Below are 72,089 nucleotides of genomic sequence, written 5' to 3'. Positions count from 1 at the left end.
AATTTTGTTGTTTTAAATTGACCAAGATATGTTTTGGACTCAAACTAGGTTCCTTTTGAGTCTCAAAGAGTCACGCCCAGCCCAGCCCAATGGGGTGCCATGAGCTTACATGGTGGCCTATAGGGGTTCAATGGTAGCCAATGGCTTGGGTTGAGTCATATTTGGATCCAAACTCTAGTATTTAGATCCATAATTGATTTGGACCTCATTTGTTAATATAAATCTTTATTTTGAGTATTGGATATAAAATAGATGTTTGATACCCAGATCCAATCCAACTTTAATTGGATCTGGTCCAGAATTTTGAATCCTAGAACAGTGGGGCCCAATCTACTTTATAGAGTCCTCATTAAAGAGGAACTCCAATTAAATCATAGGGGGTCTGGAGAGAATATAGGATGCCCCCTCCTAGTGGACTCCACAAGTAATTAAAAAAACAGAATTAATTATAGAAAATTTCTTAAGAGACCTATCGTTTTAAAAAGACGATTTGAAAAAGAGTTTCATTAAGGTTTGAAGACACATCAATGGAGCCTTCTAAGTGGGACGACCCTTAGTGGGACCCACCTAATGTTGTTGGAGATAGATCTTATTTCTAGAGATTTGGAAAAAACCAAATAAAAAGGGACCCCCCCACCCCCACCCCACTTATTTAAGTCACTGCTTCTAGTTGAGGTACATCTCTTCTTTGTTCTTATTTACATCTTTTTCTTCCTCTCAATCTTTGTGGTGGTCAAGTCCTCCATTAGAGACCTGTAATCACCTTGGTGAAGGTCTAATCCAGCACAGAAGGAGGTGCGTGTAGAGGAAAAAATGACGGTATTGTTGTGGGAAACACATTTTCGGTAGAAAATTTTTACTTACATGGTGTTTGATTTTGAGATGCATTAACATACTCTCTTTTTAGTCGAGAACTTGGATCTATATGAAAATTATTTTTGAAAAACCCAAAACGGTATTTTTGTGAATCGATTTTAAGAAAATATTTTCGAAAAGAACTAGTTTCAGAAAACTTAAATCAATTTTTATAGAATGGTTATTTTGTTTGATTCAGATTGTTATGAGCATGTTAATGAATTACATCATGTTAGAAAAAAGAATATTATTGTTATCATGTCTGTAATAATCTGGAATATTATGTTTTAATTTATTCATCATGTGATTTAAATATGAATTAAAGATTATATTCATGTTGTTTTATGATGTACCAATGAGATTTATGATTTTTTATGATGGGTCAGCATGAAAGAGAGATAAATAATGTTGTGTATTTACTGTATTCATGTTAGAACATCATTCATGGTGTTGAATCATGTTTTTATGTCATGTTTCACCTATGATTTATGTTTTCATCAAATTTCTTATAAACTTGGATTGTTGTTTCTGTTTGTAAACAATCAATTTTTGAAATAATTATGTTTATCATAGAATATGGATAAAAAAAATATGTTGTGATGTTCTACACATTCAGGGCTTGATTATAGCATATTATTTTGTTTGTTTTGGATCTGTTTTGAGGGAGAAACACCCGTGGTAACATCTGGCTCTATTTACAGGTCTATTTTCACCAATTGTTTTGAAAGACCAAAAAACTATTCAAAATAGATCTGATAAAATCATAAAAAAATTATAATAGATCAAACATATAGTAGAAGATACTACAAGAAGGATTTTGAAAAAAGAGTTACCAGAAAATCTACGAAAAATCCCCAAGTTGAATTTTTTTTTTATAAATTACAGAAACTAGTTTGTTGCTTTTTTAGTATAATATGTAATTACAGAATTTTTTTAATTTATGTATAACTTATTTTTGAGATATGTTTCTTGGTTTTTTTTTAACATATTAAGGCATACTCAGTAAAAAGATGGAAGTCAAATATGTTTTATGTGATTTATGGTTGATTTTACAAAAGCAGGTAAACAGAGGTCTCAATTTGCCTCAATTATTTATGCTTATGTCTAAGTATTTTTCAATTGATAATTCATGTTTAACAATATATGAAGCATTAATTGTAATATTTGATGCAGGTAAATTGATTGTATAGTAGCTTAATAAGGCAATGAAACTGATAATGTATGAATGTACTTGTGCCATGTATAATTGCATGATTTTTTTTGCAATTGATATGCTTTCAATTGAATATATGCACAAATTGATATATGATATGCTTGCATGATATGAAATTTCATAAGTGCATACATAAAGTGTATTATGAATGTTTGTTATGATTGAATTATGTATACATAAATATAAATGATTAGTCTACCTTGATTGTATAAATTCATAGTGATTGCATTATTGTAAAATTTTATGGTAGAAACTAATCAAAAGCATACATGGAGTGCCATGAATATTATTGCATATGAACCTTGAATATGGTTGCATGTTTGCATTGACACGATTAACAAGAGAGTTAATTAAGAAATCAAAATAAAATTAATTTTTTATGGCTTATTAAGAGAGTAAGCATGGAACTGATGGTTCTGTGGGGACATTGTTTTAACACGAAAGGTTTCTTTCACCCCATCCATAGAGATTGTAACCGAAAAAACTATCATGATTTATCTGCGATGTGATAGGTAAGACTTATGAGAAAAATTTGATATATCAGGTTGTAAGAGGTTAAGAACTCTCTCTAAAAATTATATTTTTCTCTCTGAAGTAGTCAAAGTTAGGGCATCACGCAGGTTAATAAGATACAATTGCTTGAATATACAAACCTAGGTCATACCTCCATACTGAGAGTATCTGTTTTGTACCCATAAATAGATATTGACAAGTGAAACAAGAATATGAATTACACGTAGATAGAACATTGTATGCATCATATAAGAAAGAAAATGATAATTGAAGATAAGAACTTACTCATGCATGAAGGACTCATATCATTGGAATGGTAAGTTTATGCATATTGTATATGTTCATGAATTTTATAAATGTTCATGCATGTGCATAATTTATTGTATTATTGCAAATCTTAGCATGAATGAATATGCATTAAATTGACTTGTTATTTTGTTATTTAGCATGATTTTATATTTATCATCGGCTAAGATACGTGTTGTATGATTGATGCTCGAGGTTGTTTTTTAATGTATTATGATATCATGCATTTATGCAAGATGTTATTTTCTATCAGGCTTTCACGAGTTTGACCCGCTTTATAGGGTTTCAAGTAAATTATGATGTGCAACTGCGAAGTGGAATACTTAGGCATCGTCGAGAGTCAGTCTTTTTTTTCTCAAAAATAGTTTCAAAAAAATAATTATTGTTATCAAAATACTCTGATATATATTTTAAATTATTAGAACTGAATTAAATCTTAATGTTATTCACATTTTAATTCAGTTATGATGATTGACTGTACTGTAACTCTCCTAGAATATTTAACCCAAAGGAAAAAGTTGTTTATGCTATTTAAAAAAAAAAAATCTTTATAATTTTAGGGTTGAAATTTTGGGGTGTTACATGTTTAGATGTGTTTTTGAAAGCGCTAAAAATCAATGGCAAACAATAATTTATACTATAAAGTTTTAAATGCTTTGTGAACCATCAATTTTCAGGTCTCAAAAAACATGCATATATGTCTTAAAGTCTTATTGTAAAGTATGTTTCTTACTAAGTAAATTATAAAGAACAAATATATGTGGTCTTATAGATGAGATGCTCAAGCATTGGATATGGGAAATTGTTCAATCGCTCTTGGTTGTAGGAGTTGTCGCAGGCCGGAGGCTAGGGGTGGGCATCGGGCTGGCCTACCCGCTAATGAATTGTGTCAAAGGCTTGGTTCAGGTCGGCCCACGACATGCCTGTTAGGCCCCGTGGGCCTAATCAGGTCAGGCCTATTATGTAATATATAAAATATATTGTACATTATATATAATAATATGTTATATATTATGTATATATAATATATATTATGTTACATATATGTATAATGCTAATATATATACATAATATGTAATATATATGTACATGGGCCAAGCCAGGCCGGGCTAAAAGCCTAGTTCGGGCTGAGCTTGGGCTTAATTTATAGGCCCATGGCGAGTTGGGACACCTCTACCAGAGATAGGCTCAAGCAGGCAGAGAGAGAGAGAGAGAGAGGTGGGTAGTACCATAGTAGGTACTCGCGGACTCGGGTTGGCCATGACCCCAGGCAAGAGTGTTACCCACACTGACCTAGGGCACTACCCACCTCCACTCGGGACTCATTACCCCCTTGGGAGATTTTCCTGGATCAGGGTGGGCACGTGCTCACCCTATCCACATCTTGGCTCTGCCCCTAGTTCCAAACTTTTCTTTACTGAAGAATGGGTGCATTTTGACAAGGTTGTAGTTTGAAACCACTATTGTTTTAGGCAATTGCTTTATTTTTTAAAAGTATTTTATTTTAAATTTAGATTTTTTTATAAAATTAATATGTCATGTTGGTGAACAGGTAATTGAAAATCAGTTCTCATATTCATCGTCCGGTTTTATGGAAATGGCAAAATGTTTGTCAGTGAGAGCATTTACAGTATATAGCCAGGGAGATGTCAAAATGGCTTTGTGATCAGAAACTCGCAAGGCTGTGCAAGTACAGCAGGGTGGATGGTGGACCATACTAGTAACAGGCAGGGATAGAGATTTCCAAGTTGGTTGAGGATCATAGACTAAATTCCAGTTTCAAAATGCGTCGTTCTAGAATCCTCAAAGAAGGACCAAGTGCAGTCCATCAATAGGTGTTTGGAAGGCAGATGTTCTCACTTAGGTCTTGTACCAGATCTGATTCGTTGGTTACTGCTCCTTGACAGATGTTTAGTTCATTTTGTTCCTTGTGAATTCAATACGTGGCATCCGTCCCTCCGACAGTACATCGCCAACGAGTTTTTGGTCATTAAGCACATTGTCTACATCTTTTATTAATGAATATTATTTGAATAGAATATGAATCATCATTTTTGGCTAAGTTAGTAGGTGGAAAGAGGGTTTCAACAAAAGAGTACGACAAAAATTATGTGTTTTTTAAAAAAAAAATCTCATAATTTTGCCAAAATCTACCTGATAACTAAAATAGCAAATATTGAGCATTGAAATAATCAATTTAACCTTTGCATGTACGGACCGCTTGAGGATAAGGATGGGCAAAAGGTTGGTTAAAAATAAGAATAGTCTAAAAAAGTTACTCAAAATATAGTTTAATCACTCAAAAAAAACAGTGGCTGATCGATTGGGGATTGGAACCACATCGTGCAACAAAACCCTAAGCAATCATGAATGTCCAAAACCCTAAGAAAATGTGTTTGCATTTTGCTGATGACATTTTGCAGCAAAACCCTAAGAAAATGTGAATGTCTGATGAGAAATGTGATAGCAGAAGAGGCTCACTAGTTTTTCTATAATATTTTTCCACATCCGCTGATATTTGCAGTAAAATCCTAAGAAATCGTGCATGTTTTGTTACGACTAAAGGTTAAATCTCATTAGCAGAAGAGGGTCACAAGTCATAAATTATGTTCAAGTCCTCCCGTCACAAAAATAACCATAACTGAGGCATGGGAGATGCATATAGGGTTGCACAATGAGCCAACCTAACTCAAGCTCGGCACGCTTAACCCCTGCTCAGGCTCATTCGAGTAAATAAACAAGTTGAGCTTCAACTAGGGGTGGCAATCGGGTCAGGTCGGTGGGTCGGGTTGGCAGGTTGGTGGGTCAGAATACCTCAACACGAACACGACCCGTTTATTAAACGGGTCGGATGTGGCAAACAAGAAACAAGACCTATTTATTAAACGGGTAACTCGACACGACACGGTTAGCCCGTTTAATAAACGAGTCCGGTCGACACGACACGACGATCCCCCATTTATTAAACGGGTCGACCCGATAACATAGACACGATAACCGGCCCGAGTAACCTGAATAACACAATTAAAAAAATTGGTTGACCCGCCCGCCTGTCAAACGGGTTGCGGGTTGACTGGTTCGTGTAAACGGGTTGCAGGTTGACGGATTCGTGTAAACAGGTTGACCCGCCATCCTAACCCGTTTATTAAACGGGTCAAACAGTTGGCATACCCCTAACACGAACACGACCCATTTAATAAACGGGTTAGGCGGGTCGACCCGTTTACGACAGGAACCCGTTTAAGCCAAACCCTAACCCGACTAAGAAGTGGGTTGGCGGGTCGGGTCAAATTTTGCACCCCTGGCTTGAATACAAGCTTAAGCTCTTTAAATATAAATTATATGAGCTTGATCAAGCATTAGAGATAATCAAATGGGCCAAATTTTGAGCAAAGAACATTAGCAAATAATCCTCGAACCAGTGTTTTTGGTAGGCAAAGAACATTAGTGAATTAGTAGATATTTAGGCGAATGGGCCAAATTTTGAGGACACTATTGCTATTTTTTTTAAATATAAATACCCAGACTTTGAGTTTTCACTTGAAACAAGGAACTTGGTGGTCCATCCAAGAAGTTAAAGGTTTTTTGCAACATCTGAGGCCTATTTTGAAGAACCCTCCTACAACCTAAAATGCCTGCACACAATAGGCATAACCCAGCCTAGGCTGATGATGGCATAATTAGGCATAAATATAGGGCACGTTTGTTTGATTCACATGATAATCATTGGCTCACATGAGAGAATAATTTTCATATACTTGATTTTGTCACACCAAAACAAACATGAGAGAATGGAGCATGAGAAAAAAACACCTCAACTTTTTTTAGAAATTGCCCAGAACAAGTTTACCTTTTAAAAATACTTATTTGCCCTTAACTATAGCTACAAAAATGCAGAGTTAGAAGTCACATTCAATAATTTAAAGAAAGAAAAAGATTAAAACTCTTGTTCTTAAGGGTTAGCTGCAGAAATGGAGAGCTAGAAAACTCACATTTAATAATTTAAAGAAAATGGTTAAACCTTTTGTTTTTAAGAGTTAACTGGAAATAGGTGAATTAAAAACTAACAACCATCTAAGCAATTTCTTAAAAAGTTAGGCACTATCTTCAATATTTGAGTTAGGCTTATAAAAGGTAACTTAGGCATTCATCCGAGTAATTTTATAAAAAGTTCGGCATTATCTTAAACATTAGAAACCTTAGAAATGGTTAAACATAAATATGTCATATGGTAGACGTTTATACGTAAATTGCCCATACATTTTTTTTTTCAATTGTATGAACCACAATAACTTGCTAGCATTGCCATTTCAATCAATCTTAGGCAAAAGCAGGCCACACCATGGGGCCCATCAGTTGACTAGGCCCAAACTTAGCCGCACCTGCCATATGCCATTATACTGCTTTTTTTTACACTGCATGAATGGAATGCCATCAATCTTGCCTATAATTTATGCACAATTATAAGGAAAAAAATAAAACAGTTCCAATAATTAGTGACAGTAGACAATAAAAAAATCAAAATATTAACTTGTGGCTGCTATTTTGCTGCAAACTTTTTGACCAAAATTGTTGTGGCCTCCTTCTTGGGGGTTAACCCAAAACTTTAAAAAACATTGCAATAAAAGTACTTTTCACATATGGTCGGGTTGCAATCTGGTCGGGTTGGCGGTCAGCATACCTCAACACGAACCCAACCCATTTATTAAACGGGTAGGTTGTGGCAAACACCAACCCGACCCATTTATTAAACGGGTAACCCAACACGACACAGTTAACCCGTTTAATAAACCGGTCGGGTAAACGGGTTGGTGGGTCGGGTTCGGGTAAATGGGTTGGCGGGCGGGCGGGTTCGGGTAAACGGGTTGGCGGGCGGGTCGGGTCGGGTAAACGGGTTGACGGGCAGGTTGGCAGTTCGGGTAAACGGGTTGACCCGCCCGCCTAACCCATTTATTAAACGGGTCAGCCGGGTTGGCATACCCCTAACATGAACCCGGCCCGTTTAATAAACGGGTTAGGTGGGTCAACCCGTTTACAACACAATCCCGTTTAAGCCAAACCTGAACACGGCTAAGAAGCGGGTTGGCGGGTTGGGTCAGATTTTGCCACCCCTAGTCCCAACAAGTTGCTCGCGAATGTGGATGGAAGGCTAGAGCATTGCCGATTTTGTACTTGGGGCTTGCCTTTGTGAACCTCTATAAAAGAAATTCAGAAGTCGAATAGAAAGATGGAATAGGAAAATTCTGTCTTTGGCAGAGAGAGTAGCAATTTGGTCCTGCAAACTTTTCCAATGTTCTGGTTTGGAGCCTTTCTTCTCCCCTTAGCTGTAGTTTCTGCCATTGAGTTAATGATGCACAATTTTTTATGGGAAAGATCAGCAGAGTCAAAGCAGACCCACCTGCGTGAGTTGGGACAAGGTATGTAAACCATTGGATGAAGGTGGGCTGGGCATCAGGAGGACCCAGGATCGTAACCTGGCTCTTCTTGCCAAATCTGTATGGAAAATCATCAACCAAACCGACTATACATTGGTAAAATTGGTTCAAATGAAATATATCAAGAGAGACTCGTTATGGGTATCAGACTTCCCGAACTGTGGTTCTCATGGATGGAAAGGAATAAGAAGAAGTGCATCAGCGATCATGGATCATGTCAATTGGAAGACATGGTGCAAGGGTTGAGTTTTGGTTCGACCCTTGGTGTACCCAAGGTCCACTTATCAAGCTGCTTCCCGGATCCACTCGTAAAGTTCTTTACAGCAGCCTCAGGCATCTCAAAGTGAAAGATTAGACTGACCCTATAGTTGTTCCATTTTGCAAATATATGGATTCCGGAGTGCATATTTCAGATGATTGAAATCTATCATAGGCACCTAAACATGGTGCCCGGGCGATCCAGATAATTTATCTTGTACTCCAAGTTCCATATTCTCTTCTCGCTCGGTTTGGGAACAAATCAGAGAAAAAAGCCCATGAAATGGCATATTTAAATGCATATGGGTCAAGATGAGATTTCTGAGAGCTGCCATAACGCTGAGATGGGCAACTAAGGGCAGGACGCTAACTCACGATAGGCTTAAATTGATGAGAGGGTGGTGTGTGTTCTCCCCCAAAGACGGCTGTTAGCTACATCTCATGTTCATGGTAATCTGGTGCGGTTGCAAAAACTTAAGTACCCTTTCCTGCTATGCTCATCATGAAACGATGGTTCAAGAAAATTACAAAAATATCTTTCATTCAAAAGAAGGGAAACGATGATTCGAGAAAAGGACAAAAAAAGTCCTCCATCCAGAAAGTATGATGTTAACTCTTCAAAGCCCAAATGTTTCGTTTTCGCCCTAAGCAGTAAATTTTTGTGCCATCTGTTGTAACAAGAGCTCCCTTTGACAACGCAAACTTTGTCATCGTCTCGAGTCGAGGTTTTCACCTTATTTTTTAGCCTGTTTTACAACACATTGTCGCCTTCTTGTTCCTGCCTTGTGTTACAAAACATTCTCGTGTTCGCGATCGATTGGTTCGATCATTGGTGGGCATCATAGGCGAATTTGTCGGTCATCTCTTTTTACAGTCTTATATTTTTTTTCGTTGTCGTTACGCATTATGGAAGAAAACAATGACGCACAAACATTCCAACCAGTGCCATTAAGGCGTTGTGAGTACCTTTCCATGTCATCGTGCTATCGTTGAAGAACATATGTCGTCTTGAGTGCCATTAAAGCATTGTTTTGTTATTGGAGGTGGATCTTGTCCCTTTGATGGTTGAAAACTTATCGATATTTGTAAGACGCTGGGACCTATTGACAAGAATGCTTATTTACAAATGTGAGGAAGGGCCTCTACCCCATCCGGTATCCTCTATTCACTCAGTATATGCATTTCATCTCAAATCACGGTTTTAGTAACGTACTACTAATTTGTGAGATATTGTTTTGTTTTTTAATATCGATTTGTTTGCTATTATGTTGAATTTTTGTATCAATTTGTAATATATTTTATGTTATATTTATCGATTTGCAAGATATTATGTGTTTTGTAGTGTCGATTTGTAAGGTATTATGTTGAATTGCCGTATCGATTTGTAATATATTATGCGTTTTGTATATCGATTTATAAGATATTATGTATTTTGTAGTATATATTTGTAAGATATTTGTAAAAAGACTTTTAAAATGTGTGCGTGCAGAAATACATTTTTATACGCTTGCGGTGACAATTTTCATATTCAAATCGTTGCGCATTTAGCGATTTCTATTGAACTCACTTCACAATATCGTAGATATAATTAAAGTGTTGTCGTCAACACACATGTAAGACATGTCGTTTCTTTTATTGGCATGGTAAATAACAACTCGATGCATAGTATAAGCAAATAGCAAACCGCAATTGCTTTTATACTCCGATTCATTAAATTGTTTCTTTGACTTGCTTAAATTATCGGTATCCGTTGTTATATGCATCCTGAATAAATCATAGTAAACGTATGCGCTTGCTAACGCAAATTGATATATTGCTTATAACAATGGTGAGCTTATCATCTAGTTGTAATGAAGATGATCTATCTCAATCATTTAAAAGATATGGAGAAGTAAACATATGTATTAATGGCGCACCTGAAGAAGTGAACACGTGCACTAATGATGCAAATGATAACAAGGGTGCAGGCATTGAATTCACTCTAGACTTGAATGTTCCAGCAAAAAAAAAATGCAATTCGATAATGAGGTAGACGATCCTGACAGTACACTTGATAAAGGTGCAGGCACTGGGAATGTACATGATAGTACACCTGACTTTGTTCCTGTAGACGGAATGCAGTTTAATACTAAGGATGATGCATATAAATGTTACAATGATTATGCCTTAAAATTTGGCTTCAGTGTTAGAAGGTTTTCTTGGTCAAAAAATGCACAGAGTGTCATGGTGAGAAAAACATATGTTTGTTCCAAGAAGGTTGAAAAAAATCAATTGGAAATCCAACAAGGAGCATGTCAAAATCAAGATGTAGATGTCCAGCGAAAATCGTGTTAAGAAGACTTCTGAATGAGAAATATGTAGTTTATATTGTAATCAGTGATCATAATCATGATTTATCTGGTTCATTTATGACTCTTATGTTAAGGTCACATTGTAAAGTAACTGTAGCGCATCCTGTAATAGCTAAAATAACTAATAACGCCGACATTGCACTAAAAAAGATATATAATTTGTTTGCGCACATATATGGTGATCGCGAGAATATGCTATTCACACCTATAGATCTAAGAAACCACTTGAGAAGAAAGAGGTCAGATAACATGAAGAATGGAGAAACATGTTCTTTGGTTGATTACTTACAGAAGAAGTCAAGCATTGACCTTGGTTTCTTTAGTGCAATGCAACTGGATAAAGATGGATATGCTGTGAATATGTTTTGGGCAGATTCAAAGTCAAGAGTAGATTATGAAGGCTTCAATGATGTACTTGTTTTTTATACGACGGTGAAGATTAATATTGGACAATGTCTATTTGCGCAGTCTCTCGAAGTGAACCATCACTCACAGAGTTGTATATTAGGCGACGCTTTTTTGTGTGACCAGACCAAGGAAAGCTTTGAGTGGTTGTTCAGAGTATTTACACAGGCAATGAATGTGAAAGAACCTGAAGCTGTACTTACAGATGATGATCACACAATTATAGTTGCAGTGTTTCATGTGTGGCCAGATGCATATCATCGCCTATGTTTGTGGCATATCTTTCAAAATGCAACAAAAAACATATGACATATATTTAATCAAAAGACAGGGTTTGACAAAAAGTTTACAAGGTGTGTACTTGAGAGCGTAGAGGAGGTCACCTTTATGTCAAATTGAGAGGAAATGATTCAGATATTCGACCTTGAAGACTATCTGTGGTTACAAGATTTATATGGAGAAAAAGAGAAGTTGGCATTGGCATATGAAAGATAATACTTTTGTGCAGGTATGATAAACACACAAAGAGCTGAATCTATGCATGCCATGTAGAAGAAAACCTTGTATTCATGTTTAACAATGTTTTACTTCATGGAACAATATGAATTATTTGTAGATGGTTTAAGACAAAATGAGCTTGGACAAGATGTGAAATGCTTCAATACATGCCCTGTAACTTTGGGCATGAAAATATTATTGTGACTTGCAGATCTGTATACACTAACTGTATTTGAATGAATTAAGAAAGGGGTTATACATGTCATGAATTGCAACATACAAAGGCTTGTACAAACCGAGAATATGCACAAATACCATATTTTATGGAAGGGCAAAGAGAATCAGAAAAGGCAAGAAGCACATGTCACGTACAATGTTGACAACAAAAAAGTTGAATGTACGTGCAAAATGTATGAATTCAAAGGTATTTTATGTCGTCATGCATTAAAAGCACTTAATCAAGAGAAGATGCAAGAAATACCTAAGTCATATTTAATGCAAAGATGGAGGAGACAAGTAAAGATTAAACTGTTGGATATGGATAATGTCAGTCAATCTGGTATGGATGAGAAGTGCTATATAGTCTTCCGTTACCAACAACTGTGTAGGTCATTTATGCATGTTGCAGATTTGACATCGAAAAGTGAAGAAACCTATGTATGCATGAGAAAAGCGTCAAGGGAGTTACTTGAAAACGTGCAGTTAATTCACCATCAGTTTGTTGCAGCTCGTGAACACAAATCCAAGATAATGTGATCAAACACCGTAGGTGAAAATCATGCTTCCCTTGACACTCCTGAGAAGTTGCGTCAAAGCGTAAACATCATCTTCAATAAATCAGGAGTAAACGCTGTTGATTATGATGAAAATATTCACCAAGCGAAGGGTATCAAAAGAAAATCTGCCTCTGATCGCAGTCGTCGGAGGGCAAAGGGTGCACTATAATTGGTTGGCAAAAAAAGGTCTAAAAAACAACCAACCTCTAATCAAAAGCAACAAAGCCCTTCACATGAACATGTATGTAAGACATTATATTGATTCTCATGTAAATTGCATTACGTGAAGCTTATCAATATCTAACTTGTGTAATTTTCAACATGCAATAATACCCTATAGACGTAATTTCCAATGTTGTAACCTTCGATCCTCCCGACTAGATTTCTCGAAATGATAGCTTCAGTTTTACAAGTCTTTTGGTATGTAATCAATGTTGGGAGGAGGTTTGTATTTCTTGTGAAACTTAATGCAGTGTCTTATATTTTTTGTTTCATGACTGACTCAAATCAATTTGAAAGTGAGCTATGGAACACAAAAGGCGAGTGTAAACTATTTTTAAGTTTTACCATCAAGTTAGTTGTCATGTCTCTTTGCATGACCCAATTTCCACATTGTCGGATTTGTTAAGAGTTTAACAAAACAGCAGAGCTCGTTTACTGAGAAATAAGGTACAGTGGGATGCCATTATTACTGAGCTCGTTTACTTGGAGAGTATGTATTCTCAGCTGCTCATAGACATTGTAACCAACTACTAATGTTTTTTATATACGAATGTGATTGTAAATCATGAGAATTTATAGTTATGAAGTTACAACAACAACGATATGTCTTTGTTTTTATTTCTAAACAAAATTGTTTATATTCAAGAATCTAACTCATTTTTTATCGTTGAAGCAAAACCCAAAATCCTTAAACCATCTTTCTCAATCTCCCGTAAAAGCGATTAGGAAAAATCGATAACATAAACATTGCCCATAATAGCAAATCGCTACACCATGTAGCCTTCATAGGTCATTATGTAAATCGCGATGGTAAGTATTGTTCACTTAGACAAAGCTTGTTGTCTAAAAGACAGACGCCATTTTGTAAATCATGATGGTATAACGATTTATGGATTGACGTCTACGTCAGTCACAACTGGATGGCAATCGCTCTGTTCATAAGCAAAAATCATGGTAAAGGTGCACTGACATTGCTTGTGCAAATCAATCTCACAATTTATTAATATTTTTGCAATAAACGATATTGAAATTAGCAGAATATTCAATAAACAGTATTGAAATTCTACTATATAATACACAACACAAATCACATAAACAACATAAAAGAGACGAATTTTGAAGAAAATGAACACGATGTTTAGACAATATACGCCTGAATCACCATTGTTGGTCGTATAGTTGTCGTCGCCTCCTTCATCGATATCGCTACTTCATTTGCGATGAAGCGGGTTATATGTTCGACTCACGAACACGAGGTTTATAAAGAATCTGTTGGTTTGTCTGTTACTCATTCATGAAGTAGAGGATAATCACACCATCCAATACTTGTGCGACATGTTATTAATATATGAAGGAAACATCATTTCACAAACCGCCAGTATTCAAACAAATAATGCCAGTTACCAAAAAATGAGAGCCAATAAATTGCATTGCGCAGTAATGAAGTTAATAAATATCATTTCATCTTCCTTATACAAAACTAATCAAAGCGATAAGACGAATCAATCAAATCACGAAAGCAAGTCTCGTTTGGATTTGTTTTTCATCATCTTTTGTGTCTTTTATATGTGATTGTGTAAATCGCGATAGGAAAATCGTTAACTAGACAAAGCTCGTCAACATAAATTGTAGCAGCGAAATCGATTTTCAACTATGACTTAAATCGACATGAAATTATACATTGTGATAGGCTATATCGTTCACATAGACAAAGATCGTAACCCTAAACCCTAAATCCAAGTTCCTTCACCAAAAATCCATAAACCTAAAACACAAAGCTCGTCAATTGTGGTATTAAATATCGCTATCGTTAGCAAAAACAAACAAAGATATATCGTTGTCTTGGTAGCTTCTTAAACCCTAAACCCTAGATACAAAACACAAAACACAAAACCCTAAATAGTAAGCTCTAAACCCTAAACACTAAACAGTAAGCACTAAACACTAAACAAAGACATGTCTTTGTTTGTCTATGTGAAGGATATCGATATGTAATATAGCGATTTACTCATAACATTTTGCAACTATTAATTGGATTTATACTTTACCAAGACTACATATTGTGTCGATGCTTGTACCCGTGCCTAAAACTCTGCAAGATATAAAACCCTAATATAGATCTATATATAAAACCCTACATGACCTGACCCGACCCGACCCGACCCGACCCGACCCGTTGTCCAGAACTAAAACCCTAATCTATTTAACCTCTCTTCCTCTTTCTTTCTTGCGGCAGCAGAGCTTCTTCTTCTTCGTCTTTTTTCTCCTCCGCCTTCAGCTTCTTCTTTTTCTTCTTCTTCCTTGTATTTTTCTTTCTTTTTTGTTCTTCTGTGTTCGTTCTACCTGTACTTGATAGACATGGGTGGTGATGCAGATGTCCATCTATTTGATCTACTGTCAGACCGTACATTGTTCGCAAACCATACTTCATGGTTGAAAAAATATTTGCCTAATCTTTAATATACTTCATGACAAATATGTAGGGTGAGAGATCTATCATGTAGCCCCTCAGCTCCTTCAAGGGAACGGTTCCTGACCTTTGAAGCTTATTGTCAAGAGCGCACCAATGCTAGAGTCTCTAAGAATCAACCTCAGCCCGATGAAAATAGTGCAGTGGGGTGCCATTTTCCTCGAGCTCGTTTGCTTGCAGAGGATGTATCCTCAACATAGAAGGACGTGACACTGAACGATACAGATGTTTTGGTGCTCTCTTTTATAAAAATCCGAGTCTCTAAAAGATAGATATGCGTTCGATGGAACTATCCTCCCATTGATAATGTAACTAAATACAAATATTTTTTCTATATAAATGTAGTTGTAAATTATGTGGATTTGTAGTTACGAAGTTACGACGAGAATGATATATCTTTGTTTATATTTGCGAATGAAATCGATTTGTATTTAACAATTTAACTCATTTTGTATCATTGTAGTAAAACCCAAAATCCTTAAACCCTCAACTCCAATCGCCCGTAAAAGCGATTAGGAAATTGCATTGACATAGACACTGCCTGTAAAAGCAAATCGCATTAGCACGTAGCCTTCATACATCATTGTGTAAATCGCGATGGCACTTATGGTTCACTTAGACAAAGCTCATTGTCTTAAAGACATACCTTATTGCAAATCATGATCACCGTTTATGAATGTTTGTGCAAATCATTTCAGCCTTATATAAACGCTTGTTCGATATTAATTTATGAAGGCCGATCATTACAACTATTTATTCAGTGACATTTGTGTGCTACACTGATTAAAATAGATTTATACACTTATAGAAAGTCACATTAAAGAAAATAACTTGTTTCTACTTTACACAACGCTAATTGCTTTTACGTTTTTCAATTACGAAGGCCGAACATAAAAACGATTTGCTTTTACTATATAACAATTCAACTTATTTGTCGTGTTTAGTGAAATTGAAATTTTATTTATTTCAACCAATAGATATTTACATAATTTGTATACATAGTCTTACAAAAAATTTTATACAAATTTTGGTTGTACAGTACATAAAATATGTTAGATGTCAATGTACATCATATTACTTTTTTTTGGGGGGGGGGGGTCACACGTTTGTTGCCTTGTAGGTATTCTTGCCGACTGAGTTTTTTTCTCTTCCGCAATTAGATACTTCGTCAATTTTCCGCATAGTTTTATGCGGAATCCAAGCATATCAACCTGCAACAAAAATGTAATGTGACACCAATTTATACATTGACTCCCCAATAATAGAGGGTAATATTGCTCGAAATCAGCATACAATGTCGAAATCAGGTTCTGGTCTATTGTATATTGCTTCAATATACTTCATTACAAATACGGCACAATCGATGCCATTATTTTGTAAAGGAGCATTTTCTACTGAGCGAAAGATCCACTGGCCAATGTCGACACTAAAAGCATCTTTGACGAATCCCACTTGTAGTTCATGCAGAAGAAAGTAAATTCTTGACCTTCGTACAAGATACGATATCCTTATAGATGGAAACTTACAAAATGTAAAACATCACAACGTACACCACTGTGTAACTCTAATGAATTGTAGCACCATGGTTGTTTTTCTTTTAAATCCATCACGTATAAGACCCAATGCACATCAGTTTGTCAGAGTGTAGGAATCAATATCTGCAAATCGATTGTACAAATGGTGTTAGGACTGTTATGCCGTAACCTTGCATAAGAGGTTTGTTCACTTACTTTTTCACTTAACCAAAAGTCTCTGCAATGATCATCGTAAACCCAATATGGTAGTCCATCTTGAAATCCAATGGAGTATGGCAATCAACGTACGATACTCTGTTGACCGAAATAGTGATAATAGCAATGTTAAAAGATGAAGCAACAAGAGTAAATCAAAAAACAAAATAAACATAAAATAGAACCGATATACCATGAAATAAGGGTTGATGATGTGTCTAGTATTGGTTGTTGCGTTACTTTGAATATACTTGACGAAATTGGATATAGGCTGTTTGCAACAAATATGAACTTGTTAAGATACATATCATGGCATACATAAATATATTACTGATAGTGGTTTCATACGTACAAAATTACTGATAGTGTTCCCTTCTGCATATTCGTTTTGCATCCGTTTGATGTTATCTTGGAGCTCTTTGTTGAGTTTTCGGACACCGCCTTTTGTGGATATTCCACTAACATTAGCAGAATATTCAACAAATGATATTGAAATTCCGTTATACAGTACACAATACAAATCACATAAATGCCATAAAAGAGACAAATTTAAAAAAAAAATCGACACAATGTTTAAACAATATATGCCTGAATCACCATCGTTGGTCGTGTAGTTGTCATCTTTTCCTTCCTCGTCTCCTTCATTGATATCGATACCTTGTTTGTGACAAAACAGGTTCTATGTTCAATTCACGACTATGTCGTTTGTAAAGGAACCGTCAGTTCGTCTGTTCCTTGTTCATGAAGCAAAGCGAAGCTACACCATCTAGAACTTGTGTGACATGTCATCCATATATAAAGGAAACGTCGTTTCATAGACCGCCAGTTTTCAAAAAATAACGCCAATTTTCAAAAAGTGCAAGCAAATAAATTGTATTGCGCATTAATTAAATCGCTACTGTCTAATTTGATTTCTACTGTAAATCGCTACTCTCTGATTTGATTTCTACTGCAAAACACTTTTTTCAACAGAAAGAGAATAAAAAAACCACCGCCGCTCAGATAGAAATCTTATTGCTCTTTTCAATAGTTACAAGAAAGAAAGAAAAGAAAGAATTTATACAAGGCAAGGGCGACAACCCTAAACCTAAACAAGTTGGGTCTGATCCATAAGAAACCGAATCTCAAACATAAGCCCAAAAAAAATTTCTTTCGAGGGCGCTGCCCCCACGACCCCCCTTGGACCCCCACCCACTGACCGCGGACCTGCACCGGAGGAGCTCCCGGTCCCCCTTCCTGCAAGGGCAAAAAATTTGAATCAGGCTCCACAACTCATCAGGCAGAAACGAGAAGGCGACCATGTGTTGTAACACAAGCTAAAAACAAAGGTGAAACATGCAAATCTATTTACGGGGAGCGGGAGGACATTTTCATCCAACACATATCTATCTTATTGGAAAACATTTCCGTCAAAAGCATATCTACATTTTTTTATATGTTATTTTATTATAAAGTCATCATGGGCAACATTGGCATATGAATTATCACAGGTCCCAAGATATTCTTTCGTACACATTGGAACACGCAAATTTGTGAGGGTTAGGGGCCCTTTTATAGATTTTCAAGTGAGAGAGGGAAAGCAAAAAAGGCTTGCTGGCTGGGTCTTTTTTAAGGATGCATGAAGAGATGGGGTCCCCTAATTGGGTGGGCTCACTCTTCACACAAGGGTCCAAAAAGGAAACCCCATTCGTGGAACCATGTGGGTGTTTTCCCTTTTTGGATAAGACCCAACCCATTTGTCATTGGATTGGCCTAAAAAAAGAACACTCACAAAGATCCAAACAATGCAAATCCTTTTGAACTGGGTCCAGAACCAACCCATATGGGTTGATCAATTTGGATCTCTACTAGATCCAAACTCAAATACTACTTTAAAAACTTCATAAATCTAAATCTGACGATAATTTGCTAAATTTATTTTTTAAATATTAACTAAAATTTGTGAATATTACATACAAACTTTACTACTAATTCTTTACCAAGAAATTGAAGGATTCTGGAGAAACACATAAAATAACAAAGAAACTAGACATAAATACCTTTTCAACGACATTTGAAACGCTAAAAAATGATGGAGTGTTGGGATACGTTCTCGATAACGTTCTGAAAAAAGAAGATGAATAGGTGCGGTTGTGCCAAACCCAATTATTCTATGTTATTTTTTGCCCACCTGTGTACAAAATCCAAAAAAACAATAAGAAAAGTAGACAGATCGATACTTTAGCGTTTCAACAACACCATGATCGCTTTGATCTGATAAGCGGTTTGGGAGAAACATCCTCTAAAAGATAGACTTTTCAACTTTATCAGACTTTCTAACTAAAAAATAGATTCACACGATTTTTTTGCTGATCTCATGAAGTTCGCATAAAATATAAGAAAAAAATAACCAATATTTACGAGGATGAGAAAGTTTACATATATTCTATACGAGGATGAGGAGGTCCGCATATATTTTGTGCGAAAATGAGAAGGTCTGCATATATTTTATGCATGGATGAAAAGTTCCGCATATATTTTATGCGAGACTGAGGAGGTCCATATATATTTTAAGCATTAATAAAGAAGTTCACATATATTTTATGTGAGCATAAGAAAGTTCACATATATTTTATGAGGAAGACCACATGAAGTCTGCACAAAATATATGTGGACTTCTTCATATTCACATAAAATATATTTGAACTTTCTCATCCTCACAAATATTGTTTATTTTTTGCTTATATTTTAAGCGAACTTCGTTTGGTCCACAAAAAAAACTGTGTTAATCTACCTTTTAGTCAGAGGGTGCGAAAAAGTTGAAAAGTCTATCTTCTAGAAGGTGTTTCTTCCAAAACCGCTCAGCAGATCAAAGCGATCTTGGTGGCATTGAAAAGCTAACACATCGATCATCTGGCTTTTGATTGTTTTTCTGGATTTTCGATGCAGGTGGCCAGAAAATAACATAGAATAACTGAGCTTAGTACAACTGCGTCTATTCATCTTTTTTTTGGAACATTGTTGGGGATGTATCTCAGCACTCGTTCATCATTTTTCAATAATTTAAATATCGTTGAAAAGATAATTCTATTTAGTTTCTTTATTTTTTTTGAAACTTTTTTATTTTTTGGGTTGAAATGTTCTCTGAAAGATAGACTATTCAGTTGTTCTAGTTTGCAGAGCATGCTTCTATTATGGTTCTAGAACCAAAAAATAAGAAACCTAAAGGAGTTTTCGGTTATGAATCAAAACAGAAAAGTTATAGCCTGTGTCGCAGCTTTCCAACGACTATAAAAATACAAGTTTTTGTTGTCTGATCAGAAAGATAGAGATATGAGATTAAAGACTATTCTGCATAAAACAATAACATATTTGAGAGAAAATTCACATATATTTAGGAAGCTTGCATGTGTGAAGGGTGAAAAAGACTTTTGAAAATTGGATATTTGTGATTTTAGACATGAGAAGAATAATGAAAATTGCAACGTATTTTGAAAAACGCTTTAATTTTTTTGTACGGTACAATCATTTTTCAAAAAATGCATAAAAACAACGATATCAAGGGTTCACATTTGTTTCCTTGGTTTTGAAACAATAAAAACATACTAAGCAGTGTCAATGGGTCGGATTTGATTCACACTTAGGAAGGTTTAGACTCGGATCTGACTTTGCCTTGGTCCAATCAAATCTACTATAAGAAAACCATACCTGAATTCTATAAGGATTACATGAACCAGACCCATAAAATAATATTTTTTACTTTTTTTGCATTAAAAAATCAGGGATCTTTATCAAAACTCGGTTTGGTACTAGGATCTGATATGAAATTTTACAAACCATGCCTAGATTCATATACTACTCGGATCCTTCAGGTCTGAACCCGATTCCAATCAGATATTCTTTATTACCAAATCCTGACTCTACAGGGTTTGGTATGGACCTGGTCCTGATCATACCTAACCCATTGACACCCCTACTATTATTAGTAATCAAATTACGTTGGGACTTATCCAAACTGAATCCCGATTCTATGGATATCTGAATCCCCCACACACGCAACAAGTATATCCATTTAACTATTTCAGTTAGATTCAGGGTATTAACTTTTTCCATGAAAATTCAAAAAGATCTGATTGGGTCGGTTTCGGTAATATATTCTGTCCAAACCAAATCTGACCCGTTCAGACATCACTATCACCTTCTCAATCTCATGCCTATTAATAAACTTTTTGATATTGACACCTAGAAACTATCCTAGGATCAAAGAGATAGTCACGTTGGCTTTGCTTGTGGTACTTACTGTGACGATCCCAAAACTCTATGAGCTTACCCTTTTTTTCCAAAAAGTTGTTAGCTTTGGCTTGCCCAAGGAATTAGACTCAATAAGGGACGCTCATGAGATTTGAACTTACAATAGGAAAAAGCGCAGGAAAGACGAAAAAAAAAAAAGCAAAGAGGAAGAAAGGGGCAATTTAAAAATGAAAGATCAGTCAAATTCAAACGCAGACAAAAAGAAAAAGTAAAACTCTGACTTTCTAAACAATAGGGGTGGCAAAACCTGACACGACCCACCAACCCGACCTGCGAACCTGCCTCTTAGGCGAGTTCGGGTTGGGCTTAAACTAACGCGTTTAATAAACGGGTCGACCCGCCTAACCCGTTTATTAAGTGGGTCGGGTTCGTGTTAGGGGTATGCCAACCCGTTTAATAAATGGGTTAGGCGGATGGGTCAACCCACCAACCCGCCCGCTAACCTACCAACCGGTTTACCCAACCCAACTCGTGGGTCGTGTCGGGTTACCTGTTTAATAAACGGGTCGGGTTCCTGTTTGCCACAGCCGATCCGTTTAATAAACGGGTCGGGTTGAGGTATACTGACCCGCCAACCCGCCGGGTCGACCCGCCAACCCGACCCGATTGCCACCCCTACTAAACAACATAAAAGGTCAAGACAATATAACGCGGAATAAACGAAAAAGAAAAAAAGGTATTAAAGAAAATAATGTTAACAAATTACAAATGGCAAAAGGGCACTAAATAGATATTTTTTAACGGCGCTTTCTTCGAGTCAATCATTTTTGCGAAAAAACAAAGAACGGGAGCGTTGGGATTAGAAAGGGACAGAAAAGAATAGCAGCACGAATCAGCGCCGCTGGAGTTGGTGGTTTTCACACGACTCCCGCGTGTGTGTGTGATTGTGTGCGTGGGGCTCGTGCTCGTGATGATGGCTCGAACCGAACGTAATCTTTCAAAACTCGCTTCTCTCTCACCGGTGGACGCCAGACTGTTCCACTCGAGCCCGCGTACGCTTCCCGAGTGAGCTCCCTCGCCGCCGGAATCTCGCCGGAGTACCGGAAATTTCCGGTGGTCGCTCGTTCCCTTCGCTCTCTCTGCCTCTCGAATCGGTCGCCAGAGCTAGTTCGGCGTGGTTGGACTTGGACGGAGGAGAAGTGAGTCTTCCGAGGGTGAGAATCCCGATTTCCGGATGTCTTCCTGATCTTCTAGCCCTAGATTTTGCTCTAGAGACCTGTCGTTAAACTTGAGGGTTTTCGTCTCTTTGCGGCCCTCTGTTTCTTTTTTGTTTTTTCTTCTTTGGCTGCTTTCTTTTGGCTCGTTTGGTTGACTAGGGTTTACTGTGTGCGTTTTTCCTTTCATACTTTAGCGCTCGAGGTTAGGGTTTAGCGTTTGTTTTCTGTACCTGTCGTCTTTGGAGGTGGAAATTGGAGCAGAGAACGTGTTTAATTTTTGTTGCTTTTGAGGGTTCTTTTGTTTACTGGACTTGCGCTTTGGAGATTTTTTTTCTTTTTTGATTTTTCCATTTTTCGGGATGAGTTAGGTGTAGAATTTGTTAGGTTTGGGTTGGGGTTTGTGCTTGTGAGTTGGAAATTGTAAGAGACGATGCTTTGTTTATTAGTGGTTTTGGATTTCGTCTGAAGCATGAGAGACATGAGTTTCCTTTCGTTTCTGGATGGTTTGCGAGGGGTTTCGGGGTTACGGGGATTTCTGTGAGGGGAAATTGTAGGGGAAGGAGGGCGGGGAGAAGATGATGCTATCGAGAGGATTGTTCGGGTGGTCGCCGCCTCATATACAGCCGCTGACCCCTGTCTCGGAGGTTTCGGAGCCGCCGGAGTCGCCGTCTCCTTACTTGGATGCGAACGCGGACGGGCTTCAGTTGGAAGATGAAGGGGAGATCGAGGCGGAGGAGGAGATCGATCCTCCCCCGGCCACCGTGCCGTTTTTGCGGCTTTTTGCTTGTGCCGATGGGTTTGATTGGGTCTTGATAATCGTCGGGTCATTGGCTGCTGCCGCTCATGGTGCGGCCCTGGTTGTTTATTTGCATTTCTTTGGGAAGGTGATCAATCTTCTGCGGCTTGAGAATCTGCCTCCTGATCAGTTATTTGACGAATTCAAGAAGGTGCGCTTTTTTCGATTTATTTATTTGGGTGATTTTTCTGACTTGGTTCCAGCTATGAACTTGGTGTTTCAATTCTGGGGTGTTGCTTATATAAAATGTTGTTGGTGAATTTAGTTTGACATATCAGTTCAATTACAAGCATGCTGCTCGTTCCTTTTTTGTTTTTAGTTTTACATGAAATTGTCTGTTGCATGGTATTCTCATTGAATTTATTCGTCAAATACGAGTGCTAGATATTTGGTACTGTTTGGTGACACATTATTGATTTCAACAGAGGATAAAGGGAATCTCCTATTTTGCAGACCATCATTGACCAATCTTCTTTCTAATTGGGTTTTGTAAAATTCTTTCTATTATGATTGCAATATAAGAGTGCAAACTGGAATAGGATTTGGTTGCCATATTAATTGTAAAATATGCAAAATAAGGCATTCTAGGATTTGATACACTGTGATGTAGGAAAATCGCTGTAAGGCTATATTCTTCTTGAAAGGCTGCTGACAAAATTTGGTAAGAAAAGCTTCGTGAGAGACAACAACAACAACTACGCCTTCATCCCAAAACAATTGGGGTCGGCGATATGAACCAACAAAGAAAATCATTCTGGGTCTTCCACATGAATCCTTCTCCTCCATTCATTTCTATCCAATGCCATGTCCTCGGTGAGGTTCAAAGCATTCATATCCTTTCCTATCACCTCCATCCATCTCTTCCTAGGCCTATACCGACCTCTTTTAACTAATATATTTTCCCATTTCTCCATCCTTCTAACTGGAGCATCATTAGGCCTTCGTCGAATATGTCCAAACCACCGTAAACGATTCTCTCTCATCTTATTTTCAATGGGTGCAACGCCTACCTTCTTACGTATCTCCTTGTTCCAAATCTTATCTTTTATTGTATTTCGACACATCCATCTAAGCATACGCATCTCAACTACACTCATTTTTTGAATATGATGTCTCTTGGCAGCCCAACATTCCGTACCATATAGTAAAGCGGGCCTAATTGTCGTCCTATAAAACTTTTCCTTCAACCACAATGACATTCTACGATCGCACAACACTCTAGTTGCACTCTTCCATTTCATCCACCCAACCTTTATCCTATGATTTACATCTCCATCAATTTCTCCATACTTTTGAATGATAGATCCCAAATATTTGAAACAGTCATCCACCAGTATTTCTTGCTCTAAGCTTCACTACACTCCCATCACTACTTCGTTGCTTACTAAACCGACATTCCATATATTTTGTCTTACTCTTACTCAACTTAAAATCTCTTGCTTCCAATGTCTGGCTCCATAATTCTAACTTAGCATTAACCCCAGCTCTAGACTCATCAATCAAAACAATATCATCAGCAAACAACATACACCAGAACACATTTTCTTGAATTGATCTCGTAAGCTCATCCATCACTATAGCAAATAGGAAAGGGCTTAATGCAGATCCTTGATGTAACCCAACCGTTATAGGAAAATTGGTTGTCACCCCTCCACAAGTGCGGACATTGGTTATTACTCCTTCGTACATATCTTTAATTATATTAATTTACTTGAGAGAAACACCTTTCTTCATCATTGTCCACCAGAGAACATCCCTAGGTACTCTATCGTATGCCTTCTCCAAATCAATAAAAACCATATGCAAATCTTTGGTCCTCTCTCTATATCTTTCAATAAGTTGTCTAAGAAGATGTATAGCTTCCATAGTTGATCTTCCAGGCATAAAACCAAATTGATTCTCCGATATCATGACAACCTTGCTCAACCTATACTCAATCACCCTCTCCCAAAGTTTCATAGTATGACTCATGAGTTTTATACCACGATAGTTTGTGCAATATTGTATATCACCCTTATTCTTATATAGAGGCACCAAGGTACTCTTCCTCCACTCATTAGACATCTTATTTGTCCGTTAAATCTTGTTAAAAAGATTTGTTAAGCATTCTAAACCTTTCTCACCCAAGCATTTCCAAGCCTCAAAAGGTATACCATCTGGGCCAATTGCCCTTCTTGATTTTATTTTCTTCAAAGCCTCTGCAATTTCTTTCTTTTGAATCTTGCGCATAAAGTCATGATTCATCTCATGAAAAGGAATGGAGAAGTCTCGAAGATCCTGAGCATGACTTCCATTAAATAGCTTATCAAAATAATCTTTCCATCTCTCCTTAATCTCCTCATCTTTGACTAAAACCCTTTGCGTTTCATCTTTGATACATCTAACCATACCCAGATCCCTCAATTTCCTATCTCTCATCTTTGCAAGCCTATAAATATCCTTCTCGCCCTCTTTGGTATCCAACTTGTCATAAACCTCCTTATATACCTTATCCCTCGCGTTCCGAACTACTTTTTTAGCTTCCTTCTTTGCTATCATATACTTCTCCAAATTCTCATTATCACGACTTTTACTTAGATTTCTCTAACACTCTCTTTTAACCTTGATAGCTAATTTGATATTCTCTCTTTTAACCTTAAAAGCTTCATGAGAGAATGGAAGAATAAAGGATATCAGTGGATAAAGGACTAGTAGCAATGGAAATATGTGAGCCATAATCAGGATGGATCTCAGCCAAGATGCCATTGATGACGGGCAATGTTTCTGTAATACCCATGATTTTTATCAGATAAATAAACTTGAAATTTATATCCTTAAGCTGGTACAAGGATATTTTTAGTATCGTATTTGTTTATTCGTAATTGGATCTCGGATATCCTATTAGGATTTTCAATGTTGGACCCCTAATATCCTGTTCAGAACTCCGACATTCCATTCGGATCTTAGATATCAGATCGCGAACCTTAAATTGAATATTTAATAATAGATTTTTGTCAAATCGATCGGGTCTTTGGTTTCGGATCCTTAGTATCAGGGTCAAATTTGACATTGGATCCAGGTCCAATTCAGTGGATCCACAAAGTTTAAATCAAATGTTAATGAGAAAATTTTTATATTGGACCTATAACACTTTATTGGGATCTCTAATAGCCTAGGCGATGTTTTGGATCCACATTACTTCATTTGGATCTTGGACGTCGGATTCTTAAATTTTTAATGTCAATTTTACATTGGTAATACTCGAGTCCAGTTAAAACTCTACTTGAATCCAAAATAAGATCATTTGGGATCCATGATAACATATTTGGATCCATAGTGATTTAACTAGGGTCCATATATACATAATATCATATATAAAAAGAAATAATAATTATAAATAGTGATATAATAATAATAATAATAATAATAATAATTATGTATTAAATACATATATAAATAAGTTTAATGAATGGATCCACAATTGAATCCATATCCCAGGCGAGTCGCGGATCCAACTCACGATTGGATCCCGGGTCTCGGACCCAGACCGCGCCTCGTGTAAGGAGTTAAGTAAAACAAAAAACATAACAGTGCTGCCCGATAAAATGGGCGTTAGGGTTCTCGGTGAACCCTAACGCGAGCCGATAGTGAAAGAGGGGGGGGGGGGAGTGCGCAACCGCTGGGGAGGAGGGGGTAACTGCCTCCTTCCTTTCCGGGGGAGGGGCCATCATCCTAAAAAAAACTCTCCCACACCCCTCTTCCTCTCGAGCTCTCTCTTTCCTCAACTGCCTCCTTTACTCGTGCTCTCTCTTCCTCTTCTCTCGCCTCCCTCTCGGCTTCGGCCTCCCTGTGTGTGATTGAGTAGACGCCGCCGACCGCCCATCGACATTGGCTCCCTCGCAGGTAAGCTTCCAAGATCTCTCCCTTCTGTCTTCCTCTTCCTCCCTCTCACGCCCTCTATCTTCTTCCTCTCGTCATCTCTCTCACGATTCATGGAAAGGAATAGGGTTCACACGAAACGGCGGCACAAGAGCGTCACAAACAGGGGGAAAAAGCTTCAATAACAAGTAGGTTTATTGTGATTTCACATATTTACTAAGTTTTCAAGCATGCTTTGGATTTGCCGTAACTCCCAACTCAAAAAATTGGGGTTTTGGGTTTGCCGTGAATCCCCAAATCGAAAAATTGTGGGATGTAGGGTTTAATATGATTTTCGGGTGTATGTGTTTCAAGGATGCCATGTCATGGGGGTTAAATCGTGCGAGGGTGGAATCCCAAATCCGTGAACATGTTAAACTCGATCAATGGGTTCTCATGTATCGGATTTGGGAAATCTCATCTTGAACTTCCTGTTCACTATGTTTAATTAAACAAGGTTTCTTAGGTCTTAGTTGTATTCCATGTAGAGGGTTGGTAATTTGGGTGTTTTAATCTATCGATGTTAGGTGTAAGCAAGTTTCTATTAAAGAAAATCTGAAAATCCCTATACTGTCAGTTTTTCTCGGTAGAAGAAAGAAAGTATCCCATGTAATGAAAGTTAAAAGTGAAGATTTGCTGTGTCTGAATTGCTTGTCTGTTTATCTGTATGATGGACATTGTGATCAGTAGCTTTGCTTTCAATCTTTTGAATTGCATATCTTGGGTCTATGGCAACAAAAGAATTGTTGTGTAGTGTTAGATTGTCTTTACTATGTAGGTGGGATTGTTTACCTGTTCCTGATTTTCAGGGTTAGAAACTTGGAACTTCGAATGATCGTGTGTATTATTTTGCCAAGGGTGGAGAGAGATTGTTTTGTGACATATTAGAAAAACTATTGTGATTGGTTAGAATGTCTGTTATGTAATGTACAGTGTCAAGGTAGTATCCTGTTGAATGGAGTGTGGCTGGTTGCTATATTTTGTAAATTTCTTGATAGAAATTTTTGGTATTAACATCCATATGGAAACTGAAGAAAATTATGATGCATGGAAAACAAATAGTGAGAACAAGAGAAGCTGTGTACACTTTCTATGACTACAGTTTGACAAAAAAAAAAACTTTGAATTTTGCTTGACAAACGTTTTACAACACTCTATATCATGTCTTTGAATTATTTGAATATTGTTTGAGATGGTCTTGAGGTTGTCTGAGAATAACAAGAGAATCATATTAGACGTCAATGGTTATGTTTGAGTAGGTTGGGCTTCTTCATGAAACTTGAGGGCACAACCTAACTTCTTCTAGACCCAAAAATATATGATATATTGGGGGATCAAAAGGTATTCTCGTCTGTTCCTAAATTACTGTGTTGGATAATATGTGAACTGTGTTGTGTGCATGATAGTTTGATCCGGCAGTTCTGTTCAGAATCAAGTACTGTGTGTGGAAGTTAATTTGCACACAAATATAGATTCCATTTGATGTTAAACCATGGTTGCCAGTTGAGGAAGCGAGAGCGGGAAGCGATACGGGAAGCAGGAGCGGGAAGCGAGGCACTTTCAAAATTTTAGGAAGCGTGGAAGCGTGGGACCACTTAGGACCGATTCGGAAAGTGTCTCGGAAGCGACCTAGGAAGCGTCTCGGAAGCGAGGGGGAAGCGAAAAAAATAAAAATAAAAAATAAAAAATACAAAAAAATTGAAAAAACAGGGGAAGCGAGGGGGAAGCGTGGGGGGAAGCGAGGGGAAACGTGATGGGAAGCGCGCTTCCTATTAAAGGGAAGCGCGTCCCCCATTAAAGGAAGCACATCCCCCATTAAAGGGAAACATGTCCCCCATTAAAGGGAAGCACACTTCCCAAAAAAGGGGGACGCTTCCCCCCACGCTTCGGAAGCGCGACGTTTCGCGCTTCCGAAGTGTGCTTCGGGGAAGCGCGCTTCCCCTTTTAGCTAGGCGCTTCCGGTAACCCTGTGTTAAACTGCCCTGGGATAATTGCCAAAAAGGGGTGTTATGCGATGATATGCATAATCCTCCCGTCTTTGGGCTGTGCATGAATTGCAGAAGCTTTACTGGGCTTTGTAGCTGCTCTTACTCAAGCATTAAATGATATTTTATTCATACAACTATGAAAGTTCTGTTCTCTTTCTGGTTTTACTGATTCAATTGAAGTGTTTGCTGTGGCCAATGAAATTTTATTAAAACAAGGATGAAACCAACAACCCAATGGATTGCCGGATAGATACATAGGATAGGTTAACCAGTTATATTGTAAGGACATTGAAAATGTTAGAAATTCTGTTTTAAATATATTGCAAATGTACCCTGTAGTTGTCTACTGCTATATACTTATAGTCTGTATCTTATTTGAATAGCCATGACAGTGACTGGTATAGGTATTTATTCGATGGATACAACCTTTTTGGTTACCATGTGATAATTTGTGATTTCTAGTTCAGGATATTAAGCTGCATATAAAGTTGAGGTTTGACTGCATATTAAGTTGTTAATAAGTTGATTGTTAGCTGCATATTAGGTTGATGCTCAAATGCATATTTAGCTGCATAGTAAATTGATATTCAATTATATACTAAGTTGTATAACTTATGATGTTCAAATGCATACTTCTTAAAATGTTCAAAATGCCCATTAAGTGTATATCTTTTAGAATGTTCAAATGTGAATGTGTTGGGAGAAAGGTATATAGTTGTATTACCAAATCTCTAAGATTACACTGTGTTGAAGGAAAGATTAGATACACCGAACCCTAGAGAGAGAGAGAGAGAGAGAGAGAGAGAGAGAGAGAGAGAGAGAGAGAGAGAGAGAGAGAGAGAGAGAGAGAGATGACTGCACAAGAAAACTCGTTAATTCACATTAGGGCTGCTCTCTATGTTAAATAGAGAGAGGCCAAAAGAATAAATTACATCTAAGTCCATTATTAAATAAAAATTTCAAATAACCTCCAAACTAAGAAGATTTAAACTTAAACCACCTATTCTCAACACTCCCCCTCAAGCTGGAGCATAGATATCAATCATGCTCAGCTTGTCACAACATTTTGAGAAATTTGGTCTAGCAAAGGGTTTTGTAAACATATATGCAACTTGATCTTCCGACTTTAGATATTGGGTAGTGATATGTCCAACTTGAACCATATCTTTTACATAGTGGCAATCAACCTCAATGTGCTTTGTTCTCTCATGAAAGACACGATTGTTCGCTATATATGTTGCAGCCTTGTTATCACACATCATGGTCATAGGAGAGGAAACCTTCACCTGAAGATCATGAAGAACAATACGAACCCACATCAATTCAACAGTTGTTTGGGCCATAGCCCGATATTCTGATTCTGCACTCGACCTAGAAACCACATTTTGTTTCTTACTTCTCCAAGAAATCAAGTTGTCTCCTAGAAACACACAGAATCCTGTGGTAGATTTTCTATCCACTACAGATCCTGCATAGTCAGCATCAGAATAGGCCACTATCTCCAGAGTTCCACCTTTCCTGAACAATAACCCCTTTCCAGGAGAATATGTTAGATATCTAAGAATCATAATAGCGGCATTCCAGTGTACCTCGGTTGGTTTGTCCATAAACTGGCTAACTTTGCTTACTGCTAAAGCAATATTCGGCCTGGTCACAGTTACATACAGTAGTTTCCCTATTAGGGAGCGATAGCTTTTGCTATCAACCGGTTTTGACCCTTTTTCAAACAACTGAACTTTATGGTCCATGGGAATATTTGCTGGTTTAACTCCCAACATTCTCGTTTCTTTTAATAAGTCAAGAACATACTTCCGTTGAGACAAAACCATCCCTTCACGGCTCCTGGCAACTTCTATACCCAGAAAATACCTGATTGAACCAAGGTCTTTTGTAACAAAGTGTTTTTGAAGATGAGCCTTTGTGACTTCAATAACTTTCACATCATCTCCTCTAAGAATGATGTCATCCACATATACCACCATAACAACTATGCCAGAGCTAGTTTTCTTGATAAATAGTGTATGATCTGCTGCTGACCTATTAAAGCCAAAGCGTGACATCACTTCAAACAACTTTTGAAACCATGCACGAGGACTTTGTTTTAAGCCATAAATCACCTTTCTCAATCTATATACCTTCTGACACTCCCCCTCAACCTCGAATCCGGGAGGTTGTTGCATGTAAACGGTCTCAGATAGATCCCCATATAGAAATGATTTTTCACATCTAATTGGTACAAGCTCCAACCATGTTGAACAACTATTAAGAGAACTTGTACCTTTCAATAGAACCATCAGATTTGTACTTTATTGTATATACCCATTTACATCCAACAATGTCAGCATCTGCTGGGGAATCAACTAGATCCCATGTATGCTGAGATACTAAAGCATTCATTTCTTCTTGCATAGCTAGCTTCCAGCGATTATCAAGATTTGCCTGCTGATAGTTTAGAGAAATAGTTTCAGCAGATAAGGCTGAAATAAAAGACTTCATCTGATTTCCAATTCTGGTATTAGAGACAAAATGAGATATGGGATATAAGGTACATTGTCGTGTCTCCTTTCATAGAGTAATAGGCCTGTTATCATCATCCTGAAGATCACTATTGTCAGTAAAACTTACCTCAGGGGAAGAAGAAGATGAAGACACTTGCGGAGGTGGAGCTCTACGCACATATACCAATGAAGGATTATGAAATCTGGAAGAGGATGAAGTTTGGTTCGGTAATGAGGGCACAAATTCCAAAGGAAAAGGAGGTATAGGTAATGGAAAAGACTCAGCTGGATCAACCTGCAGCGGGGAACCGGTACTAGAGTAATATGGAGTGAATTCCAAGAAAGATACATCCGCACTGACATACTCTCAGCGAGTAAAGAATCATAACATCGATATCCCTTTTGATTTTTGGGATAACCTATAAATATGCATTTTGTAGCTTGAGCAGCTAATTTATCACGGTCAGGGCCAAGTTTGTGTACAAAACAAACACATCCAAATATTTTGGGTGAGAAAGAGAAGAGTGGGGTATTGGGTTTTAGGATATGTAATGGAATTTGATCACTCACGGAAGAAGAAGGCATGCAGTTGATCAGATAACAAGCACTGGTAATCGCATCACCTCAGTATAACGCAGGAACATTAGATTGAATCATAATGGTCTGGGCAACATCAAGCAGGTGCCTATGTTTTTGTTCAACCACCCCATTTTGTTGAGATGAATAGGCACAGGAAGTTTGAGGTTGAATGCCATGATCTTGGTAAAATTGTAACAAACCTTTTGATTTAAACTCAAGAGCATTATCAGTGCGAACAATCTTGACAATAAATTCAAACTGAGTGTTTATTTAAAGAATTAAGGATTTGATAATACTTGGAACTTCAGATCGTTCTTTTATTAGAAACACCCATGGCAACTTAGAGAAGTCATCAACAATAACTAGATAGTATCGACACTGAGTCCTAGTAGGAGTCTTACTAGGACCCCATACATCTGCATGAAGAAGTTTATGCTTGCCCAGCTGACATGCTTCACACTGAAATGATGTGGTGGAAGGAATTTGAGGAAAAACCGAACGAAGCTTTGACAATGAAGGATGACCAAGACGACGATGCCACTGAACATGACTGAATGAATGCTCCACTACAACATGAACATTACCCATTGGATGATGTAGGTAGTAAACTCCATTTTCTTCATAGCCTCCACCAATCTTCTTCCTCGTCAGCAAATCCTGAAAATGACAACCCATCAGATCAAATATTACTCTACAATTTTGTTCTTTTATAAGACAACTAACAGAGAGTAAACTTTGAGGAAAGTTTGGAGCATGAAGAACATTTTGCAATTGTAATGAGGAGGATATAAAAATATTTCCCTGACCAACAACCGGGGATGAACTCCCATCGGCTAATGAGACTCCTCGATGAGCATTAATATCCTTTAGATATGAAAAAACAAATGAATTTCCGCACAAATGTCTGGATGCACCAGAGTTAATAATCCACTTACTGTCAGTCGGATGAAGATGATTTCCGGTTGAATAGGCAACACTAGCTATAGAAGGGGTGGAACTCAAAGGATGAGGAGCTATCAGCTCATCATATTCAGCACGACTGAAGGTGATACTACTGTCACTTGCAGAGATATTTTCCTGTACCTTTGTTGTCTCGAGAGTAGTAACATTTGCTTTAGGAGCATATGACTTTGATGAAGAAGAGGTTGGTCGGCCATGTTTATCCCAACACCGATCTTCTAAATGTCTATATTTTCCACAGAATGTACATTGAAGATTTCCTCTGCCTCCCATACCTCGTCCTCTGATATTCTGAATATTTCCACGCCCATAACCAGAGGAGACAACTAGAGCAGATGATTGGGTCACAGGCTGTGATTGTGGAAGAAATATCGCAAGTATACTCATGCAATTGTATGCATCAGCAAGAGTAGGTACATCTGATCCAGTCAACATTTGGACTTTTGCAACAAAGAATTCTGAAGATAAGCCTGTAAGAAACCGAACAACCATAGTCTGTTCTTGATGATCCTTCTGCTTCGAACAACAAAGAGGCCTGTGAGCATTGAGTCTTTCAAAAACAACTTTTACTGATGCATAGTACTGGGCCAAGGTGTGATCTCCCTGCTGTAAATTATATATCTCCTGTTCGACTTGCAGGATACGACTCACATTAGTCTCTTGTGAATACATATCTCTAAGATTGTCCCACATCTGTTTGACTGTATTATAGTAAATTAAACCATCTGCAATATGGGTTTCGACACTATTCATGATCCATGACATAACTATGTCATTATCTTCATCCCAAGTAACGTATTTTCCCACCTTTTCATTGGGTTCGTCTTTCAACAAAATATGTTTTCTACGATGTCCATACACCGACATCATAAAAGTTCTGGACCACCTGGCATAGTTAGTTTCATTCAACCTTACAAAAGAGCCATACGAGAAGGGATTGGCAAAAGCCTTATACTCTCCAATATGTTCAATTTTGGAATCACATTTCGAAGTTTCACCCATACTGAATATTTAATTCTATTTTAGCAAAAAAAAAATCAGATTTACCCACTTGAATAGCAGGTTTTATAAACCCAACAGCCACACCAGAGATAAATTTTTTTTTACAGGCTTCTAGCAGCACATAAAATAACGTGTGTGACAATCACGCATCAGCTAGAACCGACGACCATCATCTATACTCAACACAAAATCCCACGACAATAAAAAAACTCACATAAACAAGATATTTTTCACCACAGCAGAGAAACACGCTTGCTGTTTCCACGACATGAGCAAAACTGAAACTCTTTCACAGCAAAAGAAAACAAATCACGACAACATGAAAAAAACATTTCATGACCCAGCAGAGAATCACGACAGATGCTGAAATCACGACAGATGCTGAAATTTGATACCAGCTGAAATCACGACAGATGCTGGAATCACGACAGCTGCTGCTGAAACCATATTGACAGATGCTGTAAATCACGACAGCAAAAAAGGAAGCTCATTTCTTCAAGATCTCACGACAACTAACAAGGAACACGATAAAAAATCACGGCAGCAGCACATCTCGATCACAGATAGCAACACCTAAAATCTATTATCAGCTGCCAAACCCAAAAAACACGGCAGGTGGAACTCACGGGCTCAAGGGTTTGCACAACAGGAAATCACGACACGAAAGCTCGGAAATCACGGCAAGGGTTCTCCCAAACAACAGAAAATCACGACAGGAACAAAACATCTGCTCCCTTAGATCTGATGACAGATCTGGGTCATCAATCCCAGATCTGTTATCAGATCTTACACAGGATAAGAACAACTGACCTAATTTGAAGATATAAATTTTTTTCGTTGGTGTAGATTATTCGAAGATTGATCACGATCGACGATCACGCTCCCATGATCGGCTACTCTGATACCATGTTGAAGGAAAGATTAGATACACTGAACCCTAGAGAGAGAGAGAGAGAGAGAGAGAGAGAGAGAGAGAGAGAGAGAGAGAGAGAGAGACGACTGCACAAGAAAACTCGTTAATTCACATTAGGGCTGCTCTCTATGTTAAATAAAGAGAGGCCAAAAGAATAAATTACATCTAAGTCCATTATTAAATAAAAATTTCAAATAACCTCCAAACTAAGAAGATTTAATCTTAAACCACCTATTCTCAACACACTGCATGCTCAATAAAGGAAACCAACAATGTCTTTGCCTATTTGGCAGAGTTGGAAGTGCATGTCACCATGTGTTGGGATGTCACAAGTCAAAACCTAATGGTATGTTGTGGCAATTTGCGATTGAAAAAAAATAATAATAATGATGATGAATGATGATCTGGTAACCGAGCCTGCAGGTCGGTTTGATGCTGGCACATGAGTTGCCAAGCCAGGGTAAAGAGGGTTTCACATTGATCATCGAGTTTGTAAAGTGAAAATACAGGTAAACTGAAGTAAATAATTTCTGCCTGACTGGTTTAAAGGTATCGGGGTCACTCGTGCTTGACAGTTTAAAGCTACCAGATCTCTCTGAGTGGGTCTGCACAATTAAATGGATAAAGTTTTGGTTAACATACCTTTTGAAGGTATGAATGATTGGGGGCCTACTACTCTGGTAGTAGGAATCAAATTTTGAGGAACTCCAGTATCTTTGAGCGATTGGGTTCAGTACAGGGAATACTCGGACACATCGGAAAATATAATTAATAAGAAGAGCAACCCACTCAGATTCGGGCTTACCTTGAAGAGGGTAGGTGGTACACAACTCCGTGGACAAGTGTTTCTTGCTTCGAGCGACAATAACTCATTGGTCTCTAGTTCTCGGAGTTAGGGGACCTGGACTACCAAATTTGTCTTAGGCGGTAACTCTACGTTCTTCTGCAGAAGTTAAAGATGCATCCTGTTTGTTTGGGCCTTTGGGAGGTTCTCTCGGTTACTGACCGCTCCCTTAGGATTACAGTTTCAGTTAGAATGTTCGGGTTAATAAAACACCAATACATAATAAACCTCCGAATGTTCACAGACTCCCATACAAAACTAGACTGGTACTAACTTCCTCTAAGGACGGCTAGTAAACTGTCGAAGGTATTCCCTTTTATTACCTGTGCGCCTAAACCTACGCCGAGGGGGTGAAAGGAAGTGACTTATCGCAGGGGGTCTCCTCCCTATAGAGCGGCGTCGCAGGACTCTGGTGAGCCAGAGCCGCTCATTGTCAAGTCTGAGATGTTTATTGGGGAATAAAAAATGTTTATTGGTGATACATGGCCTGCCGTGCCGTGCCTACTGAGAGTAGTGGCCACTCGTCAATTGCTAGTGGTAGGTCCGCTATGTTTAGATCTGGAATGGCGATGTCCGCAAGTCCTTATGCTGCGATCGTCTCGTCGTGCTCTGCCTTAAGGAGACAAGTATCCAGAGCGTGCCCTATGTCTCCACAGAAGACACACTCAAATTGAACCTCTAGGGGATTCGCCCCTCCTGATGTTTCTGGTTTAGCATGTTGGTTGACCCGAACATGCGAAGGCACACACCCATTCCTCCCGGCATATAATGAGGCCCATGATGCTGCCAACGGTATCTGGTAGTCAACCGATAGTGGAACGCCCGACTCATCCGTAAAGGTGGGTAGGGGTGGACGGTTAGCCCAGTAACCGACCCAGGACATTCCATGTCCTCCCCTCTCTATAAAGGGACCCCTCCCCCTAACAGAACGGGCATTCATCCTACGTGCGCCCCTGCTCTGACTGCCACTGGGACCAACCGACGAATCCATCAAACAAGAGTACTTCATACAAAGCAAATGCAATATTTTAGTTTAAGCATGTATTCAAATACTAAAGCAAAAGAGGTCTACCTACAGTGCGATGGGATGCTCGATGGTCAAGACTCAACTCTTCCTGTCCTGGCTCTGATACTAAGTTGTAATGCCCCAAAAATTTCAACTTGTAATTATGAAAAATATTTAGAGAAATCTTTCGAAATTCGGAGTTTTTAAATTCATAATTCAGCGTAAACAAATTTTCTTTGAAAAGACGAACAAGTTGACATTTCTGGGCGCGTTAGCACAAAAATCCAGCAAAAACATTTTTAGCAAAACAGCTAGTGAGCAAAAGTATATTTTACTGATAAAATTTTATTCTATACAGAAATAGGGTTTTCTTCCCCCATGAGCAAAAGTACAAGCCAAAACAGGACGCCAGAGAGGAGAGTGAGATCTCAAGCCATGTTGCATCGCGCCACCGGTTGTCTGAAGAACCTAATCGTCACCTGCAACAATGATTAACGATGGCTTTTAAAAAAAAGAAATCTGTCTTAAGTCTCCAGAAAAGATTTAAGTACTCTATGAAAGACTGATGGAACTTGAACCATGGGTCTTCTAAAAAAAAAGAAACCATCCGAATCTTGAAACAGATTGCAGCAACAAATATATACATGTACTTATAGATTAAATCAATGTATGATTACTCAAGAACCTATGAAACATCAATAAAATTCAATACATAAACAACGATAAACCTGAACATGTCCTAAACCCGATCCAGGTGTAAAGACATCAGAATTTAATCAACCTATAATAAATCTGTTCTTGCTATTAAAATATCCATAACTCGATAATCTGTTCAAATTATCAGGGTAGTTAAAAAAAATCATTGAGTTGGACAGCCAAGAACAATAAAAAGAAATCTGTGTATGGAGCACAAATTTGATTTCTTCCTTTTTAAACCTATGCTTGATTCGGCCTAAGCTCAACCCCTTTCTATCAGATTAGGAGAAAATCCCTTACCTTGCTTTCAGATCTGCGAAAACTTAGAGGAAGGAGACATTGAAGGTGTTTTCTCTCTCTAATATTAATTTTTTCAGCTTAATGACTTTGAGAGAGGTTTAACCTCTATCTATTTATTAACGAGAGGCTCTCTCGATGGGGTGGGGGGGTGTTGACGCCCCCTTATAGATAGAGTTAGGTGTAGAGTTCTACCCAAGGTAGAACTCTACCTTTACATTCTTTCTTATATTTTTAATTTTTTTATATTAACGAGGAGTTTCCTCTTTAGGGGGTGACGCCCCTTTCTAGAGGAATTGCTTGGGGTAGAGTTGTACCCAAGGGTAGAACTCTACCCTATCAAGTCCTCTTTAAATATATAAAAATATATATTTTACTTATATATATATTTCTTAAAGTTTAAATTCATTTTTGTGTTTTAAATAAGTTATGGATGGATCCAAATCCACATCCATTTGAATTTCAGCCCATACAAGGCACAGTCAATATGGATCCTGGACTGGATCCAGATCCATGTTGACGTCAATCTAAATGTAAATAGAACGGGTCGACTCCGATCCAAATCGAAAAAGACCTAAAATAAACGTCGGTCAAATTAGAAAAATGCATTTTCTGAACCAACCCATATCCGAATTTGAAAATTAAATATCTTACCCAAGCATTTCACAGTTTCTATTAAAAAACAGAAACAAACACAACCTCATAAGGGCTACAAATGACTCAACCATAGCCGTTACACAACCAGTGTCATTAAAACAGAGCACCGTCTCATAGAGACATCCCACTCCTATAAACAAAAGAATATATAAATGCACATTCCCATCAGATCATATAAATCACATATTTATGTTATGGCTAAGTCTTCATTCATATAATAGCCGAAAAGAAACCTATTTGTTAACCGAATAAAAAATTTGATTTGTAGCATCACTGTATGGGATTCAGATTTTTACTTCATAAGTTCAGATTTAAACCACGCTTGAACTAAAACCCAATTCATGTAATCAATTTAGATTCAAATCATTCCCTTTTTCTAAAGATTCAATCCATTCCCTAAAACTTCCGGTGTAATGTTAATACAAGGATTGGTTCGATTAAATGCTAAGGATCAAATTCAATACCTCAACTAACTGGTACAACTAAAAGAATAAATTTCCATTTATTTAAGTCCTCGTTTAGTGATTCAGACTTGGATAATTAAATCTCAAATTTGCTTTTAAAGAAAATCCAATCTAGGTTTATGTCATCAAAGAGAGGTTCAGCCGTCACTTAATTTCAAACAATAATCGGATTTTTAGCAGTGACTGCGATAAACAAAAGTAATTAGATCTTAAAGTAGCTATGATGACAGGAAATCAGATTTAGAGCATCGCTAAAAATTAATTTAGATTTATGACTCTCCCTAAAAGAAATCAGAATTTACCGGTACAGCTCGAAAATCAGGTTTTATGAACAAGATGCCAGATTTCTCATGTTCATACCAGAAAAAATCAGATTTTAATTAGAAAAAATCCCTATTTAAATCATGCTTAACAATAACTCTGATTTAATTAGTTGTGTCCACATTTAATGTGAATGCATTCAAGACTTATCGAATCACGATCATAATATGCGTGAATCAAAGAAATCAGATTTAACAAGTCAAGAAAAATAAAACTGAGATTTTATTTATCACTTAGTAACTACGTATTTACAAAAAATGGAAATCCGAACATACCAACACTCAGCTTTTGCGTGAACATAGATACTCATACACCCATACTAGAAGCATAAAAAAATTCAGGGCATGGTGAAATAAAAGAATCTATACATAAACAGGTACTAACTAAAATCAAAGCATGATAACAATTTAAAATCTGCGCAAGGTCCAATCATAGCAAGGATCGATCTATGTTAAATGGAAAAAAATAAAGTCTGAACCTGAACACGGGATAGCTAAACTCAATTCATGCTGACGGGAAACTGTTCGTGGATTATCGAATATCTGAAATCGATTCATGCTAATGCAAATCTGCACATTTATTTAAATCTGCAAACACGATTTGGGTGAACATGCTATTCCTCTGAGTTCAGTCTATGAACAACCCAAATCTGTGCGTGCCACATCTCTAGAACCGATACATAATAATAAAAAAAAATTGCACATGCGATTTCAACCAGAAATCAATATCTGAACAGGGACTGTGCATGCTTCATAAAAAAAATGATACTTGTTAAATCAAGTTCTGAACATGCCATTACGATCACCTGAACTAAACCATATCCTAAGAAATTCTGTACACGTTAATGAATCTGAATATATTCTAAGTATCGAGATTCAACATCCAAACACAAATCTGTTTATGCTTAATGAATTCCCACATTTATAAACCTAATAATCAAATTAATTTACATAGATCTGGACCGATTATAAATTAAAAAAAAAACGCCTAGCCCAAAATCCAAATATTTTACTCTCGTAAACCCATGTCATAATCGACCCATGCCAATCCCCTCACCTATCGAACTGGGAGAGAAACCTGTACCTTCGTTGATGCGATATGAACCTAACGAAGCTTCACACACGGTGGTCGATGGCTTCCACACGACCTCGTCTCCCGAGCTCTCCAAAAATCGGTAGCCTCTCTCACCCGTTACCCTCTCTTTTTCTCTCTCTCTCTCTCTCTATTGCTGCCCTCTCTTTCAATACACAGTTTCTATTTTGAGAGAGGGGTCACGTCAGTTTATAAAGAGGAAAATCCCCTTTCTTCTTAGAGAGGAGACGTCCCACTTTAGTAAGCCTTGATATTTAAATATAAGGTTTCATTATCTTTAAATATCATGCTAATATTATTATTTTTAACTTATTTAACACCTAACCTAATTAACTTTTCTAAACAAAAAAAAATAAAGTCAATTAGAAACCTTAGACCATGGATCTTATCCACAAGATCCACGATCCAAAGCCTGTGCCAAGCCCTAAACTAATATTATATATTATTTTACACCAAAATTGCATAACATGATTAATTGAGTAAAAACGACATTTACTAAATTTTATAAATAAAAAAATTACAGAATATTATAGGTCGACCAAGAGAGAGAGAGAGAGAGAGAGAGAGAGAGAGAGAGAGAGGAGCTTCTAGAGCCTTCCCCCCACTTGGTGATCCACTTGTCCAAGTAGACTTCCCACTTGCTTATCTCATTTAGTCTATGATTGACACTTGTCCCACATGGTTTATACTTCTAACTGCCTTGCCACATGTCCTATATGGATTTGCTACTAATTTGGTCACATTGCTAAATGGCTTGCCACATGGTTTCTACTTCTAACTTCCTTATCTCTAAGCTTGTCACATGTCCTATATGAATTTGCTACTAACTAGATCACATGGCTTGCCACATGTGCCACTTGGCTTTCTACTTGCTTGGCCATATGGTCACATGGCTAGCCACATGTCTCTTAGGCACCACCTCAAGGCCTTCTAGATAGATTCAAGTGGATCCAACCCAGAGTTACCAGAAGCGCCTAGCCTAGTGGGGAAGTGCGCTTCCCCCTTTTTTCATTTTTTGTTTTGTATTTTTATTTTTATTTTACTTTTTTTTCGCTTCTCTCTCGCTTTCGGTTCACTTCCTAGGTCGCTTTTGAGACGATTCTTGATTCACTTTTAAATTGACCCACGCTTCTCGCTTCTTAAAATTTTGAAAGTGCACGCTTCCCGCTCCCGCTTCCTCGACTGGCAACCATGATTCAACCCCACGTGGGTTGATCCAACCAATCCAACGTGAATCGGGTTGGTCCAAAAGATCCAATATGAATTGGATCAATCCAATAACCATTTCGATAATTCTTTTAAACCCTAATCGATATAAAGTTAGTTTTTATTATTTAATTGCCATCTAAATTCTCAATTAAATATTAATTAATTTACTATTGCTAATTTAATTAAAATTTAGCAATTAAATGCCAAATTAATTATCATCTACTAATTTTAAAGGCAAGTTAAATCCAAATAAAAATTGCAAACCATATTTGGGCAAAAATTCTATTTTTATTAATGAAAATTCATAGAAAATTCTTGGATTTTACAATTCTAGATGGCTATTCAACTTTGGATCTATGGAACAAATTGGTTCAAACTTACTCGTGGATTTCGAAAGCCAAAATCATGCATCTGAAGAAAGAGTTTCAAAATATGAAGAAATGGTCGATGAGCATTTTAGACTATCTGAATAAGATGAAGTCCATTACGGATCAGTTAGTGATGGTGGGATGCGAGTTGATGATAAAGAGAAGGATCAACAAGCGCTCAGTGGTCTGGATTCCGAATATCATGTCATATCTACAACTTTATGGTACCTTCCCAAGCTTACTACCTTTGACGAGTTGAGAGCCAAGTTACTCTACATTATGAGATGTCAATAGATGGAAATGAAGAGTCATTTCATAGCACACAGGAGGTGCTGGTCACTAATACATACTGTGGAAGAGGAAGAGAGTTGTTTCAAGGTGGTGGAGGACGTGACAAAGTAAATGGCCAAGGAGGTAGAGGTGGTTTACCTACTTTGAATATCCCTTTGAATAGTCAGTGTCGGAGGCCTATTCCCATTTGCTTCATTTGCAACAAGCTTGGCCACATTAAGGCTATTTGTTGGTATAAAGATGATCCAAATTACAATTTGGAAGCTACACATAATAAGAATCAGACCCAAAAGAAAAACCAGCAAGCTAGATCCAACTCTCAGGGTTCAGATGATAAAGTTTGGCTGGCCTAAATTTTAGGAGGAATGAAGGTGTCAATTCTAATTCATTATCTTTGCCTAACGTGTTGTGTGTACCCAATATAAAAAAGAATTTGATTTCCATATCTAAACTTGTTGATAATACAAATTCTTTTATTGTTTTCACACTATCTTTTGTGTATGTGAAGGATCTTCTCACGAAGAAGACATACACTGAAGAGGAGAGACGAAGAAACATGTATGTCATCAAGGAAGAACCTTCTTCATTGAGACATGTTGGTCGTGCTGCTGCTTCATGCTGCTGCTTTGAAGCCGGTTCTTGATGTCTCCATTTTTGATGAATCTGAATCCAATAAATTTGATGTTTGACATTATCGTCTTGCTCATTGTAATAAGGGTTTTATTAATAGACTTGTCTAATGGTCTTATTCATAAAACTGGTCATGTAATTTGGATAGCTTCCAAATTGTAATTTGGATCATCTTTATACCAACAAATAGCCTTAATGTGGCCAAGCTTGTTGCAAATGAAGCAAGCGGGAATAGGCTGTTAAAATATATTCCTTAATCAGTGTAATCATATATATTTTATATATATAAAGGTTGATACATATACATATACATATATGGTATATATGTATATGTATCTACCTAATTATATATATAAAATATATATTTCTCTATTATTAGCCATAGGGGTAGTTTAGTCATTTCATGTATTTTTACGCATATTCCGTTTGGAATATGATTGTAATTTATTTTTTATTTTTCTTTTCTTCTTTTTTGTGGTTTGCGCCACCTAGGGAGGCTCCCCAAAAGAGTCGTTGGGGAGCCCCCAACGACTCCTTTGAGAGCCCTCTATGTGGCTCCTCTAAAGGGTTATAAATAGGGGTCTTCCCCTTGTATTTCATTTATTCTTGAGGGAGCTTTAGCTCCATTGTAAAAGGGTTTTTACCTTATTTTTCATAATAAAGAGATATTCTTTTAGCCTTTTGGCTTAACCCCTTTGTGGGTTTAGCACTTTATGTGCTTTTGGTTGCCCCTTAGTGGATTTGTGTATTTGCACCTTTAGTGTCCATTTATGGGTTCATTATCGAACCCTTTGTTTTCTAACATGGTATCAAAGCAAGGTCACGATCGGGGTTGTCTTTTGGTGCATCGGAAAGCGTGCCGCTCAAGAAATGGTGAAGTATTCATTGTTCTCTTTTTTGAAGTTATTCGGTATGTATCGCCTTTCATAAAGTATTATGCATTATGAAACTACTTTTCTTGCATATATTTTGTACATTTAATATTTATGATAGTTGAATCCTTTCTTTTCACATTTCACATTTCACGTGTTCGCATGTTTTAAAATATCTCCTTTTAAAATTTGATTAACTTGTTTGTTTTTCAAATATATGATTGCTCAAAAATGGGTTGTATATTATATTTTTAAAATTTGATGTCAATCCTACTTGAACTCGTATGACTTTAGGTGTTTTCTATTATGTTGACTTCAAGTATTAAAAGCTTGAAGTTCATATTATCCGTGCCTTTGTGCATTTATGAGAGTTCTCCTTGTACCCTTGTGCACACTTCTTAGCATTGTATTTATACACGAATATTTTTTAGAGATTTTTTATAAATGAACATACATGGTTGTGATAAAAATCTTTTGTATATGTAAGAAGTTCTTAAAGAAAGTTTGAATAAGATTGATTTTTTTTTGTATATGAAGGATTGTGATAATTCACATACTTCTCTATGCATTCATCGATTACCCATCACATATAATAGTAATTTATGTTTTTCAAAATTGTCTTCAATTATGTGAGATTTATGATTTTTTACATAATTGTTTCATGATTGACCTATAAGTTAACTTCTAAAATTATATATGTTTTCTTGCTAAATTAATGATTTTTGCTTAAAAGCTCTTGACTCTCATATGAAGCCTAATTTGTTTCGAGGTCCTCTCTTGTTTATAGTTTTTAGTACATTTTTTTGTGAAAAATTGATATAATTCTTGTATGAGAATTTCTCGTATCTAAATCTTTGTTGTTCACTTTTTTATGAATCCTAAGTAGTTCTTGTTAATAATAACTATTTGTGAGAACTCCTAAAGGTCTTTCAATGTTTTTGGTTTATTTAAAGAATTTTGATTTTTTTTTGTGTTAAATATGTTGTATAAATCATTGTGTTCATTAACAAAGATCTTTTAAAAGAACTTCCCATACTATATAGAATCTTAATATGTATAGTGTGTCTATTGCATCTTTTGGTATAAAAGATTTCATTAATTTTGATTTTCTTCTAATGATGCAACTTTGTAAACTTGTTTGTTTGTATTTTTCACATAAGGTTTCAAAACCTCTTGATTGTATATCTTCTTTTAAAAGGATGCCTACGTTGGCCGTAATATGGTCTTCTTTGTCTTAAATTGCATTTGTTAAGCATATAATTGCATAATTAAGGCTTGAGGGTCTCAAGCATTCCTTATTTTCTTTGAAATACATGCCTTAGTGTATGTTTGCTATTTTTACGCCTTTGTGCGCATTTGTTCAAGTGTTGTGTGAGTGCTTTCGCGCACATCTTTTGTAAAGCTTTTGTGCTTGTATGTGTATTGTCTCTTCGTAGACATTTTTACATTGTGAAGCTTTTGTGCACATTTCTTTTTGTGAAAGTGTAATGGACTTGGATATTGACTCTTTTGTTTAATCATTTTAAGACATTGTAAGTGCTTATACCACTTTGTATGTTTCTGTTAAAACATATGTAATAATACCATAATACCCGATAGGGGTATTATGGTCATTTCACAAAGTACCCCATAGGGGTACTTATTTTGTTTCTCGTATTTCACTATTTTTTATTTTTCTTTTTAATTTTATTTTTGTATTTTTTGGATACCGAAAAGGGGCCCCACAATGGAGTCGTTGGGGCCCCCAACGGTCACATATGTGACCGTTGGGGGCTCCCAACGACTCTATTGGGAGCCCCTTTGGTCTCCTCTTCTTATAAATAGGGGGAACCCCCCATGTATGTTGTATTGCTCTTGAGAGCTCCTCTTCAATAATAGTGATATTATTTTTCATGTGTGTGGCCTTTTTGTAAGGCCCTTTGTATATCCCTTAGTGGATTTTCTCTCTTGTGCTTGTTGCACTTGTCCGTGTGGGACATAGTGAATGCTTTAGCATTCTTGGTTACTTCCGCTTATTTCATTACATGGTATCAGGGCCATAAGATCTTCTAAAGGTAAAATCTTGTCTCTCTCTACTTCCTTTCTTTCTCACATCTTCCTTGTGTAGCAATGGAAGTCAAGATCGATCTATCATTCAAACTCAATGGAAAAAATTACATGATGTGGGCATCCGCAATGGAGAATAATCTCAAAGGCAAGAAGCTTTGGGGTTATGTAATGGGAACCGTTCCGGAACCCCAACTTAAGCTCACAAAGATGGAAGGAGATCAAGAGAAAGCACTTGAAGGCGATGCTCGTCTCAAGGCCATTGAAGATTATAATCATCAAATGGAAGATTGGGAGAGCAACCATGCAAAAATCCTAGCATGGTTTATGAATAATGTCGAACTTAAGGTATGTGCAAATATTGCAAAATTCCGCCGGGCAAATGAAGCTTGGTTTTTTATGAAGGGTATGTTTACCCAAAAGGATCTTGCAAGAGCTTATTTCTTGCAAGAAAAAGTAAGAACCACAAAACAAGGAGACATGAGCATACAAGATTACTATAGTGCTCTAAATCCTTTGTGGGATGAATTGGCTCTTTTAGAGCCTAAATGGGTATCTATGGAGGATGTGGTTCTAAGACAAAAACAAATGGAACAAGATAGATTGTTTCAATTTTTATTTGGGCTTCGTCCCGAATTTGAACAAGTGAGATCCTCACTTCTCCATAGATCCACGTTTCCTCCCTTAGAAGAAGCTATTGCCGAGATTACTCAAGAAGAGACTAGGCATAGCATGGGTAAAAGCATAGAGGAAGTTCTTGTCGTATCTAAACCCGGCAATCATGTTAAAACATACAAACCACCTCATTTTGGTAAGCAAGGGAGTGGTGGAAGAAAAATGATTATATGTCACCATTGTTATGAGCCGGGACATATTAAACCCGTTTGCCCAAAGCTAAATGGAGCATTCAAGCCAAAGGTGGCTTCCGTTGAAGAATCCACCACCAAAGAAGATGACGGCAAGAACGGGGATCTCAAAGATACTCTTGGACAAATCTCCTTGGCTCTTCAACAAATTTTAAAGGTCACTTCTTCCACCTCCGGTGCCGCCATTGCCTCATCATCACCTCCCGGTACGTACTCTTGGATTTTAGATTCCGGAGCTTCTTTTCACATGACCCCTCATGAAAATGCATTAACCAATGTGCACACCAATTCAAAAATGTCTTGTGTCTCTACGGCCGATGGAACTTTTCTCAAAATAAATGGTGTTGTATCTCTTGATTCTAAAAATGTTCAAAATTTCCTTGTTCCAAAAGTTAGAATAGTTCCAAAATTAAATCTTAACCTCTTTTCCGTTTCTCAAATAGCCGACCATGGATGTAAAATATCTTTCTCATCCCAAGGGTGCTTTGTGCAGGATCTCCGGTCCGGGAAGCGGATTGGGCAAGGCCATAGGAAGGGCGACCTTTATTTTATGGATAATTTAATACTTCCAAATACCTCATTTTGTACTTATGTCCAAGACAAAAATATTGAAACTTGGCATAAAAGGCTTGGACATCCAAGTTACTCTAAAATGTATCTTTTTCCTTTTGGACACAAGTTTTGTAAAGAAAAAGATATCAATTGCAAAGATTGCATTTTTGGCAAAATGAAGTCTACTCCTTTTCCTATTAGATCCTTTGTGACAACAAGACCTTTTGAATTGGTGCATTCCGATGTTTGGGGGCCATCTCCGGTTCTATCTAAAGGTGGTTATTCATATTATGTTACTTTTATTGATGATTATACTAGATATGTATGAATTTATTTTCTTAACTTTAAATCGGAAGTTTTTAACTTCTTTAAAGAATTCCATGCAAAAATTCAAAATCAATTTCAAAGTCAAATATCCATTCTTAGATCCGATTCGGGTGGAGAGTACTTATCAAATGATTTTCAAGCATATCTAAAACAACATGGCATTTGTCATCAAAAATCTTGCCCAAGAACTCCTCAACAAAACGGTCTAGCGGAAAGAAAACATAGACATATTTTGGAAACCACTAGATCCTTACTCATTTCTAAAAATATTCCTAAAAATTTTTGGGCCGAAGCCGTGTTAACCTCCACCTACTTAATCAATAGGATGCCATCTTCAAAATTGAATAATATCTCTCCTTATGAAAAACTTTTTAATATGACACCCGACTACAATCGTCTTCGGATTTTTGGGTGTAAATGCTTTGTTCTTTTACATAAAAGAGATAAATTGTCACCTAAAGCAATAGAATGTGTATTTTTAGGATATGGTGAAAATCAAAAAGGCTACAGATGCTTTGATCATAAAAACAATAAGTTATTTGTCTCCAAAGATGTAACCTTTTTAGAAGATGAAAATGGATTTGACATATTGGAAAAATCAAATGAAATTGATTATATGTTTATCAATGATCTTTTAGAAGATTCAAATGATGACTCTTTGAGTCATCCGGAAATTTTAGAAAATACTCATGATTCTCATGATGATGATGTATCACCAACTAATGGTGACAATCTCCAAGTATACACTCGGCGTGAGGAAGCCCAACCTATTAGTGCTTTAGAAAAATTCTTGCGGCTTAATGAACCCCTAGAAGAAACCTCCCTTAGGCGTTCTTCTAGAGAATCAATTCCACCTAATAGGTTTGTCTCATATGAAACTCTTTCACCTAAATATAGAGCTTGTCTAATAGCCTTGCATTCTTACTATGAACCCTCCCATTATAATCAAGCAAAAAGTATACCTCATTGGGTTGAAGCAATGAAAGTTGAACTAGATGCTTTAAATAAAGCTAAAACTTGGGAAATAGTTCACCTTCCTCCAAATAAGAAAGCTATAGGATGTCGATGGGTCTACAAAGTCAAAACAAAAAGTGATGGTTCCCTAGAGCGCTATAAAGCTAGATTAGTTGCTAAGGGATACTCACAAGAATATGGCATCGATTATGAGGAGACTTTTGCTCCCGTGGCTCGCATGACAAGCGTTAGAACTTTAATTGCGGTAGCATCATCTAAGAAATGGCCTATATTCCAATTAGATGTTAAAAATGCCTTTCTTAATGGTCAGTTGAATGAAGAAGTATATATGGACCCTCCGCCGGGAATCAGTGTTAATCAAGGTCAAACCCTTCGGTTATTAAAAGCCTTATATGGTCTTAAACAAGCCCCTAAGGCTTGGTATGATAGATTTAGTGCTATCATGTTACAATTGGGATTTCGCTCATGTTATACTGACACTGCTCTTTTTGTTAAAAATGCAGGTAATAGTATCATCATCCTTCTGCTTTATGTTGATGATATGATCATCACTGGCAATGATGAAAGCGGTATTCTTAAAGTTAAAAATATGTTAAAACATAATTTTGATATGTCTGATCTGGGTTTTCTCAGGTACTTTCTTGGTATAGAAGTTGCATACTCTCCTCGAGGGTATATACTGTCACAGATGAAGCTTGCTGCCGACCTATGTTCCAAATCTGGGATTTCAGATGATAAAAAGGTGGAGACTCCCGAGGTTATCAATGCTAAACTACGACTGGAGGATGGAGTTATGCTGGACGATCCTACGCCCTACAGGCAACTCATAGGCTCCCTCACCTATCTGACTATCACCAGGCCCGATATTGCTCATGCTGTGCACTCTGCAAGCCAATTTCAGCATGCTTCCACATCTGTGCATATGAGTGCTGTGCTACGGATCATTCGATATATTAAAAATACTTTGACTAAAGGGCTATTCCTATCCTCAATCTCTTCCTTAGATTTACTAGCTTATACTGATGCTGACTGGGGAGGAAACCCAAATGATCGAATCTCAACTACTGGCTTTTGTGTGTTCTTAGGAGATTCGCTAATTGCTTGGAGGTGCAAGAAACAACAGAAAGTCTCATTGTCTTCTACTGAAGCAGAATACAGGGCTATGGCAACCACTACAATGGAGCTGGTGTGGCTTCGAAGTCTTCTTCAAGATATGGGAGTCGAAATTACCGGGGCTTCGAAGCTTTGTTGCGACAACAAAAGTGCTATCTACATTGCCAGCAACCACACTTTCCATGAGAGGACGAAACATATTGAAATGGACTGTCATTATGTACGTGATGAATATCTTCGTGGGACAGTAACACTGCCATATGTCACTTCAGAATATCAACTTGCCGATTTCTTCACCAAAGCCCTGCCTGCTCCTCGCTTCTTGTTCCTCCTTGGCAAACTTTCGGTCATTCCCCCGTAAAGTTTGAGGGGGGGTGTTAAAACATATGTAATAATACCATAATACCCGATAGGGGTATTATGGTCATTTCACAAAGTACCCCATAGGGGTACTTATTTTGTTTCTCGTATTTCACTATTTTTTATTTTTCTTTTTAATTTTATTTTTGTATTTTTTGGATACCGAAAAGGGGCCCCACAATGGAGTCGTTGGGGCCCCCAACGGTCACATATGTGACCGTTGGGGGCTCCCAACGACTCTATTGGGAGCCCCTTTGGTCTCCTCTTCTTATAAATAGGGGGAACCCCCCATGTATGTTGTATTGCTCTTGAGAGCTCCTCTTCAATAATAGTGATATTATTTTTCATGTGTGTAGCCTTTTTGTAAGGCCCTTTGTATATCCCTTAGTGGATTTTCTCTCTTGTGCTTGTTGCACTTGTCCGTGTGGGACATAGTGAATGCTTTAGCATTCTTGGTTACTTCCGCTTATTTCATTACAGTTTCCGCATATCTCATCACAATCAAAGAATATTAAAACTTGTTGTATGATATTTAATCCCAATTTTATAAATTTTCAAGTACTTTTAAATATTCTTTCTTTGGGTATTGTGTTAAAACTCTCTTTGTGAACCGTTATGGTTCTTGTGATTTCTTTGTTAAAAGCTTGGTTTTCTTCTCTTGATTATCCCAAGATGATTTCTTTTTATGTCATTGTGTTTTGAAAGAGTATTTTTGCCTTTTATGACCCTTATTTTGTCCATCACAAGTTGTTATATGATGCATCAATCCTTTTTGGCCTTGTTATTGATATATTAGAGATGTTTGTCGAGGTGAGTTATGGGCACCTCGTGTTATGTCATTTTAGATTGTCAACTTGTAGTTTGACTCTAAAATGACTTGTTTTGAGATCTCTAATTATGAGTGTGTCACTCATTTTTTTTTGGCTGTTGATTTTATGAATGCTTTTAATTATGTATACTTGTGATGGATGTCTAAAGTTTGAAACCTTAGTGTTTCAAGTTATATTGAGAAATTGATGTTCTTTAATTGTATTTCCATTACAAGCTTTATTGCCTCAAGTGTCTTCTCCTTTTATGCCTCTTATCTAAGTGTCATCATATGTAGACAAAACATATTGTTCACACCTTTGTGTGTGTTGGTAGCCCTTTGTTGGCTTTGTTCTCTTGGTCTAGTAGCTGAACACACTTGTCTTGAGTGTCATTATATGTTGACAAGGCACGGTGATTCACACCATTGTGTGTGATTTTTAGTCCATGTTGGCATTTGTGTCCTTGTTCTAGTCGCTGAGATGTATACCCATGGTTGACTTCTTTCACTCAATTCAAGTGTCATTTTATGTAGACAAGAGATGTATTGTCATACATTCGTGTGTGTCTTTGGCTTTTAGTGACATTATGTTTATGTTCTTGTTCTAGTAGCGTATACACTTGATTTGTGGGTTTTTTTGAGGTCTAATAAGGTGATTGCTTGTAATGGATAAACTATTGTTGAGATTTACAATGAAATTTGAAATTTGGTATTAATATGAGATTTTCTAACTCATGTTCACTTTATAGCACAATTGCTATGTGCACATATTGTTTAAATCAGGGTTACCGGAAGCGCCTAACTAAAAGGGGAAGCGCGCTTCCCCGAAGCGCCCCCTTTTTTGGGAAGCACGCTTCCCTTTAATGGGGGACGCGTTTCCCTTTAATGGGGGACGCACTTCCCTTTAATGGGAAGCACGCTTCCCATCACGCTTTCCCCTCGCTTCCCCCACGCTTCCCCTGTTTTTTTCAATTTTTTTGTATTTTTTATTTTTTATTTTTATTTTTTTCGCTTCCCCCTCGCTTCCGAGACGCTTCCTAGGTCGCTTCCGAGACGCTTCCTAGGTCGCTTCCGAGACACTTCCCGAATCAGTCCTAAGTGGTCCCACGCTTCCCCGCTTCCTAAAATTTTGAAAGTGCCTCGCTTCCTGCTCCCGCTTCCCGTATCGCTTCCCGCTCCCGCTTCCTCAACTGACAACCATGGTTTAAATCAAATAATATATTTTGATAGTTTTGTCTCATAAATGGACTTAAAACTTTTTAAACTCTTGTGTTTTATACACTCTTTTATCTTATGCTCTTGAGCATTTCCTTTGTGAAATCGCCTTCAAGAGGATTGGTCAAATCAATAAACACTTGTTTTCTTATCTTGTAAGCTCAAGTAATATTACTTGATTAAAGTATGATTGAAGCATGTTCATTAATGACTCTTTTAAGTGTTGGTTCAATATGCATATGCTCATAATGGCTTTTTAAGCTCTCACTTGATTAAGATTCATATATTTTCTTATGAGTTGGCTCTTTGAAGGCTCTTTATGTTGTCACTTCATGAACTATCTCAATGTTCCTCATTGTGGTTTTTTGTTTGTTCATTATTGAATCATGTGAATGCATTAAGCATTCTTATTATACATTTTCGCATACACTTTAAAATTTTCTCATTATTTTTTAAGTATATGATTTTGAAAGATGGTCTTCTAAAATCATTTTGCATGCATAAGTAATTATCTTGTCCTGACGAATCCTGTGCTTTAAATAAAATAATTATGCTTTTATATCTTTTTGCACCATTGTTTCTTGGATGAATCATCTGATATGATTTTGATTGATTCATCTTGTTTGGAATATTCCACTTGATTAAAGTGCAAAGATATCTTTTACTTGGACCTGTTCTTGGTTTGTTCCACATGATCTTGAAGATGAGATAGAAAGGAGTACCTTGGATAGATCATGGAAGGTGCTCACCAATAAAGACTTTTGAAGGAAGACATTTGCTATTTTCATGACATCCTTACTGAAGACTCTTGAAGCCTTGAGATTCTTCCTCTTGTATTCTTCAATCTTTTCGTTCCCCACACAAAGTTTGAGGGGGGGGGAGGGTGTTAAAATATATTTCTTAATTAGTGTAATCATATATATTATATATATATATATAAAGGTTGATACGTATACATATATGGTATATATGTATATGTATCTACCTAATTATATATATAAAATATGTATTTCTCTATTATTAGCCGTAGGGGTAGTTTAGTCATTTCATGTATTTTTATTGTAATTTATTTTTTTATTTTTATTTTCTTCTTTTTGTGGTTTGCGCCACCTAGGGAGGCTCCCCAAAAGAGTCGTTGGGGAGCCCCCAACGGTCACTTGTGACCGTTGGGGGCTCCCAACGACTCCTTTGGGAGCCCCCTATGTGGCTCCTCTAAAGGGTTATAAATAAGGGTCTTCCCCTTGTATTTCATTTATTCTTGAGGGAGCTTTAGCTCCATTGTAAAAGGGGTTTTACCCTATTTTTCATAATAAAGAGATATTCTTTTAGCCTTTTGGCTTAACCCCTTTATGGGTTTAGCACTTTATGTGCTTTTGGTTGCCCCTTAGTGGGTTTGTGTATTTGCACCTTTAGTGTGCATTTATGGGTTCATTATCGAACCCTTTGTTTTCTAACAGTTTGGTCTGATGGTAGTGGTGGTCTATGTCCCAATTGTTGCGTTTGTAAGAGTCTTGCTGCCTTTTGTTTCTTGTAATAATAGAGCTTCAAAGCCTTTTGAACTTATTCATTTCGATGTTTAGAGGCCGGCCCTTATTGAGTCTATGTCTGGTAGCAAGTATTATGTTATATTTTTTGATGACTTCACTGGCTATTCTTGGATTTATTTCATGAAAAACAAATCTGAAGTGTTCTCTTTGTTTCGTAGATTTCATACATACGTCAAAATTCAGTTTTCGGTTCAAATCCTTATGTGATGGTGGTGGTGAATATATGTCAAAAGAATTTACTGAATTTCTTCAAGAAAATGGGATCAATCATAGGATTTCTTGCCCACAAACGTCTCAACTAAATGGTCTAGCTGAAAGGAAGTATAGATACATTGTTGAGAATTCTTTGTCTATGAGGCATGCTATTGATGTTTTTTTGAGTTTATGGATGGAAGCTTTCCACACAGCTGTTTTAACCATAAACAATCTGCTCATGAGAATTCTTAATTGTAAATCACCATATTTTTTTTTGTATGGGAAATAATGTCATGTAAGACTAAGTGGTATAAGATTTCCAAAGTACTTCAATATTTTGTCTGAGATCCTGGAATATCTGTATCTGATACAATTCATCTTTATCTGACACATGAAAACTTTTCATGCAAACTCATCTCCCTCTTGTTTCAACTGCAAATTTTGTGCTCACATGAATGACATTATTTCCCTGCTTTCCTGCTTCCTGTTAATTAAATATCAGCATGTCTGATTATCATACCATGTTTTTTACCATTGGTTTGTTTCCTTGTACCTATTCTGATTTGTTGTTATCCTTGTTAATGCTGCAGCATGCTCTAGACATCGTTTACATAGCGGTTGCAGTTTTTGCTGCTGGATGGATAGGTGCGTTTGGAATAGATTTTGTTTTGTTTTTTGTTATTGGCACATGATTATTTCTAACCTTTTCATTATTTTGAAAGTACTTGTTTTATCTTGTAACAGAGGTCTCTTGCTGGATTCTTACTGGGGAGAGGCAAACTGCTGTCATCAGGTCAAAGTATGTCCAAGTGTTACTGAACCAGGACATGAGTTTTTTCGACACATATGGGAACAATGGTGACATTGTGAGTCAAGTGTTGAGTGACGTGTTACTTATCCAGTCAGCTCTCAGTGAAAAAGTATGTTCCATGTCTTTGTGCTTGTTTTGCAAATGATTAAATTATGTATAGATTTATTGTTTTTCAACTTGGACTCATTCATGCCTCATCTCTGTGAGTATTTCTCAGAAATGGCCTTTTTGTTACAGGTGGGAAATTATATTCATAATATGGCAACCTTTATTGGTGGTCTTGTGATTGGGTTGGTTAACAGCTGGCAAATTGCACTTCTCACTCTAGGAACTGGCCCCTTTATTGTTGCTGCAGGAGGAATATCAAATATATTTCTGCACAGGCTTGCTGAAAATATTCAAGATGCATATGCTGAAGCTGCTAGTATTGCTGATCAGGTTACCCAATGTCCTTGATTTTGATATCTATTGTCATTTTGCAACTCTTGCAATGTTACATAAGCCTGATTGTTCTTCTTGTGGCATGTGCTAGCTGGCTCCTGGTTAATACTGTTTGGATGATCAAGATAAATCTTAAATAGGAGTTTGCAAAAAATATATACCTGATTACTGTTGGATATTTCAGCTGTTGTTCGTCATGTGCTTGTGTTATTTTGTGTACGCATGCATGCATCATACTTGTCCTGGGACTTGTTTTCTTGGTGACACACCCAAAAAGTTTTGCCTTGATTATTATGGTAATACCACCTAAGTCCTGGTTAAAAGGGTAGTTAATCCTAGCATTATGACAGGGTTATGAACGAAGGCACATTTCAAAATTATTCAAACATGCTTTCATTCTAACTTTCTGAAAAAATGCAGGCCGTATTAATGATGTTGGTTTTTGGAAACATTGGAAACAACATTTTCCATGGAATGGAATATGCTGAAGTGATGGCCGTTCTAGGATTTCATGCTTTTTGTATTCAACTGCTGCTCATTTATCTCATTGATTATTCCATTCTGAGGATCAATGTCACAAATGCCTTGGGAATTTCTCTGCAAGAAATATCTTGGAATAGTGTGGAAATTCTTGTTTTTATTGGAGAAAAATCTTGGTAAATAAAAAGAAAATAAATTTATAGATAAGCTTGTAAAAAAATGTAGGTTTGGTAGAAGTATTAGCTACTCAGAAGTGTAAAATAGTAGTATTAGCTACTCAGAAGTGTAAAATAGTAGTCTCAAATCTGAGTAAGGAATGGGGACCCCTCCCATCCCTACATAAGAGGCTTCCTCACTCCATGCGTTTTCATGTCTGCTAGTGTGCACATGATACTTCATGCAAGCACTACCTTGTTAAGTATTATTTTGATGTTTATGGTAGTTTGAATCGAAGGTTTTAAAACAAGCTAAAATAACAAGAAGTATTCTTAAAAAAACTATTATCTTATTTTATAATGATGATTTTAACATAAATTATAAAGATTGTGATCAAGTAGTTTTGCGATATTGGGATCTTTACATTTTGTGAGTACATTTGTGATAATATTACGATGATTTAAAAAACTCAGCTATATCAGTGACTGTGCTGAGGATTGGTTTTGAATGACAGCATTATTAGGATTGGTCAGTGTTAAGCTTTGTTATAGATAACAATATATATGATGCTTTAGTTAATGAAGGCTATGAGTTCCTTGTTACTCCTATAGTTATGTGCCATAAGGCTTTATGAAGCTGACTTGGAGGTGGCAATGTATGCAGGCCGTTGCTTATATAAGGACCTTATATGTATTCACAAACGAGACATTAGCAAAGTATTCTTATGCAACTTCACTTCAAGCTACACTCAGATATGGAATACTGATCAGTCTTGTCCAAGGCATTGGACTTGGTTTTACTTACGGCCTTGCCATATGCTCATGTGCATTACAACTTTGGGTTGGGCGGTATCTGGTTTCACATAACAAAGCTAATGGAGGTGAAATAATCACTGCCCTTTTTGCTGTAATCCTGAGTGGCCTGTAAGCATAATCCTCCCTGTAATTACCTGATTGATAAGATTCCTTTTTTAAAGTTGTATATTATGTATTTTCTATATGTTCATTTATTTTCTTGATTGTTATTTCATAGTGGACTAAATCAAGCAGCCACAAACTTCTACTCCTTCGAGCAGGGGAGAATTGCTGCATATAGACTTTATGAGATGATAAGCCGTTCAACCTCCAGTGTACATCATCAGGATGGAAATACTTTAGTCTCAGTACAGGGGAACATTGAGTTCCGCAATGTGTATTTTAGCTACCTCTCTCATCCAGAGATCCCCATCTTAAGTGGATTTTATTTAACTGTTCCTGCAAAGAAAACAGTGGCACTTGTTGGCAGAAACGGCTCAGGAAAGAGCAGTATAATACCCCTCATGGAGCGTTTCTATGACCCTACTTTAGGTACCACTAATTAAATTTACACTACCTTGTCCCCCTCATATGCATTATGTGTAAAGGTTATGATGTCTACTTGCAAAATCTTTAATAGTTCAGGTTTTATTTTTGGTTTAGGAGAAGTTCTTTTGGATGGGGAGAATATCAAAAGCCTCAAATTAGAGTGGTTGAGGAGTCAGATAGGGCTGGTTACCCAAGAACCTGCCCTTTTGAGTTTGAGCGTTAAGGACAATATTGCTTATGGAAGGTCAGATGTTACCATTGATCAGATAGAAGAGGCAGCAAAGATAGCACATGCACATACTTTTATCAGCTCACTTTCCAAAGGATATGATACTCAAGTAAGCCGATCAAAATCAATTATTCATTGATTTATGTTATGACATTTGCAAATATGTTAATAACTTTTTACCTCAGGTGGGTAGGGCTGGGTTGGTTTTGACCGAGGAACAGAAGATAAAGCTCTCTGTTGCTAGGGCAGTTCTTTCAAACCCATGCATTCTGCTACTAGATGAAGTTACTGGAGGTCTTGATTTTGAGGCAGAAAGGGCAGTTCAAGAAGCTCTGGATATCCTCATGTTGGGCCGGTCAACCATCATCATAGCCCGACGGCTTAGTCTTATAAGAAACGCTGATTATATTGCTGTAATGGAAGAGGGACAACTTGTTGAAATGGGTACACATGATGAATTACTGGCTGCAGATGGCTTATATGCAGAGCTTCTGAAATGTGAAGAAGCAACAAAACTTCCAAAGAGGTGAGTTGCAAGTTAGTATTATATTTTTTGCAGTGCTATGTGATTTTTATTTTTTTTATATTAATTATACACATGCTTCTGCTTTCTTCTTCATGCTCATTCTGTTTATGGTGTCCTAGAATGATAGATGTCTGAACAGAAGAAACTTCATGTGTTTTTACTTGGTAGCTAGTGGTAAATACATGGAAATAGGATCATTAATGATGATAGTATTAGGATCAAGCTATAATTTCAATAATCCTGTAGGTTCTTGCATTTGCTGCAAATGATTAAGTGGTTGATGTTGGTATGAGATAATAAAAGCGTTGATCCTGATAATTTTCTCAAGCAAGTAGCTTTTATAATCTGGCTAGTGCTGATTCTGCTTGTATTTTGGCTCTGGCACTTTTTCCAAATTAGTATATGGATGATTTTGACATCAATCAGTGATTGCTTTCTAAGATTCTTTTTATTCTATGTATTATATAAAACGTTTTGCTGGTGGAGAAAATTGAGTCTTTACATCCAGAAACTTAGCATCTGGATCAGCTTTTTTCGTATCATTATTTCTATCTGTAAATCTGGGTGCTCGTTAGAGTAAAATTGCACAGTGTTGACTTTGTCTAAATCATTGGCATAAGTTTTATCTTGACATTTTTCTTCTGTGGCAGAATTCCGATAAGGACATACAAGGAGTCTGCTTCTTTCCAAAGAGAAAAGGACTCTTCAGCAAGTCACAGTTTCCCAGAGCCTTCCTCTCCTAGGATGATGAGGTCAATTTCTCTTCAAAGGACACACAGTGTCCATGGTTCACGCCAAATTGAATCTAGCTATAACTCACAGGAATCACAGAAGGCACATAGTCCACCATCTGAAAAAATGCGTGAAAATGAGGTGCCTTCAAATGTGCCAGAAAAAGTACCTACAGTGAAAAGACAGGATAGCTTTGAGATGTTATTGCCTGACTTACCAAAAATTGATGTGCATCCAGCTCAGCAGCAAACTTCAACTAATTCTGACCCAGAATCACCCATTTCACCACTTTTAACATCAGATCCTAAAAATGAGCGGTCACATTCAAAGACCTTTAGCCATCCTCTTTGTCAGTTTGATGATTTCCCAATGAAAGAGAGGGGCATCGGAGATTCTCAGCATCAGAAACCACCTTCTTTCTGGAGACTAGCAGAGCTCAGTTCTGCAGAATGGCTTTATGCTCTTCTTGGAAGCATTGGAGCTGCTATATTTGGCTCGTTCAATCCACTTTTGGCGTATATTGTGGCACAGATAGTGTCATCTTATTACAGAGCATCTGATCATCATTTGCGGCTTGAAGTGAACAAGTGGTGCTTAATCATAGCATGTATGGGTGTTGTGACTGTGGTTGCAAATTTTTTGCAGCACTTCTACTTTGGAATAATGGGAGAGAAAATGACGGAACGAGTTAGGAGAATGATGTTTTCAGGTATATCAAAAGAAACATAATATCAAAAGAAACATAATCTTCATTTGTTATTAACTTTTCTTGGAACCATTTGGTGTTACATGATGGAGATGGACTATTTTTGAATGGTTGAAGATCACATATTTTGATTCATCTGACTTGGTTATTTCAGCTATGTTGCAGAATGAGGTTGGTTGGTTTGACGAAGAGGAGAATAGTTCAGACACCTTGTCCATGCGCTTGGCAAATGATGCTACCTTTGTTCGTGCAGCCTTCAGCAATCGTCTTTCTATATTTATCCAGGATACTTCAGCTGTTATTGTTGCGCTTCTCATTGGGATGCTGCTAGAGTGGCGAGTGGCACTTATGGCACTTGGCACTTTACCAGTGCTTACTATTTCTGCTATTGCACAGGTTAGTAAATGATTTTTACATGCAAATTCTATATTCTTTTTAATAAACTACATTGTTTTGCTTCCGTTCTGTCAATACAAAGTTTAAAACATGACGTGTTTCTTTGACCATTTGGTCTGCATTATATTTTCACCTGCTATTGTTGAATTCACTTAATTCTTAGAATTTCTGTTAGGCCGAAATTGTTCGGTTATTTCACTTTTAAATATGGGTTTATGTTCTTGTGTGTCCATTGAGTCAAATGGAAGCATGATCCTTGTGCTCACACTGCTGTTTGTTGACCCATCTTGTTTCATGTTATTAGTGTGGAGAATCTTTAAAAAAATGAAAGCTCTACATCTCTATTCAAAGCCTATTTGTTCAAGTTCATGATGATTATGCAGCACGTGATTGTTATTGACCTTTCAACTAAAAGTGAGTAACCATGTGACAGATCTCCAAATTTCTCTCTTATTATATATATATCTGGTGCTACTGAAGGCACAAAACTATTGAGCAGAAATCACCTTCTTTTTTTTGTAGATCAAACCTTTCGGTTTGTTTAGTAGAAAATGAGTTTTGAATCATGTGATTCTAGCGTGTAAGCAGGTCTTTTAAGGGATTCAAAAATCAATGGCCCACAATGCACTAAAATTTTGTGACTCAAAAAACCATATTTTTATATCGAAGTAACACGATCCAAGGTTTGATCCCTAGCAAGCAAACCATTCTTGATACATCCATGTAGCTAGATTGAGTCGATAAAGCTTGAATCTGTGATTTCCATCTCAATAGTTCTGTGCCTTTATATATATATACACACACACACACACCATTGTTAATGGAAACTCGATGGGGAAATCCATATCCCATGTCTACCTGTGTGAAGGTGGTTCAGACTTCAGACCTATAGGTTGTGATTGTCATGATCTGTTTAATACCTAATATGCCAAGGATCAATTTACTTACATGTTGACATGCTGATGCAGAATCTCTCCTTGTGTGTGCATGCAAGCATGCACGCATAACAAAGACAAAATTTTATTGGTCAATGCTAAAACAATTACACTTCAAGAGGGAATTGTTAATATATATATATATATATATATATACCCGATAGGGGTTTGTTTTCTTCTTTTTTCAATTTTCTGTATTTATTTTCTTTTTTCTTTTCTTCTTTTTAAGCCACTTAAGGGTCCCCACCATAGAGTCGTTGGGGGCTCCCAATGACTATTGGGAGCCCCCAAGTGGTCCCTTGAGTGTATAAATAAGGGTACTTCCCCTTGTGTTCTTTCAAGCTTTTGTGAGCTCCTATTTAATAGAAAGAGTATTTATTTTATGAGTGTAGCCTTGTTACAAGGCCTTTCGTATTATTCCTTAGTGGATTTCTTCTTTGTGCTAAGTCCATTGTTGGACATTGTGAATGCATTTGCATTCTTGATTCTTCCGAGTACTTCATTACAGGATTTTCATGCCATGTGAAGAAAAGTAATGAAAGTCCACCAGCCAAGCCGGGAAAGAACAAGCAGTAGAAAGTACCACAAAGAAAATGTACGAGGCACCCTCATTTATTTGACACTAAACAGAAAAGATCTATGTTAGACCATGTGCCTAAATCCGAATATAAACGCATGAATAACAATCTAGTGTAGCTCGTCATCCTTATATTCCTAGAGCTTCTCTGGCAAATTGTACTGTCTTGATCCATCAATTACGAAAGCAATTGGCCTTTCAGGCTGAGTGAGTTTAAGTAAATCCTAAAAGTGCACTGCTATATGGAGTTACTGGACTTCAATCTACCAAGAAGGGCATCTACTAGGATAAATCCATGCCCGTACTCATATTTGCACCGTTTCAAGTTGTGTACTGTAGGAGGCTAGCCCAGCAAAATCTCTTGCCTTAGAATGAGGGCCTCTGTCCCATATTTGCCCATTTAGGAAATGGACAAAGCCCATACTGGAGTGGCTAAATTGCAAAATTTCACAGGGAGGCACAAATTGTTGAATTCCATCTTATATGCTTATCGAGATCATCCAGAGAAGGTTTGAGAGGTGAGAGGTGCTGAACTAGACATGAGCTCGCATCATTCCTAGTGATGTAAAATTATTTTCTAAAATGTGTCCTCACATTCACAATAAAAAATTATCAGAGACTGCTCTTCTTTTCATCTTTTTTGAATGGTCAGAAAGAAGCAACAGTAAAAAAAATGAATAAGAAATTACTCTAAGTCCCAGAAGATGGGAGGAAACTAGGGAAATGAAATAAAATGAAGAGGTTTAAAAGAGGGAGGATGCTGGGAGAATCTAGTTCCATGCTAAGATGATCTGACAGCCCAATTAGGAGTAGAGGAACAACTGATGTCAGACAACTAAAATGAGAACACAAAAAAAAATTCAGAATTTCAGCATCTCACTTACCATTGGATGTTGAAAAGCATAGTATATACAGTTGAGAAAATTGTCACTTTCCTGCCATAGTCCTGAAACAATAATCCATCTTTAGTTTTCCTACCAGAGTTCAACCAGGCCATATTTCGATTTTAAAATAGGATACTACCAAGTTTGACTGTCACTGCACAACATCGACCTCAAGTTGGGAAGCAGCATTTTTTTGGATGATCTGGAAGGACTGGAACCCACCCTCACAATCGCAAGACCGGGGACAAAAGATTATATTCACCTCCTGTTCACTCTTTTAGGGAATCACACATGCACATGCACCTCCCCATCTCTCTCTTCATATATATATATATATATTCATGCATGTATATCAAATATATATTGGCTACGGTTGACATAGCATTATTTATTTATTTATTTTGGTAAATCTAACCCTACAGATGTGTTCTGCATGAGATGTTTAATGGAGATCGGCATCTGAATGACTATTCCAACGTGTAGTTTTTTCTGGCAATTAAAAAATTGACCGCTGTATTCACACCAATTCTTCTTGATTTAAAAACATATTTTTTTGTGGAAGAAGCCCTATCCAAGAGTCGATCCCTGACAAATTGACCATGTTGAACCAATGTTGCTGCACTAGGAAGCAGAAACAGGAAATGTTATGAGAAGCGGAAGCATTTTAAAATTTATAATAAACGAGAAATCAATTTCAAAGCGAAACATGAATAAAAAGTGAAGCAAAATGGGAACTGAATAGGAATCAAAACATGAAGCAAAAAAAACTAAAATAAAAAAGACTAGTCTTATATTTCATGATTTTTTAGTGTAAGAATTCAAAATCTAATAATGATTATCAATTTAGGGAAAGTAAAGTACATGGAAATTGAGTGAAAGCATGGGAGGAAGCACATGAAAAACATGAAAAGAAACGTGAGAGAAGCATATAGTAAAGCATGGACAAAGCATGTGAGAAGCATTTGAGAAGCGTGGGAGAATCTAGATGCCTATGAAGTATCGGAAGTGAGTATCGCGCTTCCAAAGCGAGTTTCTAGGAAGCATACTTTTCACTTAAGAAGCTTCTGGTAACTCTATGTTGAATACATCTAAGAGGTTGGAATAAATCGAAACAACTTGCAATATGAGATCCTAGGTCGATTGTACATGTAGTGGACAATGGCCAATATATATATATATATATATATATATATATATATATATATATATATATATATATATATATATATATATATAGAGAGAGAGAGAGAGAGAGAGAGAGAGAGAGAGAGAGAGAGAGAGAGAGAGAGAGAGAGAGATTTGCTAACCATCAGTAAACTGGGTATTTGAAAGGTTTTTTCATGTTTTCCTTAAATCTGACCATACAGATGTCTTGGACATGGTCAATTTACTAGGAAACGACACTTAAATCATGATTTTTCGATAAAAAAACATGATTTTTTAAGCCTTGAATATTTTATGAAAATCTTAGACTCAATTTTTAAATCTTACTGTACGGATGCGATCTACATGTTGGGTTTTATGAGGAGTGGCTCTTGGACCTTTCAAAGCTTGAAAATCAATGGCAAATATTCAAGCTTCCAAAACTTGTATTTTTCATTAAAAACACGACAGTCAATTCGTAACAAATAGACAACAGTCAATTCATAGCAAGTAGACCGTGCTGAACGCATCTGCAGGGTTGGATTCACGAAAAAAACATCAGAAATACCTAGCTCACACTCCGGTAAACATATTCTAGTGACTATATATATATATAATCTGTTGCATGTCCATGTTTTTGCTCTTGGTTCATGTTGTTTTGAAGTTTTTGCTACATTTGGTATGTTTTCCACATCCACAAGCACTTGAACCTCCGGTTGCACCTCATGCATTTGGAACTGCAGAAAATGTGGCTTGCTGGATTTTCCAGAGGCATTCAGGAGATGCACAGGAACGCTTCCTTGGTTCTTGAGGATGCTGTCAGAAACATTTACACTGTTGTTGCATTTTGTGCTGGCAACAAGGTAACAGAGTTGTACAGGGTCCAGCTTGGGAAAATATTTACACAGAGTTTTCTTCAAGGAATGGCAATTGGTTTCGGCTTTGGGTTTTCACAGTTCTTGCTGTTTGCCTGTAATGCACTGCTGCTATGGTATGCGGCTGTCTCCATAAAACATGGTTATGTTAGTTTGATGACAGCTCTGAAGGAATACATGGTTTTTTCTTTTGCCACGTTTGCTCTTGTTGAGCCTTTTGGTCTTGCACCTTATATTCTCAAGCGGCGTAAGTCATTGACTTCAGTGTTTGAAGTTATAGACCGTGTCCCAAAGATTGATTCAGATGATAATAGTGGCCTGAAACCGACCAACGTATATGGAAGCCTTGAGCTGAAGAATGTGGATTTTTGTTACCCAACCCGTCCAGATGTGTTGGTACTGAGCAATTTCAATCTTAAGGTAAATTGTGGACAAACTGTGGCTATAGTTGGGGTGTCAGGATCAGGAAAGAGCACCATAATATCACTTATAGAGAGATTTTATGATCCTGTCGCTGGGCAGGCTTTACTGGATGGCAGAGACCTGAAGCTGTTCAATTTGAGATGGTTGAGGAGCCATCTGGGTCTTATTCAGCAGGAGCCAGTAATATTTTCGACCACTATACGTGAGAACATCATATATGCGAAGCATAATGCAACAGATGCAGAGATGAGGGAGGCAGCACGAATAGCAAATGCCCACCACTTCATTAGCAGCTTGCCGCATGGTTATGACACCCTTGTTGGCATGAGGGGTTTGGATTTGACGCCAGGGCAGAAGCAGAGGATTGCAATTGCACGGGCAGTGCTGAAAAATGCACCCATTTTGTTATTGGATGAGGCAAGTTCTGCGATCGAATCTGAATCAAGTAGAGTGGTGCAGGAAGCTTTAGACACACTGGTCATGGGAAACAAGACAACAATACTAATTGCTCACAGGGCAGCAATGATGAGACATGTTGACAGTATTGTGGTTCTCAATGGTGGCCGGATTGTAGAGCAAGGGACACACGATTCACTGGTGGCAGTGAATGGATTGTACGTGCGGTTAATGCAACCACACTTTGGCAAAGGCCTTCATCAGCGGCGGTTAATATAAGCACTATGTCATACAGAAAGATTGGTATATGATTACCAACGGGGGGGGGGTGCTTCCTGTGGTTGGTAGGAGCTCAGTGCACGTCTCCCTGTGGTGGAACGTTGAAGGTTCAAAACCCCAGTGGTACGATTGAATAATAACTGGTGGGGTCTGCCCAAACCCAGCTTGCCTTTGAAAAAAAAAGATTGGTATCTGATTCTTCCCTTAAGCCATTGTTTGTGCTTCCAACCATCGCAGCTCAGAGCCCGTATCATGATGTCCATTAGTGGGGGAGCTAAAGATATGGGCGAAGTGACTCGATTGGTTTGTAACAATGTTGAATTGGGTTGGTTAGTAGCTGCAGTGGTTGGCTAAAAGCAGATTTTTGTAAATTATTGAGTGATGGGTTGTGAGAGATTGAAGCAGTGTGAGGGCATTCTTGGGAGATGAGCATTTCCTGTTCAAAAATGCTGTTTGCTCGTAATGTATTTGTTATAATCAATAGGAGTCGAATTCTTTATCTGAAGCCTGGTAAATTACAATTGTATTTCATCCATACCTGTTCCTTGCTTCAGTTGATGTCATGTTCTTAATTAGAGAATCACCACAATCACTAATGGATAACGGAGCTTCTATGTCCTATTATAGGGTTATTGCCAGGCCTTTTTCTAACCCTTGTATTTTCTCTGAATTTGTTTGGTTGCTTCGATGAAAGCTTCCCCATACGGTTCTTCCATCGTACATGATCTTTTGTAATTTGACATGATATTGTGGAGATTTCCGAGCCAATGAGAGAGAGAGAGAGAGAGAGAGAGAGAGAGAGAGAGAGAGAGAGAGAGAGAGAGAGAGAGAGAGAACGCTTACATTATCTCATCCAGTGAAATGATGGGAGGGCACAAGATATATATACAGCAAAATGATTAATCCAGTTATGAAAAAGATGCACGCAGGGTGGTCATCGGGCCCCACCTGGGGTTTTCCTGTTCCTCATCGTCAAAGAAAAAAAAGTTATGAAAAAGATGCAGTTACTCTAAACATTTCTGTAAAACGTGCTGCATTGCGAAAGCTACAGCTAATTATTGGGACAGCGTACCAATTCAGAAAAATATCTTAAACGAATACGGGTAATTTGACTCTATTCCTTAAAATCCTTATAATTTTTTATATTCTCTTGATATCCAAAATTGCAAATACCTGGTATCGTTGAGATCTTTTTACCCTTAACAACTGGGAATTTTGGTATTTTGCGATAAAATTGTACCGCCCATCGGCTATGTCCAACACCTACTTAAATCTAGAATCACAGGTTTGTTTTTACGTGAACACTCACGAACTCGCACAAATTTATTTGCAAAATTTTAGTAAAACTAAATTACCAAAATCACAAATATCCGACGCTTTCCTATATAATAAATTTTTTTGCATAAAAATATTTGTGAAACACCTCTCACAAATATCATATTGTTTCACATATATCCTGAAATCGCATAAATTTATGTGCAAAACTCCACTTAAAGGGAACCAACAAAATTACAAATATGCTACTTAAATATTTGCAATTTTTTTATTATATGCAAATTTTCTTAATAGTCGCAATTTTATCGAATCATATATATATATATACTTGTTTTTGTTTGAGAGTTTCTTCTTGTGGTTTGTATCTGCAAAGAACTTCTCTTTTGAACACTTGTGACGATTCTTGCATTTCAAGGAGATTGTGGTATCATCTTTGTGATCGACTTTCCTATCTACAGGTTCGAAATGTCAGTTCCATACAATATATATGTGAGTATTCTCGTGCACATTTTTGTTCATTGAATATCCACATGCGTATTTGTGTTTGATTGCTGCTATAGATATTTTTTGTATGTTTCTTTGTGTTGTCATCGACGTCTCCAACCACCCGATTTAACGTTTAGGGTTTACTATGTTTATGATTTTTTGCATAAAAATTAATATTTGTTGTTCTTGTGTTGGTGTAATGAGGCTAGGGTTCACTGTGTACAAGCATTGAAAAGGCTAACGTACACTATCGTGATTGTTATAGGTAGTCAATAATGGCATATGAAAGGACTAAAGTACACTATCGTAAATCCGATTACACTAATTGAAAATCTTTATTGTTCTCCAAAAATATTACCTTTAAAAAATTTGCAGGTTTGATGTCTTGTAAAATCGGATATGTGATAGACTTATTGAGCCTCCGATATAGTTATTCTCCAAACAATCAAGAAATGTGGATAGATGTTGAGGATGACGATGATGCAGAATCAATGTTAACCATTAATGATGTTTACTTGGAAGTATCCAAAGTTAACGAAGGAGCAGTCAAACAAGGAGTAGTTAATCAATGAAATGATGCAAATCCCATGTATCTCAAGCACTATCTATCGAGTTGAGTCCTTTGTCGATTATCCAACTATCCTAAATAGTGGACGATATTGATGTTGTACATGATTGATAGATCGTTGCAAATGATATAAAACCATGCATCCCAAATAGTGAGAAAATAAGTGCTAGTGATCTTCATCATAATAATTTGAATGACATGCAGTCTTCTCGAGCATACGACAATGCTAGGTATAAGTTATAATTTTGATGTAATTTATGATTAAGATGTAGGTGTGATAATGAATGTGATATTTTAATAGTTAATCTTGAATGTTAGAAATGCATGAATGATGCATGCATGAAAGCAAATAAAGTGATAGATACAATGAATTTTGATTTAGTTGGTGTAACCGAACAGTCAATTAGTGAGAGGAGCGATCATGATGACAATGCAGAAACGGATGCTATCGATGATGAAAAGTATATCATGTCGATAGAAGACAATAAAGACATTGGACAAATAATGTCAGGTGAAAGTGATACACCAATGACATTGGAGAATGTGAACCCTTGGTTCTCGTTCAATGGGTTCTCATACAATGAAGAGCAATTAAAAATCATTGAAGTGAAAACATCTAATTTGTATGAGAAATTGCGTAATGAAATATTTAATGATTGTGAACAATTCCAATAGCTATCAACACACTCAAACAATCAAGAAATTGTTTTGGGTAAAAAGTTTAATGATCTCCAGCACAGTCATGAGTTTTTGTGATCAGCAATAACTATAAAACAAAATTCTTAAAGAGTTGCAATAACAGTCACTATCATATGCATAAAGAAGAATGCTCATATGATGGTTGATTGCCCTTGAAGATCCATTGAACAAAGGCATGCTGAGCAGGTTTCTTTTCAAGTGAAGAGGCATGATAGCGAGCATATATGTGCTGCATAACTAGACAACCTTCTAGTGGAGAAAGTGCATTCAAAGTAAATTTCAAGTGTTATTCACAAATACATATACGATAAACCGAAGATAATTTTAAGAAAAATCATGAATGACATCAATCACGAAGAAAGTGTGGAGGTTACTTACAAACAAGCATGGTGTGAACAAAAATACATCAAGGTTGCATTATATGGTTCATTCGAACAGTCCTTCAATATGCTTCCTGCCTATTTGGATCATCTAATGAATGCTAACCAAAGATCATTAGGGTATATTAAGACCAATTAAAAATATCGATTTAAGTACATATTCTTATCCTTCCGATTAAGCATCAATGAGTTTTTTAAATAATACCTTCTAGTTCTTATGGTAGATGACACATTTCTAAAAAAAAGATATATGGGTATATTGTTGTCGGCCCATAGTATTGATCATTGTGGTAAGATATTTTCGATAGCATTTGCATTGTTAATAAGGAGTACAAAGATTCATGGGCATGATTTTTAGATGTATTAAAGCATGAATTCATACACTTCGATGAGTTTAGAAAGAAAAAAATATTGATAGTTATCTCAAATAAGCATTCAGGTTTAAAGTATGTTGTCCTCCATACATTGCGTATATGTTATCTTGGATTTTGCATGAAGCATTTGACGGATATCTTTAAAAAAAAAATAGTTCACCACTTAGTACACTTTGGTGGAGTGCAATTCGAGTAGCCACAAAACAACAATGCAATTATTTTTTGCACAAAGTTAAAGAAGCCGATAAGGGTGCTAGTGGTGGGCTTTAATAAGTGGGTGGGCAATGGAGCAAGGTAGAAGATGGTGTTGGTGATGAGTAGAAATGTGAAGAATGTACCTTGGCCGATACCAATTATTGCCATGATGAATCAAACAACCAGGCAATTGCAATGACTACCATGATTAGATGTTCTGATTAATCATGCAAATGACCAAACTTGCCGTCGATCAAGATAACTGTAAGACATGTGATCGATTTTTGTTGTTCTCAGGGTTTCACTTCACAAATTTGCAGGATCTTCCCTCAATCAAATCGAGGTGAAAAGCTTGCTCTCATATCAAATTGATGTAAATTGGGAAGGCTCAATTTATGAGAAAACTACAAACTATTATCTCTATTGTATGTCTAGGAAAAGCTAAAAAAAGTAAAAAATAACAAAAAATTAAAATAATTGAAAAAAAAAATACTGAAATTGATCTCATCTTCAATTTCCCTAAACATATGAATTTCTCATCTTTTTATAGAAGAGAATTCTTAATCAAAACAAATACTTAAGTGATAAACTCTAAATAAGATGAGTGCCTATCTTAACTAACTTCTTAATTAAATATGAACCTCATATAGATAATTCAAAATACAATCTAAAGAAATCCAAAAATGAAAAATGGATTCAACTGGATCCTTTATGAAATCTGGTCTTCTGCTCTGATCCTGCATCACTAAGGCATACTTTTGTGAGTAATCATCGACTCATAGTTCCACATGCACAAAACATTTAAGCATCTAAACATTCATCTAGTTTCAAAATTCAAGTAAACCATTACACCATATACCTCTTCCATGGGGCCCAAGTCACACATCACTTTTATCAGTTGGTTTGAATGTAACTCTTAACATTTTGTAATGGCAGAATGCGATCTTTAAATACTGAATTCATGCCCTCTAAAATCAAAGTCCTGAGCACAAGAACAGAAAAACTTATTCACCAAAACTACATACACAAAAGACCCAAAATGCAGATCGCCGAACTCTGCTATTCTCAATCAGGAGAGAACTCATATTTCAAAATGACAATGAGTGAAGTAAAAACCTACAATATACATTCAACCTTTGGAAGGAAAAGAACATAAACTCATTGGGCAACCTACCCTCCACTCAGAGGGATAATAGAAAGAGTATCCATCAGAAAAATCAACAAAAGCTTGATAGTTCTCTGGTACCTATGTAGAAGTGAAAGTACTTCTCTTAAACACCAACCATTATAGCAAGAAGATACAATTATAAAAAACCAAAAGTATTGCATTTTCCATGCAACCAATCATAATCATCTCAAATATTGTACACCATGGCTACCATGTACAAGGAAATTAATGCACTTCCACCTTTAGCGAAAGCGAAAGTACCAGCGGACAGCAGCCACACTCCAACCAGCAACGCTCTTCTTCTTGTATAGGCTGGCATTCATATCACGTACATTTTGTGAGGAAGTCAAATCTTTGAGTTACTAAACATGAATCACTAACTGTACAAGAGGCATACCCCCAAATCCAATCAATACAACAACAACCTACCGTATTTGTATCTAAGACTGTACAACAAAAACACCAGCATGTACGTCACAAGGAAAAGGCAAAGACAACATGATTGTACAACATACTGCAATAGAAGTTTCACAACCAAGCAAATTGTTTCTTTTTCTAAAGGAAAACAGTTCAGTTTTCCAGCTATGAGAGCAGGATGGAACAGACCAGCAAAAGCGTCCTAATTTTTTTTCTACATGCAGCCGGAAAGAAAACAAGAAATGGGTACCAAGTTTCGCAATCTTCTCAACCAGAAAAATGCCGGATGTTCTACGCATACCAAAGATGCAAAACTGATGTTTAAAGCTTTAAACAAACATTTTTCATCATCATATCAATTTTTAACACCTACATTCAGCATATTCCTTAGTTTTAGTAAGGCCACATCCAGGATCGAGAATTCAAGAAAAGTCGATTACTTGAACTCAAAATCCTCATCACAGGTAGCAAAAGAAATTGCACCATTTGCACGCTCGCGCAGACGAATTGCAGGTGATTGAAGTTCCGAATTCTCCTAATTTACTGCATACATTCTCTTTAAAAACTTTGCTCGTCTCCTTTTTCTCTCGATAATATCGAACCTCCTTCATCATCTTCTCCATTCTGAGTGAATACCAAACGACCAAAACTTGTTCAAAGATCACAATTTTCAGTAATTTTGCTACTCAATTATACACAAGCCAAGCCATACCCTTATCAATCCAATTTCTTCACCCGATTATTACGAAAAATCACTCCGCCGATGTTCCCATCCTGAACAAACATCAAAGCCGCTACGAATTCTTCAGATTATCGCTCAAAGCAACGTATATTACCAATGTTTCCACGAATCGACGAAGAAAAATACCAATTAAAATCCCAAAAAAACGAAGGAATTAATTTCTACACAAGATTACCTTTCTCCAGCGATTAAGATTCTTCAGAAGAGGCGTTGATTCTCAAACTAGAGCTTCTTGCCGAAACACGAAAGCAGCTCGCTTTCGGAGGAAAACTCTGGGAATAAAAGACGAAAATTTTGCATGAATTTCTGGAAATAGAGATTTCCGGATAATATCAATATTGAGAGGAAACGTTACCTGGCGAGGAAGAAGATGAACCCTAATTCCTGAGATTGCCGCCATTTTTTCTCCTGCAGATGTTTTCAAAACGGGAAGTTGTATTTTTCCGTTATTTTGGTGTCGCTTGGTAGTTTGTGTTATCGGCAACTTTTTTTTTTGTTCTTTTTAGATTTAAATATGATCGGTTTGTGGTGGGACAAGGTGCTCCTTCTAAAAAATCTGCCCTTCATGTGGGTTTTGATTTTGACCTCTA

The 72,089-nt window shown here is 37.0% G+C and overlaps 1 protein-coding gene across 1 annotated transcript; it reads left to right on the top strand.

Annotated features, from left to right (window-relative positions):
* Positions 1-22,646: 22,646 nt before the first annotated feature.
* On the top strand, positions 22,647-65,814 carry LOC149821165 (ABC transporter B family member 20-like). Its single transcript, XM_089982793.1, has 11 exons — positions 22,647-23,426; positions 54,454-54,508; positions 54,608-54,783; positions 54,912-55,112; positions 56,415-56,674; positions 56,784-57,097; positions 57,209-57,432; positions 57,509-57,849; positions 58,500-59,290; positions 59,442-59,683; positions 63,966-65,814. The coding sequence occupies exons 1-11, from the start codon at positions 23,055-23,057 to the stop codon at positions 65,193-65,195; spliced, it is 4,206 nt and encodes a 1,401-aa protein (XP_089838919.1). The 5' UTR covers positions 22,647-23,054; the 3' UTR covers positions 65,196-65,814.
* Positions 65,815-72,089: the final 6,275 nt, after the last annotated feature.

This window comes from Nuphar pumila, chromosome 12 (genome assembly GCF_984573655.1).
Source record: "Nuphar pumila chromosome 12, dmNupPumi1.hap1.1, whole genome shotgun sequence".
NCBI classification, from domain to species: Eukaryota; Viridiplantae; Streptophyta; class Magnoliopsida; order Nymphaeales; family Nymphaeaceae; genus Nuphar; species Nuphar pumila.
This window is presented reverse-complemented; position numbering and strand designations above follow the sequence as displayed.

Excerpts from the sequence above, each read along its gene's own strand:
- LOC149821165 (XM_089982793.1), top strand. The coding sequence starts at position 23,055 with ATGATGCTATCGAGAGGATTGTTCGGGTGGTCGCCGCCTCATATACAG. Across the intron at positions 55,113-56,414 it reads CTGCTAGTATTGCTGATCAG|GCCGTTGCTTATATAAGGAC; the intron begins GTTACCCAATGT and ends CAATGTATGCAG. Across the intron at positions 57,850-58,499 it reads GCAACAAAACTTCCAAAGAG|AATTCCGATAAGGACATACA; the intron begins GTGAGTTGCAAG and ends CTTCTGTGGCAG.